Source organism: Beta vulgaris, chromosome 1 (genome assembly GCF_026745355.1).
Source record: "Beta vulgaris subsp. vulgaris cultivar EL10 chromosome 1, EL10.2, whole genome shotgun sequence".
Classification (NCBI taxonomy): Eukaryota; Viridiplantae; Streptophyta; class Magnoliopsida; order Caryophyllales; family Amaranthaceae; genus Beta; species Beta vulgaris.
Genome location: NC_079202.1, coordinates 16,539,407 through 16,611,495, shown reverse-complemented (window position 1 = coordinate 16,611,495; position 72,089 = coordinate 16,539,407). Strand labels below are relative to the sequence as shown.

At 37.5% G+C, this 72,089-nt stretch overlaps 2 protein-coding genes and 2 long non-coding RNA genes across 9 annotated transcripts; 1 reads left to right on the top strand and 3 right to left on the bottom strand.

Moving 5' to 3' along the window:
- Positions 1-5,769: 5,769 nt before the first annotated feature.
- LOC125491838 (uncharacterized) lies at positions 5,770-8,233 on the bottom strand. Its single transcript, XR_007268456.2, has 3 exons — positions 7,735-8,233; positions 6,592-7,305; positions 5,770-6,491 (listed from the first exon to the last, which is right to left on the bottom strand). It is a non-coding gene; the product is annotated as an uncharacterized LOC125491838 (long non-coding RNA).
- A 10,905-nt stretch (positions 8,234-19,138) lies between these two features.
- LOC104905871 (pentatricopeptide repeat-containing protein At1g76280) lies at positions 19,139-40,533 on the top strand. 6 transcript variants are annotated; one of them, XM_010694513.4, is made up of 15 exons: positions 19,139-19,391; positions 19,693-19,829; positions 19,937-19,997; positions 20,241-20,298; positions 21,464-21,657; positions 22,288-22,395; positions 24,238-24,420; positions 26,312-26,836; positions 28,586-28,681; positions 28,780-28,953; positions 31,454-31,681; positions 33,475-33,615; positions 33,701-33,889; positions 38,993-39,112; positions 39,396-40,533. In XM_010694513.4, the coding sequence occupies exons 2-15, from the start codon at positions 19,816-19,818 to the stop codon at positions 39,798-39,800; spliced, it is 2,496 nt and encodes an 831-aa protein (XP_010692815.1). In that variant the 5' UTR covers positions 19,139-19,391; positions 19,693-19,815; the 3' UTR covers positions 39,801-40,533. The 6 variants fall into 6 exon arrangements, with proteins under 6 accessions (XP_010692815.1, XP_010692816.1, XP_010692813.1 ...); XM_010694514.4 differs by having other exon boundaries at positions 20,232-20,298; positions 26,594-26,836; XM_010694511.4 differs by having other exon boundaries at positions 20,232-20,298.
- Positions 40,534-51,481: 10,948 nt separating this feature from the next.
- On the bottom strand, positions 51,482-52,534 carry LOC104905885 (cyclin-J18). Its single transcript, XM_010694538.3, has one exon. The coding sequence runs from the start codon at positions 52,412-52,414 to the stop codon at positions 51,707-51,709; it is 708 nt and encodes a 235-aa protein (XP_010692840.1). The 5' UTR covers positions 52,415-52,534; the 3' UTR covers positions 51,482-51,706.
- Positions 52,535-55,780: 3,246 nt separating this feature from the next.
- Positions 55,781-57,193, bottom strand: LOC125498209 (uncharacterized). The gene is made up of 2 exons (XR_007275021.2): positions 56,961-57,193; positions 55,781-56,859 (listed from the first exon to the last, which is right to left on the bottom strand). It is a non-coding gene; the product is annotated as an uncharacterized LOC125498209 (long non-coding RNA).
- Positions 57,194-72,089: the final 14,896 nt, after the last annotated feature.

Sequence of the window (72,089 nt, the reverse complement as noted above, 5' to 3'; positions counted from 1 at the left end):
CAAATTATAATGATTCATAATTGATTTTACTACTTTTAAAATGTAATTTTTGGTTGTAATTTATATTTTGGACCAGTATATTGCAACTTTTAACTAATTTATCTTGTTTTTTTCCCGAATGATTTCGAACCCACGTGGGCCAAATCCTGGATCCGCCACTTGTGCAAGTTCCTATCTATTTTGTGAGCCATGTACTTAAAGATGTAGAATGCCGATATTCATTTGTGGAGAAGTTCGGCCTGGTGCTCCTCATGGCCATCAGAGGTCGTATTTTCTGGCCCACAGTATACTAGTCTATACTGACTAACCCTTAAAACTAGTCTTGCAAAAAAAGGATGCCTTTGGACGAATGCCCAAATGGGTAGTAGAATTAAACATGTTCGACTTGACGTTTGAGCCAAGAAAGGCAATCAAAGGGCAAGCCTTGGTTGATTCCGTCGTAGAGCTTACTAGCCTGCTGTGGAGTCCGTGCAAGATCCAGCTGGGGGAAGAAAGCATTGGACGCTCATGGTAAATGGATGTTCTACTATCAATGGTTGTGAGGCCGAAATAATTTGCCAATCTTCGGAAGAAGACAAGTTTGAATATGCTCTTAGATTTGAATTTCAAGTATCAAATAATGAAGCAGAATATGAAGCACTTTTAGTAAGAATAAAAATGTGCAAGGCGATTGAGGCCTTAGAGATTAAGGCTAAGTCAGATTTTCTACTAGTTGTCAGTCAAGTTAATGGAGATCTTGAATGCAAAGAAGCCTCTATGGGTAATATATGCAACTAATCCAAGAAGAAGTCAAAACTCTGAAGAGATTTGTGCTCGACCAGGTTTCGAGGTCAGAAAATCATCAGGTTAATTCTCTTTCAAAATTGGCCAGTGCTACACCAAAAACAGTGCCTCACTAGTGGAAAAATGAAGAAGGGCTGCGCTAAAAAAGGCATGTAGGGCTGCGCTTTTTGACAGCAGCCCTTTCAGTAGCAGCCCTTCACTTTTTAAGTAGGGCTGCGCTAGAAAAGCGCAGCCCTTAAGCTAGAAGGGCTGCGCTAGTTAGGAAAAAGCGCAGCCCTTCTAGCCCAGAAGGGCTGCGCTAGTTAGGAAAAAGCGCAGCCCTTCTGGGCTAGAAGGGCTGCGCTTTTTCCTAACTAGCGCAGCCCTTCCTACCAAAAAAAAAATAAAAAAAAAAAAATTTTTTTGTCATTTTTTTACTCATAATCTCACATTTTCTGAAATTAAACAGAAGAGAAGAGAAACGAAACGAAACGAAAATACTAAACCCAAAACAATAAAAAGAATGAAACAAAAATGAAAAAAAGAACAAAAACTAATATACAAAGAGAAGTACACAATAAGTATACAAGAAGTATACAAGAACATTAATCAAAACAAAGATGAAAATACAAGAAATTATATAAACAAAGAGAAGTATACAAAAACATTAATCAAAATAAACAAAGAGAAGTATACAAGAATAACATTAATCAAAATAAACAAAGAGAAGTATACAAGAACATTAATCAAAACAAAGAGAAGTATACAAGAACATTAATCAAAACAAAGAGAAGTATACAAGAACATTAATCAAAACAAAGAGAAGTATACAAGAACATTAATCAAAATATATAAACAAAGAGAAGTATACAAGAACATTATAGATCTGAAAATACAAGAACTACAACCTAATAATGTTTAAATACATAAAACAAAACCCAAATACATAATTTAAGGAAAAAAAAAATTTCGGAAAAACTTAAAATGGGTATTTGGAGGCTTAAACGAACTCGGATGGCTTAAAAAGCCTAAACATCACAGCGTAGCGGTGAGTTTGACTCGTTGGCCCGTTCTGCTTCCGAAAAGCTATCACAATAGGCAATCGGACTCCGTCGCCATGTTTAGTGCAAATCATTTCAAGGTTTTGTCGCAAATGTTTATGGGAGTTTTTGAAGAGAAGAGAGGATGAAGAGAAGAGAGATGAGAGAGAAGGAGGAAAGGAATAATGAGGACGTGAGAGAGGAGAGAGAATGAGGGATAATATATTTGACGAATCCCGCTCAATATTTCAAAGCCCGCGATTCCGAAATTTCAAATTTTTTCAGAAGGGCTGCGCTTTTTTAAAAAAGCGCAGCCCTTCACTAGAGGCTCGCTTTTTAAAAGCGCACCCTTCTTACCTACAGAAGGGCTGCGCTTATTAAAAAGCGCACCCTACTAGTGAAGGGCTGCGCTTTTTTAAAAAGCGCAGCCCTTCTGCTTAGTAGGGCTGCGCTTTTTTTTATAAGCGCAGCCCTTCCTGCGCAGCCCTTTATGTTTTTTTCCCCTAGTGCCTTGGGAAGTAAAACCAAAGAAAAGTATTGAGCAGGAGCAAGTGTTATTTCTCAGCCGGAGGCAAGTCTTGATGGACCCCATTATCGAGTTTAGGAAGACACGCTGGTTACCTACGGATACTGTAGAGGCTAAGTTTGTCAAAGTTAGGGACAAATGATTTGAACTTTGGGGTGAGACCCTTTACAAAAAAGCATTTAACTGTCCTCTTCTCAAGTGTATCACTAGGGAAGATGAATTGGAGGTTTTGAAAGAGCTACATGAAGGAGATTGCGCCTCTCATATAGGTGGAAGAGGGAGAGGGTGGGGAAAAGCGAAGGACTGGTATTATACCCTTAAAAGAAAACACAGTGTGATATCTGTTAGAAACATGGTAACATACACCAGAAGCTGTCCAACTATATGACCCAATCTTGTTCCCACTTCCCTTTGCTAAGTAGGGCATGGACATCTTGGGAACATTTCCTGTAGTGGCCGGCCAGAAAAAATTTGTACAGGTAGCAGTAGATTACTTTACCAAATGGGTTGAAGCTGAAGCAATGCGGGGAATCACTACTAATGATATAAAAGGCTTCATTTGGAAAAACATCATAACAAGATTTGGCATGCCTCAGTCCATTGTATTTGACAATGATCCACAATTTGAGACACCTAAACTCAAAGACTGGCTGGCCGAGTTAGAAATCAAGGCTCAATTCACGGCCATTGCCACTTGCAAGCAAATTGATAAGTGGAAGCGTTCAACAAGATCCTGTCAAGCGACATAAAAAAGAAACTACACAATGCAAAAGGCTTATGGGTAGAAGAGTTTCAGTTGGTCTTATGTTCTATCAGAACAACGACCAAGAATTCAACTAGGGAAACTCCATTCATGCTTGTCTATGGTTCTGAAGCAGTTTTGCCCATTGAGATAGAGGAGCCTACTCTGAGAATCATGTTATACTAAGAAGAGGCCAACTAGGCTGCCTTACGCACGACCTTGAACTAAGTACCAGAAATCAGGGGTAATGCTTTGTTAAGGAAGTAGTTATATAAGCTCCGAATGGCTCGAGAGTTTAACAAAAGAGTCGCCAGACGAACACTCAATGTAGGTGACCTGGTCCTAAGGAACATGGAAGCGGTCGGCAGAGCCAAAGAGTTGGTCAAACTAACGCCAAATTGGGAATGGTTTTTTCACCAAATACCCCTGACAAAAAAATTTATTCACCAAATACCCCAACTTTTTTCAAAATTCACCAGATACCCCTAACTTTTAAAAATATTCACCAGATACCCCAAATTTGTAAAAAAATGACAAATAATGCCCTTAATGACTAACGGCGGTTAACTCCGTTAGTCATTAGTATTAATTAACCCTAATTAACCCTAAAAAACTTTAATTAACCTAAAAACCCTACAAACCTAACTAACCCTAACCCCCCCCCCCCTCCCCCCTAAACCACCCCCCCAACCCCAGCCCCCTCCCCCTCCCATCCCTCAGTCGCACGCCGCCCCTCCCCGTCCACGGTCGCAGCCGCCGCCCCTCCCCCTCCCTCGGTCACAGCTGCCGCCTCTTCCCCTCCCTCGTCGCAGTCGCCCCTCCCCCTCCCTCGCTCGCAGTCATGCCTCCCCATCCCTACCACCCTCAGTCAGAATCCCCCCCCCTCCCCCAACCCCTTCGAACTCCGAGCCGGCGAGAGTGAAGAGGAGGAGAAGGCGCAGGGAGGAGGTGCGCTACGGGAGGCCGGCGAGAGTGAGGGAGAGGGAGGGGAGGTGCGAGACACGGGAAGGCCGGCGAGAGGCGCGAGGGAAGGGAGGGGCTGGGGAGGCGCGAATGAGGCGAGCAGGGGAGGGGGCTGCCGGAAAAGGGCCTGCGGGGGTTGCCGAGGAGCGGAAGGGAGGGGGCTGCCGGAAATGGGCCTGCGGGGGTTGCCGGGGAGCGGAAGGGGGGGGCTGCTGGAAAGGGGCCTGCGGGGTTGCGGGGGGAAGGGGGGTGGGCCTGGTGGCTGGGGTTGGGTGGTGGGGCTGGGGTTGGTAGTGGGTCTAGGGTTTGGGGGGTAGGGTGGGTTAGAGAGAGTTTAGGGTGTAATTAGATTTAATTAGGTTAATTAGGTTTAATTAGGTTAATTAGGTTGACTTAGGGCTAATTAGGTTGACTTAGGGCTAATTAGGTTGACTTAGGGCAAACTTGTAAATAAGAGCTAACGGAACACTAATGTCCGCTAATAGTAAGGGTATCTGGTGAATATTTTTAAAAGTTAGGGGGTATCTGGTGAATTTTGAAAAAAGTTGGGGTTTTGGTGAATAAATTTTTTTGTCAGGGGTATTTGGTGAAAAACCGAAATGGGAAGGACCTTATAAAGTCGTCCAAGAAGTGCAAAGTGGTACCTTCCGTCTTCAAGCCATGGATGTCGTCCAATCTCTTGAACTTGGAACTCAGATGCCTTGAAAAAATAGTATGTCTGATATAATTAGGGAAGTTTGTTGGACTCTAACAAAAGTGTTGCAGCACAAAAATGAAAAAGTAGATATGTATACATATACCTTGGCACTCATCCGAGCAAACTTCATATAATACAATTCTATTATCGCTCTATGTTTGTCTATTTTACTTGTTACTTATAGCCATTTACTTAGGGGCATCTTACCACCAACCGAAACAATGGTTTAAAGTAAGTAATTTTAACTAAGTAACAAAATAAATAAAATTTAGTTCCACCATATTAAAGAAAAACAAGAGCGATTTCCTTGACGAATAGTGCTTATAGTAGGAGATCGGCCAGACATGTTAGAGATCTCTAAGGTTTGTCACATGATGAATGGTACTCAGTTGATAAACCCTAGAAAGGGTAACATCAACCTCCTAAAAGAAGACAGTCAGAATTAAGAAACCTTGGTAAAGGGATCTTACTTTCAATCGTAAGGCTATCTAAGTAATAACCACCTTAGTAAAGGAACAAGTTATTACAAAAAAGAGTCGGACGGACTCGTGGTCCCCTTAATGCTTCTTCTCATACATCACTAATAAACATGGCCGTTTTCCTTCTTGGAACAAAGAGGATTCAAAAAATTCACTTTGTCCAAGACGCGGGGGAGAGCCAAGACATTGTGATTTAGCTGAACTCGTCCATAATAATAGTCAATCTATAACCTTGGGCCATGAACGACTTGATGTTGATTATCGTGTCAGTCCTCATTTCTCAGACGATCAATGTCTACAATTTTAAAATTATAAAAATAAGATCGTCCAAGAAATAAAGTGGGCTGGATAATCAGCAGAAGTCATGTATTAGATGAAATATTTCTATAGACAAGGACAAGTAACTTCAACACTTGAGAAATTGAGCAAGTGTTAGAGAAAAGTATGAATCAAATTTGTCCATCAGAGAGAGCATATTGGATAAATTGTGCTCTTATAATGTAGACGGAACATTATGGTACTTAGTCAACAAAAGTAAAATTGCAAGCAGAGACAAGAAAAGAAAAAGAAGTTCTGTTATAAATCTCATGTCCAAAAGATTAAAATCTATAAGATAGAAAAGCAAAACAAGCTAAGTACAGAATGGCCTCCGGCCAAGATACAACAACAAAGGGAGTTAAGGCTATGAATTCTATTCAGGAGGGAGGTTGGTGTCATCGGCCTAATTCTTTGTGTCGGCCACCTCCTCTTCTTTTTCGTCATTAGATGACTCTTGAAAGACCGGAGGCTCCCCAGTGGCCACCATGGCCCTGTGAAGGCTCTCTTGGAACTCTACCAACATAGCGAGGAACGTCGTCTGCCTCAGCCAACATCTCAAAGGCCTTCACATACCAGGACTTGGAGGTATCAATGACCTCATTCAGGGGCTCTTTGGCAGACTCGAAGGCTTGAGCCACCTCCTCCTTTAGCCGATAGTTTTGCGCCCTTAGAAGACCATTCTCCCTTCTAAGTTGAACTGCGGCCCAGAGAGCGGTGTTTCTCTCAGCTTTCAAGGCCAACTTCAACGCGTCCTTATCGGTAAATAGTTCGTTGATTTTGAGGAGATAATTTTTGTCGGCCGACCGTTTCTCCCATGCCTCCCTTGATTGGCGACAGGGGTTTCCTACTTTGCTATGTCATGCATAGCCTTATCCCCAACTGTAGTAGCTTGTCGGACGAGTTGCTTATTTTCTTTTCCGAGCTCTTTAGCCCACTCCTCTGTTAGAATGCTGCGAGCAAAGAGCTGAAAAGAAAGAGAGAAGTTCAATTAGTTAAGACGACCATAAAAAACAAGTTATTCCGCAAAATACGAAAGATGAACAGCATGGAAATGATTTCTATACCTCAGCAGCAAGCTGGGACATGTAGCCTACATGCCCAAATGAAGCACCTTTTAAGTCTTAAATATAAGGCTCAGGGAAGCATTTGATGAGCTCCTGCTTGAAATTCTCACGATCCGCTGAGGTCATCCTGGCGAAGGCGACCAAGGACTCGTCGTCCGATATTATAAGTGAAGCCTCAGGAACTGCTTCAGCTGCTCCTTTGCCTTTATCTGAAAGAGGAGAGTCGTCAGTGTTTTCGACGGGAATGACCACTGCTAGTCTGTTAAACGGACTCATTTAAAGCCTGCCAACACGCAGAGTCTTAACAATGTTGGAGTAGTACGACTCAGCGGAAGACAATAAAGTAGATTTGTATGCAAGGGGCATTTGAGATACCAACCCCGTAACATGGCCGGAAAGGCCGAGACGTCCTTAGCCGCGTCCGGCTGGGTGATCTGTTCTTCAGCCTTCTCAGGGATCTCCAGAACAACAACCACATCCGATTGTTTGGGTGTTGTAGCAGGCGTCAGGTCAACTTCCCCCAACGAAGGTAACCATGGTTGTATCCTCCACTTTAGGAGGCAATTCAACCTTCGCTAAGGAAGGACGGTCAGACTTCTTCTTCTTGGCTATAAAGCCTTTGGATTTTTTGGGGGGAGGAGCGTCTTCCACTGTGACCGCCCTCTTCTTGGTGGGCGCCTTCTCCGCCAATTCCTTCAATGTTGGGGAATTTTTCTGAAGAACAAGAAAAGACAAGTTAGGAAAACAAACTTCATAAGTAAGAGGCACGTCCAAAAAATAACAAAAAATTCAGTTATGGACGAAACCTGCCCAAAAAATCAGAGCGACCAGAAACAGTTGGTCACTGATCATCAGAGAAGGTAGCTCGTCCAGAATCTAATAAAAGTATTGGTTCCCGGACGAAGGTTACCTAAAGAAGAATACCATCCTCAAAAAGGTTAATCGCCTTCCAGTTTGGAACAGGACTCGTCCAAAAACCAAACAAACACTTTAGTTTCTGGAAGGGTGTTAATTAAGAGAGAAGGCCACCCAAAAGGCTCTGGCCGGCTTGCATTCTTGAGAAAGCCTTGTCCTAAGAAGAGAGAGGCCCCAGGGAGTAGGACGGCCAACATGGTCGCCCATAAAAAAAAAAAAAAAGCTTACCAAAGTATCCGTCCTCTTTTTAGAGCCGGACTTGTTGTATTCTTTCCATAAGGAGCTGGTAAATTTAGACATACGGATGACTCCCGTCCAAGATTTCTTCAGGACGACCTTAGCATAAGCTGCAAAATAGAAGCATAATGTTAGTAAGAAAATGTCCATGGACGAAGAATTTTACTTAGGGAATAAGAGGTATACCTCTATCTTCGGCCTGCCGCAAGCCCACGACGACCAGGAAATTATTGTCATAAAACATTTCCTTAAAAGGGGTCTAGTTGGACGGACCCTTAAAGGATGAGTTGTTTGGGGCAAAATACTCTGATATGCCTGAAGTATTCCACCATCTCCTCGGGTGAATCACTCTCTAGCTCTAAAAAAGAAGTGGTTCGTCCGGTATTAGTGGGAGCCCGACTAAAATAGTGGTATCTCCTAGCCACTGCCTCATTAGGGGATTAGACGAATAAGAATTATGCCTTCCAGACATGCATCTTAGAAGTCTTATCCCAAGACGTCATAAAACTGTGATGGTTGCAAACACTAAACCAAGCCCCCTCTACCGTCTTGGGAACCTTAGATACATAGTGTATCTGGGTGAAGGCCGACAATGAAGGAGTAACGCCCTTCGACTCGCAAACGGCTAAAAAGTTTAGGATGTTTTGCCAGGAGTTTAGGGCTAATTAGTTATAGTCGACATTATAGTGATGTAAAAGACGGCTAATGAAATGGTGAAGGGGAAATCGCAACCCCGCGTCCAGAGATAACTGATAAACGGCAAAATGGCCGGACGGGATACTAACAATAGTATCCTGGTTATCCGGCAGGACAAAAGAATACCCCGACGTGGGAATTGCCGAGGAGAAAGGCCTAAGGTCGGTGCCTAGCCGTCCTAACCAGCCATTATTGGCTAAAATAAATTTAGGGTCAGATAGAGGGCCTAGGCATAGTCTAATCTCTAACGAAGTTGTGGAGGGATCGTCCGAATCATTGGACAGACCAGATACGTTCTCCGCCTCGTTAGTCTCATCCATTTCCATATCTTTTTCGGACGGAATTAAGTCGTTCTTCCAGGACGCTTCCATGGGAAGGAGTTTCTGGTGCTGGCCGAGCACTCTGTACTTCGCGCTCCCTATCTTCAGGGATTTTGCCGATTGATGCCTCCATTTCAAAGCTGGAGCCGGGAGGTTTACTCCACGCTTAGACGAGCAGTTTGCTTGACGCGTGCCAGATTACCCTGCACAGGTAAAGACTGGTTCGTCTGACTTTGTCGTCTATGTCCATAAAAACACAATGCATGAGCGGCCAAAATAGGCCCAACTCTAGAATATGCCAAAGATGGAAGACTAGATGTTCTAGTGTTAAGACCAACTCTTAAGTGGCCGGGATTATTCGATGAAGAAGAAGAATCCATTTTTCTAAAAAAAATGAAAAGAAAAGTAAAAAATTGAGAGCAAGAAGAAGGAAAGGGATACTTGTTGAGTTACTCGGACGGATGATGAAGGTTTCAAGGTCTTGGACGGATGCACTTTCTCTCTCTAGAATTTCAATGAAGAAATGGGCATAGTCTCTCTCTCTAGAAAAATTCTCTCAAGGCATGAAATGAACTCAGAAAGGACAAGAGGTCATATCTATAGGGAGGTAAAAAAGACCTCCCCTTCTGGTAAAAACGATCGTTGTGCTCAAGGAACCTTTGAGAGTTGACCGGTTGAGACCGGCAAAATGGCGCCTTTTCTATTTTTTGAAAAAGTAAGGTAGTTCTCTCAAGTTAAAAGAGAATTTTAACCGTCTTGGCGCCCAAATGGTAAAAAAACCTCTTTTAGGGGTAAATATTGTAGCCTAAAGATCGGCGGCTCTAGGCAGCCACAAGGATTCATCTGGGCCGTACATGTGTCCCTTCCATGTTGACGAAAGTTCAGGGCCAAAAGGAAAGATAGCTGAAGTACACTTCCTAAATTGGAAGAAGTATCAGCCCACTTTCCTAGCCTAGTTCGTACTTTGGCACAGAGTCCCAAAAAGGTATCTACATAAAGTTGGATCATGTGTACTCTCCAATAAATGCTTGTCACGTGTCATGATTTCATTGCTTAGCCAATCAGGTGTCCCCAAATTAGGGTGAGCTCAGAGTACATCAATTATCTCAAACACTATAAATAGTCCTTGAAATCAGGAGAAAGGTATATTTTTCAGGGCAATAGTCCTTGAAATCAGGAGAAAGGTATTGTTACTCTGTCATAATTCTCTCTCTAAAAGTTTCCCTTTGCTACTCCTGATACCTGACTTAAGTTTTGGAGAGGGAAATACCACCCAAACCTCCAGGGTGGGTCCCTTTTCGCAGGTCCAAAAGCGGAGCTCAGGTTCGGGTTATTCTGGTCAGGGCATTGTTGCACAAGTCTCCTATTGAAGAACATGTTGTAGGAATAGCAGTATTTTACGAGTCTAGAACTACATAACATGTTTGTTAATGGACAATTGATGTATATCAAAGATAATTGGGTTATTATGACCCACTACAATATCCTCTTTATTTCCTTATGGCTTTTATGGATGGGATGTAAACAGTCGTACAACGACGGGCAGGAAGCTGACATGTCGAGAATTTTATGCATATGTTTTAGGTGAAAATTATTTCAACTCTTATGTGTATGTCTCATATTCCTACAGCTTAATACTTATCTCTTTCTAACAAAAAAAAAATGTTCCTTAGATGCGACAATATCTTAATTGTCTACTCCTAAGAGGTGGTCGTCTCCTCCAACAATATGTTGTTGATAACTTTGTAAAAATGCAAGCATCCAAACTGAGATGTATTGCACTTAATCAAGACAAGATACATGCTGAATTGTACAAGGGTTTAGAGGATTCTCTTAATGCTGAGAAGAAAATAATATAGGTTCAGATTCATTTAGCTATACCTATACTCTTTGTAACGAAACAAATCCCTTCAATTAACATTACTTTTTTTAAGTAAATTTTCATCTGCAGAGAATGTTGGTCGAAGGACCATACTACTGTCTTCATTCTTAGGAAGCTCATGAGATATGCACCAGAGGTACTAAGATGCCATGGCCTTGGTACAGAAGTTTGGCAAGCCGGATATATTCCTAACAATGACATTCAATCCATTTTGGTCAGAAATACAATCGGAAGTATTGCTCGGACAAGTTCCAAATGATCGCCCAGATCTACTAACAAGGGTCTTTCATGCTAAATTTGAAGAGTTGAAAAAAGATGTTTTGGAAAAGGAAATCCTTGGAAAGGTGGTGGCTTATGTATATGTAGTTGAATTCCAAAAGAGATGTCTTCAGTGTGTTCATATGTTGATGATCCTTGACCAAACCGACAAGCTAACCACGAATAATTGTCATAGCAGAAATACCAGATGAACAACAAGAACCGAAATTGCAGAAGAAAGCTCTTAAACACATGGTTCATGGTCCATGTTGTGTTCACAACAGGGATTCTCCATGCATGAAACAAGGGAGTTGTAAGAAAGAATTCTCAAAGTCATTTACTTATGCAACAATACATGAAAATGACTCATATCCTATATATCGTCACCGACAAGATCGTCCAGATGTACCATTGCTTCACAATTCTCGGATAAAAGTAGACGACCAATGGGTAATTTCCTACAATCCATTTTTGCTCTTAAAGTACGGCTTCCACAATGCAGGTTGTCGCTGCTCTCTCTCTCTCTCTCTCACTCTCTTTACTTCGCTTCCCCTCTCTCTCGTGCTCTGCCTCTTCGTAGCTGCTACTGCTTCTGCTTTCGCCACCACCGGAGTTCTGAAGGTCGACGCTCAAGCTGGGCGGTTTTTGCTGCCGACCTCCCGTGTTGTCGCCTGCGTCACTCGCCGAAGCTCGCCGAGGTCTCAGTCGTGTGTTATTTGTCCCTGCTCCAAGTGAGCAGAGGTACTACACCCTTTCTTTTCTCTATTCTTTCCTCTAAAATCTGATTAAAAGTGTTATAATGCAAGCCTAATTACTACCTTTTGTTAATTAATCTAAGTTGGGCCTAAAAACTGATTTACATTAGTCAACAACCCCATTCAATTGTTGCATGTGTATTATTTGGGCTCAAATATGATTTTCTTATAATGTTAGTTTAGCTAGTTATTAATTGTTGGGCTAATGGAGTTAATTGAAGCTGATTTAGTGCTTTATCAGGCTATGTTAGTTTAATTTATTAAGTTAAACATAATATTGGGCTTATAATCTGATTTACTTAGTCAAGTCACTTAAGTTAATTTTGTTGCTTTGATATATTGGGCTTAAGCGAACTGTTTTCCTGGATTTAATTAAATCACTTGGTTTAGATTGAATCTTTAACTAGTTGGGTTGATAATTATACTAAGAATTAATTAAAAAGGTTAGGTTAAACTAATTAATTACTAGTCCTTATAATCTGAATTTTTGTAAGAGAGTATTAAAAACACTAAACTTGTACAAGTAACTTTATATATAGTTCATAAGTTTATTGACTACTAATGTAGGAGGTTAATGCTAATATTTTAGATAACTAGAATAATGTTAATAACCAACCTAGTTTAGTGTTCATGCGAAAATTGATGATTGTTCATGGAGGAGTAATTTCATAAGCTTTTATAATTAGTTTTAGTTTTTAAAGCATAGTAGGGGATAGAATTATAATATATTAGTGGTCATTGGATTAATGATAATAATAATTTAAGTTTAATGATAACCACACCTAAGCTTATAAATTAGTAACTCGAAGGTCTAAAAACATTTTTTGGGTAATCTCACGACCTAATGAAATAATGTTTAAGAAAAACGCAACGTCCAATTAAATAGTAATAAATTTTATTATTCAATTCTTTATTAGATTAAAAGGAAGGAATATTACAAGCCTCCCCCGACTCTCAAGAAAACGTAACTACGGTACCAGGTAATGTCTACTGCTAACACCCATAATTCCTTTCTAATGATGTTTCATGGTATTTCGCACTACGTCGTTGATGTATGGATTGTGGGATATGAAAGGTTTTATGAATATGATGATTTTCGATGATATGAAATGATTTTGATGTTTATGAAATAATGAGTATGATGACACTATATTTTAATGATGTTTCATGATTATGATTATGTGATAAAAGTGGTTCTTCAAAGGTCAAAATGCTTCATGATCTTGCACAACTCATTTAGAGATGCCCAGCTACAGACATAAAATTAATACTTCAACAGGTTATCATCTATTACAAACTAACCTTCGTTGCTTTTAAATGCACTGCATAATTTCAAAGCCTATATGTCCCTCTACAAAATAATTGTATAATTATTTGCGTTGATGCAACCAAATGGACAAACCCGAGTCATGGAGATGATATTTTCAAAACTTGGAAGTAAAGCCTTCTATTGGATTATATCTCCACCTATGCAAGAGTTCAATCCACATCAGTCTTATACTATTAGCTACGTGCTGCCAGTCGACTGGGCTGAAGAGTGCATGTGGTTAACTATAACACCCCGACCATTGACTCATTATTTAAGATAACCTAATTAGCAGCGGAATAGTTACTTAGTCGAGGCATTACCGCCGCACCTTCAGTTAGGAAGGTGCAAGGCTACAATCATATAACATATCTAAATATTAAGAGATAAAATAGCGATAACTTAAACATATTATATTATATTAAAACAGAGAATGTTAACGTTACTTGATATAACAGTGATAACTTGTGTTAAAGTATATGATCTTACATTCTAGATAAGTTAGCCTTACAAGTTACTATTACTAGATGATTTAATAAGGTAGTAATCCTTGCCACTATGTAGTACCATTGTCCCCAGCAGTACCTAAAACATAAATACAAAACGTTATGAGCCGAGGCTCAGTAACAAGCTACTCTAGCAGCGTAAATCCATTTCAATTCATCATATTTGCAAACAGAAGGATAGAATAATTCAAACATTTACGAAAGCAATATTCATTCAACTTCACTTTAATATTTCATGATTCCATTTTATCATTTTTTACTCTGGTGGATGTACATCAGTCAGTGCTGGGACGTCTCCCAGTATGTGTATGCACCACTGTGCAAGGGCCTTGGCATTACCCTACACTAGTAAACAGTAGTGGGCCAGTGTCCCAGTAAACAGTAGCGGGTCAATGCCCCAGTAAACAGTACGGTATGTGCACGACCTTTAGTCAGTCAGTAGGTACAACCAACCAGTTGTTTCACTTTACTTTATCATGTTACATTTCTTTTACTTTAACAGTGATCAGTGTATTTCAGTAACTCAGTAACTTCCATTAATATTTCATAAACAATATTATTTCCAATGATCAATATGCTTCTGTAACTGTGTATCTTTCAATCATATAAATCTCAGGATATGTAATCAAAACATGTAATAATAATCCCGCAGCTCAAAAACACATGTTCATAAATCATCATCTCAGTAGCATATTATAAAAACGCATTTCAAAGGAATTGCGGTTACTAGCAGTAGTTGTTACCTCAATTGCAGTATGTAATCCTCTTCTTTTGTCCTTAATATCGTCCTTACTGAACTCCGAGGAATGAGTTCTTTTAATTTTAGTAGGAGTATTTTATAAGTTAGTAATTAAATAGAAAACATTAGTGTTAGTGCTCTTTAAGAACGATTCTTATTTTATAAGTTATGTAGTCGTAACTTATTTAGGTTCTCGTGACTAATTGGTTATATAGGAATCTTTTATACACTTGTTTATAAACATAATTTGAAATCAGATTAGAAGTATTATTTATCCTTTAGTCATATTACTATATTATAAGCTTATAAATTAATAGTTGCATTCATAAGAGTGAGTTACTTATTAAACTTACAAGTGACTATACTAGGAAAATACCTACTACAAACATTCCTTGCCTAATTACCCATAAATTATTATCATTAACTAATGACCACTAATATATTATGATACTTATGAACTAAATATAAACTCATTTTGCAAACTAAAGTGTTCCTATTATTCAATTATAGAATTCAGATTATAAGGATTAGAAGGTAATTAGTTTAACATAACATTTTTAACTAATCTTTAACATAATTATTAACCCAACTAGTTAAAGGTTTAATCTAAACCAAGTGATTTAATTAAATCCAACAAAACAATCCACTTAAACCCAATATAGCAAAGCAACTAAATTAAGTTAGATGACTTAACTTAACAATTCTAGGCCCAACAATTATGTTTTACTTAATAAATTAAATTAACATGGCTTAACAAGGTACTAAATCATCTTCAATTCAACTCCATTAGCCCAACATTTATTAAATAACTTAACTAAAACTAAAAGAAATCAGATATGAGCCCAATAAATAAACATGCAACCATTGAATTGGCTTAACTAAACAAATTTGAGCCTAAATTAGTTTACAATAGTAAATCTTGGGCTAACTTTAAAGTTAAAGTTCTGAATTTAAGGCGAGGGGGGAAACTAATTTATAAAGGGATGGGTTTCCTTTACCTCTGCTACTTAGAGCAAGGAAGTACGAGCAACAAGGGGAAACGGAGCTCCGGCAGAGCGATCCGGCGAGGCTTGGTAGTCGACGACGAGCAGCACGAAACAACGGCGGCGTTTGTCGGTGCAACACACGCGTCCCATCCACGGCAGCAGTAACGAGCAACAAACGAGAACATAGGAGTGAGCGAAGAAAAGAGGAGAGAGAGTAGCGAAGGACTGCGGGGTACGGCGAGGGTCGCTGGCGAGGACTGACGTAACTTTGTCGGTCAGAGGGTGGTGGCGCGCAGAAGGTGGTGCGTGTTGTGGTGGTGGCTCGGTGGTGCTGTGAGAGGAGAAGTGAAAGCACAGAAATTTTGTAATTTTTGTGGTTTGAAATTTCTTATTTTAAAGCTTGGTTCCTTTGTGTATTTATAGGCGAATTTCTGGAGACATACATGGAGGTGGTAGAGGATGAATGATGGTTCATCATAGGGGAGGTAGTGTATGGAACAAGGAGGGAGTAGGGGGAGGTGGTCGGTTGACCATGATTCCCTTAGGAAATTTCCTCCTATTTTCTTTCTTGTTTTCTTTGGACCTTTCAAGCTCAAATTCTGATTTGGGTTTCTTTTACTTGTTTGGGCTCATAGAATACGACATTGGGCCATCAGAATTTTGCTATTAACATTTAGTCTTACACCCAAATTCTTGCAAGGTTGATTACCAGACTTTAGTAGTTTGATTTATTCACTTCGTTAACCATAAATTATTAAGCAAAAATACTTAACATTAACTTAGTGATTTTTAATTACTAAATTTGGATTGCTTTTAGTTTGATAATCAAGATTATTTATTATTTAAATAATATTAAAACTTGAGGGTATTACATTAACCAAGTACCATCAAAACAAATTACGTAGTTGAAACACTTGAGATTTCATTTATTATCTTTGTTATTATATTGTTACATTATGAATATGTTTTCCTTATATAAACTTTGTAAATAATTTTTGTAAAAATTAATATTAGATGTAATCACGCAACTAATTAAATTCCAACAATGGTTTCACGCATTGCGTGCATATAAGGATATTAGGTTATTAGTTATAGCTTTCATGTTATTAGTTATAGTTATGGTTCTGGATAAATTGTTATATTTGTAAGGTTATGATTTTTAGTTATTAATAATTGTCTACACGTAATTAGTTACAATTTCATATTATTAGTTATAGTTATGGTTCTGGATTAATGGTTATATGTGTAAGGTTAATAATTATGATTTTTAGTTATTAGTAAAATGCATTATAATCTGGTTTCTATGATATAACTAATGTATACTTCAACGCTTAACTAATATAATTCATCGCTTAACTAATTTACGTCACTGCTTAACTACTTCATCCAAAAACAATTTAAAATTAGCATAACTAATAGGTCAAACCACTTAGAGTATCTCCAACGGTGAGCATCTCCACCTTGTAGCTTGACTTGCCACATAAGCCTTTTAAGCAACATTGCTTGCTAGCTACAATGTCTCTCAATGGTAAGGTACATCACTTTTTAGCTTGTCATTTTTTTAAAACATAGAAATAAATAAAAGTTCCCACATGACATATCATAATTGGATGTGTTCCCTCTTATTTTTTCAAGCTACTTTGCTTGTTTGGGCTACACTTGCTTGCAAGCAAGTTTATTTTTCTTCTCTCCAGTGGTTAAACTACAACAACATATTTAGCAAAAATTACAAGCATGCCCTTATATGAAACCATTGAAAATGCTCTTAACTAATTTGCTGGTAATTTAATGCACGCGCTTGATATCAGCATAAGCTAGTCTCACATTAATCGCAAATTAGATCCTACACCAAGGTGTAGGATGAGCATCCTACACCAAGGTATAGGATGAGCATCCTACACCTTGCCCATGTGGCTTGGCTTTTGGCAGTATTTTTGAAAGTGGGTCAGGTCTTTCTCTCTCATCACTTGAAACAATTTTTTTTAATGTACAAATGCATATGGTTTGGTGTACAATAATATACGAGTGTACATTTGGGGATTTTCAGTTATCAAAGCAATAACCATCAGTGTACATTGTGATTTTATTGAATTTCGGTATGAGATTGTAATTGTACATATTGAATTTCATTAGTGAACAAACATCAAACATACCAGTGTACACAGATTGGAAATTACTCACTTGACATATTTTGATATGGGACTGTAATTGTACATATTGAATTTCATTAGTGAACAAACATCAACACACCCAGTGTACAAAGATTGCAAATTACTCATTTGACATCAGCTTCATGAATTGGGTTACTTTCAGCTGGGGGTTGTCATTGTACATTTTGATTTTATTAATGAACAACCACGAAGCCAAGAATGTACAAGGAGAGTGAGTGTGGAAAAGATAGAAGTGGTGAATTTCGGTATGAGTCTGTAATTGTACATATTGAATTTCATTAGTGAACAAACATCAACACACCCAGTGTACAAAGATTACAAATTACTCACTTGACATCAGCTTCATGAATTGGGTTACTTTCAGCTGGGGGTTGTCATTGTACATTTTGATTTTATTAATGAACAACCACGAAGCCAAGAATGTACAAGGAGGTTGAGTGTGGAAAAGAGAGAAGTGCTGAATTTCGGTATGAGATTGTAATTGTACATATTGAATTTAATTAGTGAACAAACATCATTACACCTAGTGTACAAAGATTGCAAATCACTCATTTGACATCAGCTTCAGGAATTGGGTTACTTTCAGCTGGGGGCCGGGCTGCCATTATACATTTTGATTTTGTTAATGAACAACCACGAAACCAAGAATGTACAAGAAGGTTAAGTGTGGAAAAGAGAGAAGTGGTGAACGGTATATGGGGGAAAATGATGGCAGTTGACATCAAATCAGTTATTAAATGGTGAACAATAACTGTCAAATCAGTTACTTTTTGTATTTTCGACATGTACACTGGATGTAATGGGAATGTACATTAGCTGTCAAATCAATAACTTTTTTGCATGTTGAATGGTGCGTTTCATTTTTCTTGCCTTGCGTTTTGGAGCTGGTGTAGGATGCTCATCCTACACCTTGCTCCAGGATCTACTAATTGCACTAATACCATCTCTTGAAAAAATGAGTCTTATTCTTTCTCCCTCCCCTATTTCCTCCTCCGTAACCACCACCTTGCAGCCCCCAGCCCCAGACCTCTTTGTATGCGTCCGACGCTCCTGACGGCAACCAGGTAATGTCTTTCACCACCAGGTAACTCTTCTTTTCCAGGTTCTCTGCTTTTTGCTTCATGTATCTATGCAAACTTAAGCGCTTAGCTTAGGAAGGTTCTCTAATCTTCGCCTCTGCAAATATCGTCTCATTTTTTTGTTCAAATTGCATTATCTATATCAAATCATTTTAGACATTGGAGAATCTATTCATTAATCATTTTTTAAAATTACAATGCCAAACTACTAAAAAGTATTTTAATTCTTAGTAGTTAAAAAAAACAAACCTCAGAACAACATCTTTGTGAAGATAAAGAGTGAATTGATCAACGACTGTGATGAAAGCTTTAGTGCTAGAGGTGATTCAATAGATGCTCTGTAACTTCTGCAATTCATTGCTGAATACTCAAATTTTGTGATTTCTTATTACTTAAGGTTTTCCAGATATTTTACTTGTTTATGGCAATATTATTGTATTATCAAGTTTTTGGCGCTCCAAGATTTTAGGGGTTACACTATACATAAGGGCGGATTTACTATGGGTTTACTGGGTTCAGGTGAACCCAATGATTTTTGGAAAAAAATTGCCCGGTTTTTTTTTAAAAAAAATTAAAAATATTTTAGATATAGGTATATAATATATGCGTGTAAAATGGGACATGAAAGAAGTTTGTGTTCCAGTGGTTTTGTGTCTTCAGACACGGGCCGCGGGTGTTGAAGGTCTGGGGTTCGAAACCTCAGACAACCTTTTTTTTTTCTAAGCCTCCTCATTTCTTTTCCCCCACAACCCAACAAAGCCAAAACCCTAACTAGTAAGTAGTAACTCCCTAGCAACGAGCCAAAGCCAGATCTGACCATCGACGGCCCACGGCCAGTCGGCCACCGTGACGGCGTGACACCGTCTCTTCCGTCTTCCCCACCGCGACGGCGAACCAGCCGGCAGCAAGCCAGCAACCTTTCCGAATTCCGGCCGCTTGAAAATTGAAAGGTAAAGCCCAAACCCAATTCTCCAATTTTAAATATGAATTTTACTGTTTCAGATTTTAAAAACTATGGTGGTTATTTGAAAAAAGAATTGACATTATAAGGTGGTTAAAGTCAAAATATCCTTCATATCATGTTCTTGCAATTGGGTTTTAAGATTAAGAGCTTGAAAATGCACGGAATTTTGGTTTTGAAATGTGCACATTGAGTGTTTGATGAAATGCCTGAGAGACCAAAAGTTTACTCTATGATATGTCTATATGGTTGCCTCATTGATGAGAGATTAAATTGGTTATGTGTAGCAGGTAAATCATTCTATATTTTTGTTCGCTAATGTGGAATATGAAGATACTTGGCTCATCAAAGCTTCACTGCTCATTGCTGGGGATACTGCTTAACTAAATCGTTTGGGATTAGTGTATTTAGGAATGTATAGGATGATGTGAGGACCTCTCTTCCCCTGCTTTCTTTCATACATCATCTGGTTTGATTTGATTATTGTCTTCCTGCTCATTTTATTCACAAAATTTCTTTATTCTTGTTTCACAGATTAAAGTGGCCTCGCCGGTCGGTTGCAGATGTATTTTTTGGATCCTCAAGGCCGAAAAGGGTATGTATCTTGGCCTGTTAGATATGTTTAGCTGTAAGAGGCTGTATAATTTAGATAGGTCTTTCTGAGTGTGAAGATATCCAGCAAAGAGGGGTTTATTATTCAATATACTTCACCAATCTTCACATGCTTATTGATCATTAGTTGTATTTAGGCTGAATTCTTTTGTAGGCGGAGGAAAAAGGTTACACTGTGATATAGTAATGCATACATCATGATTGGCATTTTTTCAAGTTATTGCAGGGGAAGAAAAATGGACTCTTTTTGGCGGAATCATTCCAAACTATTGCTGGTTTAAAAGGCAAGGAAGACTTGTTTTCTATTTGAATTTTCAATGTTGATGCTTTTGGAACTGGCCATATTGTATTTATGTAAAATTTCCGTGACATATATATAATCTTAATACGGACACGCATAAATCTTGATAGGGACACACATCAGTGAAATTTAGCTTAGAGCTTTTCCTGTCTAACTAGCTTTTTGTAGCTCGCATATCTAGTGCTGGTTGCATTTACTCAAATACAGTATTGAGATTTTTTTTTTCAGTTCTGTCATGGCTTTTGGAAGTTGGATAAACTACATTTTTCCTCTCTCTGACAGTAAGTTTACCAACAATTTACTGGAAAATAGAATTATAAAAGAAAACTGTACACTGGTAGACTCCTCGTACATTGTGAACTCTTTGCTATCACAGATTCAAGTAGAGGCAATGTGTAATTGATGGATAGGTTGCTGCAGAAGCAGTGTTAATGTTCTGTTTGGTTTGACAAAAACCATTTTCAATGGAAAAATATTTTCCATGAAAAATCATTTTCCAAGAGAAAACACAATTATAAACTTACCATTGCTTGGTTGGTCAGGAGAAAAGTTAAATACGAAAGGGCAAACAAAAATTTTGGTAGAGGATGGATGAGATAAGAGAAAGTTAAGAAAAAGGGAGGGAAATGTGCATTCTTACATTAAGATGGAAATGTTATCCATCCTTGGGAAAACAATTTTCCACCCTTCACAAAACCTATTTTAATTGGGAAACCAGTTTATAGGAAAATGTTCTCCTCAATTCCCCAACTAAATACTCCCTAATTGCGTGTATTCCATCTTTCACATGTCATGTTATAGCCACATTATTGCTCAGTATTGTAGTATAGTACTCCTTTGCAGGAATACTCATCACGTTATATAATGGAACTCTTTTAGTAATGTGGCACCAGGAGGAACTCAAGAGTAAAGTCTGTCTACTATCACTCTAGTGGTGAAAGTGTGAAACTTTGTTAGTAGTTATACCTCCTTAAAGGTGTGAACGATGCAACTGAAAATATGGTTTTATGTTTGTATTTATGTATGAGCTTAAGATTTTCTGGAGCGTTAGTTGAGCTTTTCAGATGTTGTTAGAATGATAAGATTGCTTAAAAGCTAATTGGTGCTTTTATTTTTTTCCCTCTCCATGATTGTACTTTTCGTTGCAGATCCAGTCACTTTTGGCTACAGAGGAGACACAACAACCAATTTCTTGGGTCTTGGAGTTGTTAATGCTCTTCAATCAGGTTGCAGAAGCCAAGCTTCTGATATGCTTTCTGAAGCTGGTTCTGCAGGCCATGCACTTAATGCTGAAGATGTTGTCTACATTCTTGAATACTGTGCAAGTTCACCAGATCCATTGGTGAGTGCATCTATCTTTTAGGCAATTTTATGGTGTGAAGATTCGTAATCGGGTAAAATTTTCTCATTTGTTCTTCTGCACTAGGGAAGCTGTGGTACCATGTCCTTTTTGGGCAGAAATTGTGAAAGCATAGCAAACACAATTAGATTTGGGCAGATAAAATGCTTTTGAATAAGAGGAAACAAGTCACTGTAGGAAAGAACTAAAGAAAACTACTAATGGCTTTAGACAAGTTTAATAAAATTTTGATGATGGACTCCCTGATGATCACGTATAAGGATTAGAATACAACCAAAGGGAACTGTGAAAAGTTATGGCGGCGATAAACCACAATGAGTTGGTTTTACCTGTTTGCTGCATCTGATTCTCCCAAAGTCGGTACACAAAATCTGCGGCCAAAAGTGCTGAATCTAATGGAATGGTTTTTGCAACTGATCTTCTAACAGCTTTGCTATGGCTATTAATATTTTGTTTCTTTTATTTGACCAGACTTTTATCCCATGTGGTGTTTCAGCCATATCCTATAATCCTGATCTAGTTTTTGATTACTATAATTTCTCTTCAGTATTCCATGTATTGAAGCTGGTGACGTATGACTGTTTCATTATTGCAATTTATTTCCTTTTGCAGTTTGTGATGGAAGCTTGGAGAGTCCTGGAAGGAAACAAGATTGCTTTGAGCTGGAAATGCTATATTCTTATTGCTCGTGCTCTTTGTAATGGTGGTTACTTGGAAGAGGTATGGACTCTGGAGCATTTGTCAGCCTGCTTGCAATTTTTTATGGTTGTATAGTCTTTCTCAGCACTGTCCTTAATTTCTGTGTTATTTATAGTTAAGCTTCAGCAATTATGACATGTCAAAATATATACATCCTAAAGGCAGGGAAGAAGCCAATATTTTACTCAGCACCCCAGTAAATACTGTGAGACAGATAAGAACTCCAGCAATATCAAGGAGGACATAATTGCATCTGAAGTAGTATTGACATAAGACAGCCATTGTCCATTAAATCTAGTAGATATATACTTCATCCATTCTTTTTTTAAACACTACATATCCCTTGAAAAGACATATTAAGGCAATGGAAAAAAGTAGAGACATATGAGAGACAAGTGGTTCCTGGTACCATGTGAAAAGTAGATACGTGAAAGAGCGAAGTTACTAAAAATTAGTATTGTAGGAGTTAAATAGCAAACTTCCATAAAAGGGAAATGTAGTACTTCCTCCATTCCAAATTAAATGCAACAGTTTCCTTAAACGGCAATATCAAATTAAATGCAACGATTTTCTTCTTTCTATTTTTAGTATGATTTTCACCCCTAAAATTACCAAAATGTCCTTATTAAAAAACTAAAATACATATTATACTACCGAAATCAAATTAATTACAAACCTAATCAAAATTAATCAACCTAAACATCAACCCTCTCTCTCTTCAATACCACCTTCACTGCACCAGCCACCACAATTTCTCTCTCCTCCATGCTCCCATCTCCATGACTCCATCCTTTGGCTGTCTTTCTCTCTCCTCCATCTTAAAGAACCATCTTTCTCTCCTGAACCACCACCATCATCATCACCAATCTCGCCGGCATCCTTCCTCCGCCACCCACCACTCACCACCCACAATCACCATCATCATCTCTCTTCGATATCCTCCCCCACCGGCCCAAAACCAACGACAACTTCGTTCCAACCAAAATCACCTTTGGTCCACCGCCTTCACCTTCGGTCCACCGCCGTCACCTTCGCTCCAGCCCAAAACCACCCTGCCACCGTCATTTCCAGCCACTGTGTGGACCTGTGCGCCACCCATCGGGGTCCCAAAACGCACCCCCTTGCTCTTGCGCTTTCTCTCGCTGCTCTCTTTCCCCTTGCGTTTCTCTCTCTTGCATTCTGCTCCGGAATTGCTGCCCACGCCGGAGTTCCACCGCAGACGCACGACCCGCCGCCACCCCACTTCCTGCTGCTCCGCCTTGCACCTCCCCTTGTTGAGTCGTTTCCTTCGTGAAATTAGCAGCAGGTACGTTTATGGCTTTTGATGGTAGTGGCTGCAGTGGTGGTTAGGTGGTGGTGGGGGCTGCAAGAAGGTGGTGGTAATGACATCAAGAGTGGTGGTCATGGTAGTAGAGTGGTTGTGGTGGTGGTGATGGCAGCAGGAGTGGTGGTCGTGGTAGTAGTGTGGTTGTGGTGGTGGTGATGGCAGTTTGAGTGGTGGTGATGGCCAGCTTCCTCTCTCAACTTAAACCTAATCACATGGCCTCACCTTAAGAAATTTTGCCTAGGAGAATGTGTCATCCAAATTGTTGCATTTGATTTGGAACGGAGGAAGTATTAGTAAAGAAGGGAGGAAATATAAATAGTAACATCACGGTACTTTTCTTTTATGTTAAGGTATTTATTAACGAGTAAATTCTGTGGTCTTTCATTTGGTAATATGATTATCATGTGGTAGTACTACTCCATGCTGTTGGTAAAATGTGCCTTTTCCAGCTGTTTGTTTCTTTATCGTGCGTGATCCCTAATAAAGATGTATAGCTGATGTTGAGTTGAACCACTTGCTGCTGCTTCTTTTCCCAGGCACTTCATCTGGTGAACTTTATCGGAGAAAATAATCGCATCAGTTTTATTCTCCCTCTGTACAATAATTTACTGTCATCTTGTGTGAAAATGAAAGACGTGATGCTTTTTCATCAGTGCTTGGATATGATGGAGCACCAAAATCTGGGGAAGAATGAAGTTACATATTCAGCACTGCTGAAGGTATGTTATTTAATTGATTGAATATAGCTTTGTGAAGGGTGGTTTGATGAAAAAAAGTATTCAATTTAACAAGGTTTCTTTTATATTATTTAAAGCTCCCCCAACCCCCTTTCTGATACACTGGTCCTATGTAATACTCCCTCCGTCCCATAATATAGTGCTTGCATTCCTCTTTTGGTGTCCCAAAATGTTGTGCCTATTTTTTTTTTATCAATTTGTTTGGACTAAATTATCCTTCATTTCTACATAAAACTTTCCAAAATACCCCTACTTTCTTTTAAAATATGTGCCCCTATCTATTGTTTTACACCATTCCAAGGAATATTTATTGCTCTTTTATTTAATTTGAAGGAAAAAGAAGAAAAAAAAACTAGTTCCAAGACAAAAATACCCAATAAACATTTACTTAAATATATATTTTTGTGAAATCCTAAAACTCCTTCAATTTTCCTTAATTCTTGTGAAAAATGAGAAGTGAGCACTATATTATGGGACGGAGGGAGTAGTTGTTTATTTTTTTGAAGATTTAGATGCATTGCTGATGCGGTATCATCTAGTTCAGAAGTTTAAGAGGCAAGAGAGAATAGAAGAGAAGAGGACATTATTAGTGGAAGCTAACGCAATTAGGAAATCTAACAAGAATCTAACACAAATAAGCATGTTATAATTATGAATTTTCAACCTATAATAGTTCAATATAATTCAATTAATAAAACGAGTCGGAAAAATGATGAGTTTCTGCACACGAATATAACACCCTCCAAACCTGTTCAATTTCTACTTTAGAACTTTTTAAGATACCAACACTAAAATAATGTAAGCTACAAATAACATAGTAGCCCTTATTTATGTATAAAAGGTCAAGGGCTGGGCAAAACCATAATGAACATGATCGGGCAACAGAATCAGACATACAAAAGTGGTTTAGTATTAGGAGTCTTTAGTGTTTCTAATCAAATAGGTTAACATGTGTAACCTCCTTTCTCGGACACTATGTCAGGTTAGTCTCAACTCTCAAGTGCTTAAAGGGGGTAAAGTTTTTAGCCTGAGTCATTAACTAATTACTATAAATGGTGAAAGTAAGCTGCCATAAAATACAGTCGTGCAGTAAACTGCAGACTTAAGCTTATATTAAACGTTTTTAATTTGTTAGGGAATAGTAAACTAATACAAGTATGTGAATTATTTTCTTTGCAACAACTAAAAGTTGTCTTATTGAGCCTAGATTCCATTGGGTACCTGAGATATTCAGTGTTCCTTTTGGAGACTTTACTGTGATAGAATGAGGAGTAATTTGCTAAAGATGATAGATGATTGGCAATTATGACCAAAATAACCGACATGTTTAAAGACATTTTTTATTTGTTGATTGCAGATACTGCCAAGCTATAGGCAGTTTCCCACTGGTTTGTATGGATAATTAAGTGACACCTCTGGGCTCTGAGAAGTGTCTGACCTTTTTGGCGCTGATAGATTCATTTCTTTCCTTTCCAAGTGCAAGCAGGGAGGGGGGAGGAGGGGTTTCTATATGTATAAATTATCATCAACATGCTTCCTTTCTGTTCCTTTAAATGTTTAGTAGCTGTGAAGATGGGGAGGTGAAAACATGATGCCTTTTTCTTGAAACTGTATGGTTCTCATTATTTCCATTATCCTTCATATTAGTCATTTTTATACTATCTTGTCTATGTGTCAGCCTTTGGTTTGTTCAATTATCTTTTTAGGTCAGCTCTGAGTGGGGGACTTGAGAGTTCTATTAACTATTAAGCACCATGTCTAAGGTCTTAGGGTGACTATTGTTCTTTTGGTTTCTGTGACTAAATGATTGTTAATTCTAACTGACTGCTTCCTCCACAAAAAAAAAAAAAAAAATCTAACTGCCTGCTTTCAGCTTGCAGTTTGGCAGAAAAATTTGTCTGCTGTGCATGAAATTTGGAGAGAGCACTGCAAGCATTATAATGTGAATATTATTTCATTGAGGAAGTTCATATGGTCTTTTACGCGGCTGAGGGACTTGGAATCTGCTTATAGAACATTGCAATGTATGATTGTTTTAGCGTTTAAAGAAGGCATTTTTTTGCGTAGAACCAGAGAGGGGAAGATCTTTTGTCCACAGCTGGACATTCCCATTCCTTCATGCAGTGTAATGAGTTCCGCAGGATTTGATCTGCAGAAGGACCAAAATGTCAGTCTTGCCGCTTTTGGTGTTGAAGGAATGATTATGAACTCAAGTAAGGGTATGCAATGTAGTCCCTTCTGTCCAGACGATAACGTGGACACCTCCACTGGGATAAAAATGCTTGAGGATCACAAAAGAGGGCCCATCAAGAAGATCTTGAGGTGGTCTTTTAATGATGTCATACATGCATGTGGGCAGTGTCCAAATGATAAGCTAGCTGAGCAATTAATCGTGCAGGTAAAGAATTTCATATATTCTACTTCACTATATCATTTTGGTAATCTTGAGTATTAATTGTATGTAAATACTTATGCTGATGTGGTTAGGAAATGCCGGGCTGCTATTATGCATCACCTAACTTGCTCTTTGTTAGAAAATTATTTTATGGTTGTCTTAGATTTAGATAGATTTCAAGAGAGGTATATACCTGGAAGCTAAACTTTCTGATATGGATCTTTTCATACATGATTTAGAGGGCAAGATCTGTTCCTCATTCCAATTTCTTTAATGCTGAATTGCTGATCTCTGCTTTTAGATTCTGAAAGTTCTAGGCCGTGTTTGTCAATTAGAGGTTAGCTGTTATCAGTTAGCTGTTTGCATTATCTGTTAGCGGTTAGTCGGTTGTATTAGTTGGGTTGACTAGGTGTTTGTGTGAAATTGTTTGGTGGATATCAATTATCTAATTGGTACTTTATTAGGTGAAATAGCCAATAAATATATTAGAATAATTTATCGGTGGGTTCTTTTTTTTGGGTAAAAGTAGTAAACTCAACCAACTTTAAAATATATTAGTCATTACACAAATAAATTCATAAAGCTCCTACTAGTAGCTTTTTCAAGATTTTGCTTTTTGGGCTCAAATCTCTTTAAATCCTCTCTCAACCAAACACTCCGGATTTGGACTCCCATTAGAGGTTTGGACTAGTCAAACCTATGTATTCTTGTCAAACCTCTCTTTTTACCCCAAAACTCTCTAACATTCCCTTTGGAAGGGGAATCAGTAACGTTGGTTTCAAGTCTGTTGCTTCTATGTCATTTAGGATTGTTACAAAATGGCTGATAACGTAGTGCATCAATGATCAGCCATCAGTGTGTCCCCCTGTATATACTAGATTGAACCTTTTTTCTATAGGACTGATTTTTCCTGTTCTTTCCCTGTCTACTGCCTTCTCTCCACAAGCTCTTGTCTTGAAAAGGGTACATGATATGTGCTTCAAAGGAGAAACTTCAGCCTTACAACTAAGTGTAGCTTGTTTGTTGTAGATTTCTTGAGTCACCTCCTTTAGTCCTCTTTGACACTTAGAATGAGTTGGGTGTACGTGATAGATCCAAAGGTGTGCTTGTAGCTTGAAATATGGAAAAAAGGATGATAAAGAAGGCTGGGATTGGTGAAATATGAAAGCTGGTTTCTTTTGCAATCTGTTGAGCATGGAATGAAAGAGTGGTTCATGTGATTTTGTTGCGTCCAAATATACCCTGTAATTGATTCTCCCTATTGAGTTTGTAATTCACTGGGGTTCAACACGGCTCTTGGAGTATAAACCCACGCCACGGTGTCAATTGGCGTGAAGAAGGGAATTCCCTTTGGAGATGATGTTCATGTTATACCATTTACCTTAATGCCCCAAACAAGCATTGAATGGGATAATGTAATGTATGCAGCTTGCAACTCTACCCATACAACTGCATGAAAGCTTTAGGAAGTTGCAACTTTATACACTCAATTGTTAACAGTGATGTTTGTCTTCAACTAAATTTATATGTGAAGAAATGGTTTGGTTATATAATCTTGATCTGTGGTTAGATGTACAGTTCATCACTTATACTTTTTTTATCTTGGTGTATTAACTGAATGGTTTAAAAGAGCTACACATCTAAGAAAAGGAGGTCTGATTGTTTATCAAGCCTTTCCTTTTCTATTTTGTTGTTGCCTAAGTTGTTATATTTAGTATCAAAAAACTGAATAACAGGTTTAATATTCTTTAGATGGAAAATCTTGGGCTGGAACCATCACCCCACACTTATGACGGTTTGGTTAAAGCAGTTGTTTCACACAGAGGAATTGATGATACCATGGAACTAGTGAGTTGTCTTATTTCTTACTTACCTGGTTTGCTGCTCACTTGTGATTTTTAACAACACAAGATCATTAATTTCTGCTGCTTTGTCTCATTTTGCAGCTAAAGGTAATGCAAAGTAAAAATTTGAAGCCATATGATTCCACTCTTTCAACTCTTTCAATATGCTGCAGCAAAGCTTTGCACTTGGATTTAGCTGAAGCCTTACTCAATCAAATCTCTGCAAGTCCTTATGCTCGTCCATACAATGCTTTCTTTGAAGCATGTGATATGATGGTGAGTGGATTTTCCCTTCTCATAGCTATATGAGTTTAACAGGGCTCATAAGGAACACTCGTAGTCCTCTGAAGCTTGAAAAATCTATCAATAAATTTGAACTAGTTTGTGGTGCAGAGTTGTTTTTCTTGTCATTGCTTATGGTTCTGACTTCTGACAGACTTTCCGCCACAGAAAACAAAAAACCCTGTATGTGCATGTGCAACGATATGTTGAGGTTCTTTCTGGAAAAGAAAAGGGCAACAAATTTGCAGTGTGTTAAATTCAATAGGCAATTAGGCATATCATTTCTGCCCTCTAACATCGTCTAAATCACCAGATGATGTCAGTCTTACAAGAAAGGAAACTAATAAGAAAGTTTATTTTCCATGTTCCATTTCTGTAGCATGTTCCATTTCATGTTTTCACGCTTGCCGATGCATGGTCTCAAACATTAAAATCTTTAGTTATCAATATGTAAAAATTATAAAAAGCTGATATTGAAATAGTACACGTTAAGGTGAGTCAACAAGACCCATATGACTATGTTTTTCCTAAAATATAATCACAAAAGAAAATCAAAGTGTAAGATGTGAATAAAATAAATACTATACAAATGGTGCAACTATTTCTAAAAGAAGTATATTGTGAATAGGAACTTATTTTCTCCTCCATTGTAACTACTTGACTGCTTATCCGACAATCTTTATAATCTGATTCCTTAAGATTCTTCCTGGAAGGATATTTGTACTTACACTTAAGTAATGCTTTTCTATAATGTCCCAGTTTTGCTCTTATACAATGACAACATATAAGAGTGCATAATGGGTGGAATCGATGAGAATCAGTTGGTCCCACAACGAATAAAAAGAACTTGAAGAGGAAAAGATACTTTTATAGGTCTTGTAAGTATATTTATAGTGGATATTACTATAGTTATTTCATAAAAGGCAAAAGAACAGTTTGAGAGGAGGAGGGAACAACTCTTGGCTTCGATGCTCATATAAAAACTTACAAAAATTCCTCCTTGATTTATGAAAGAGAACAAGCCCCAAAATATATACATTGCTACAAGAGAGGAGATGAAGTGCTAGAGTTGTGCAATAAATTATGTTGAAGCTGAACAACTGGAGGTGCTGAGATAACTAGCTAACATACAGTGGATATGTGTTTCTTGTCTTGCAGAATAGTCGAGGAAGGCAATAAAGTAGCATTTTAAATATGGGATCATTTGTGTACAGACGATCCTAAGTGGGAGGTCTACTCGCAAACGACTTCTAAGTGCAACGTTTCCATATAACCACCATGTAATGTAATTGTGACCCCCATTGGATCATCCATTAGCCTTTTCCATGATATCTGGATTATTACTTTTCTTCTAAGTTCCCTTTTTGGCCCTTATTTTCAATATGGTATCCAAATAAGGTTTCTACTTTCTAGGAGGCCTCCTTTCGGTATATTTGTGATGGACGAAGTTTCTAAGTTGTTTTGGTGGAGGTAAAGGTCGATCATTTTTTTTTTTTTTTTTGATGGCTTATTACTCTTATTTGATCCTTTTGTCTAGTATCCTACTATAATTCAAGTCACTTCTTGGGCTTCAGCTTGGTGTCACCAAAAATCATGAAAGGCTTGTGAGAGACTTCATGAAGAGATTATCTATTGTGTGAGATAAGGTTTGTGGACTTAGGAAAGAGAGGAGTCCAGGTTCCAGAATTTGTGTTCTTAGAGCATTTGTTTGGGTGGGTAAGGACTTAACGACAATTTGGTTTGAACTGATTTTCTTTGGTATAGGATGCAAGAGGTACGTACTCTTGTTCCTGCTCGTGGATATTGATCTCTTCAATTATCTTTGTTTGCCTTTCCCTTGGTGGATATAAGTATGTAACTTTTGGAAATCTTACTGTAAGGAGACACTTATGTTTTCGATTCTTTCCCTTTCCTTTATCGACTATGCGTGATGCCCCAATTCTGATATCTTTGTGGGGATTGCTTGGGTTTTTCTTAGAGATTTCGCTTTTGGCTGATGCTTCAAGATCATAGTTTGAAAATGCGGTTTCGGTCACGATCGCGGTAATGGTCACGGTGATGCGGGAACAGGAAGGATGCCGCTGTCGTACCGCCATATATCGGCTTAGACCATGTAATATCCCTTTAACCCGCCTAAAACGCGGTTATTTTACACCTTCACGATGCGGGTAATATCGGTTCGGTAGATTTAAAAACCTTTACATCACGGGTGATACGATACGATGCGGCCTTGTTTTGACACCATGTTGAAGATGGGCTTTTAGATGAGCATATCTTCGAACAGTTTCTTGTAGCAATAGGTTTGGGACTTGCTTTGCACGTGCCTCATAAGCTGGTTCTTGGATTAGAAACTTGTCATAAAAAAATCTTAAAATTTGATAGAGCTGAGATCAGGATTCTATGATCAACTTGTTTCACTGCTGTACAGTTTATAGTTGCTAATCCTAAAGAATTGCTCATTCTATTTGTTATTTTGACACCTTTGTTTCTGTAGGATCAACCTGAACGGGCTGTCAAAATGTTTGCTAAGATGAAAGAAAGGAAAATTAAGCCAGATATCACGACATATGAACTACTATTTTCGTTGTTTGGGAATGTCAATGCCCCATATGAAGAAGGTAACTTATTATCACATGCAGATGTTATTAAGAGGATTGACACCATAGAAATGGATATGCTCCGTAATGAGATTCATCACAGTCAGCGGTCAATAAATAACTTGGTAAAGATTTGCCTCATTCCTTTTACTATTGTTGAAGCTCACTTCGTATGCACCTTTATGGCTAATTATACAATTTAAATTGCTGAACTTTGCAGATCTATCATGGCTAAATTTCATGTGTTATATGCAGATAAGCTGATCATAGACTCAGTTGTTTAGCGTGTAATTTTTTTTTTTGGCATTAATAATCATATACTTCCTCTGTTTCTTTTTACTCGCTACACTTTCCATTATGGGAAGTTTCACATTACTTGCTACACTTCTTTTTTTTGGGCAATAAACTCTCTCTATCTCTCTCCTCCCACATGGGTCCCTTTTTTTTTTTACTCTCTACCTCTCTCTTCTCCAAAAATTGCCTAGGAGTCCGTGAAATGAGAAGTGTAGCGAGTAAAAAGAAACGGAGGAAGTATTACCAAAAGCAATGTGATTACAATTAAGCTAACGACATGGGCACTAGAAACAAACTCATAGCAACTGACACAAAACAACACTCTAAAAACCTGCAGCAGAAGCAGCTAACAGGCCATTACACCACAAGACTCATTCTATCAACATCATTACATCTAGCAGCCATTCTAAAAATAACATCTCTAACAACTTCTCTAGGCTCCTGCTTACTGTTACCAACTACTTTGTTATTCCTTTGTCTCGACACAGCATAAATGACTTCAGAAAACTAAATGACATACAGCTTGCCACTTTTTTCCTTTCCATTTTACTAGCAAACTCAACTTCCTGCTGAAAGTTACCCCTTGCTCTGTAATTCATCCTTGAACAGATCTCATTCCATTTAGCAGCAGCATACGTACAATTGAAGAACAAATGTTGCACTGATTCAAGTTCTGTAGTACAAAGACTACATTATTTTCTTTTGTTTTGATATAGAAGATTCCATGGCTTTTTGTCGTTTCCCATTGAAATCCTGCTTCACCACCATGGTTGAACTATTGAAGTAGTGCTCTCCTTGCTAGCATGAACTGGAGAACATAAATACTAGAAATTGCTGAAACCCAAGGTAGGGCCTATTAGTTTTATTTCCTGAATTTGTACCATGTCTGTTCAAGCCTTCAAGGTCGTGCTGATTCTGGCTCCAACTGAAGTTAAAGTTGATCAACCATTTTGTTTCAGATTTTTTGTTGCCTGAGGATGTTTAAATTGTTTTGTTGGTTAGGTAATAAGGTTGCCATCTTAAGATGGGATTCAACCATAGGCTGATTACATCAAAGAAATAATGATATCCAATTTCATTATGGGCATTCCTATAGTGGTATTTGGATATAGCAGTGAGCTTTTGACCATGTTTGATTTGTGGTTATTCTGTATAATGTGTGTTGGATTGCATATTTATGTACCAAACTAATAATGTGATTTGTTTAACCATGGTGAAAATGATTTCAGCCTGGGTTTGAATTATTAGATATGTAGGATTGGACGGAATCAAAAGGCTGAAAAAGTTAGCTTGAATAAGGTTCACCGTACCTGACATAGTAGTTTCCACAACATCATATGTAATTAGAATATTTGTATGGATTGTAGATGTGACATGTGAGAGTCATTGGGGGGAGAGGGGGGGGGGTCTCCTTCAAATGCACCATGCTTTGTTCAATATATATCTAAACATAATTTAATCAATCCAATTCTCCCCTGGCTTTGTCTCTTCTGAAGCTGGAAGCCCTTAGATCAGAGATGGTCTGGTGGTGCTTTTGTTCTCCTGAATTTTATGTTGCTTTGTGATATATATTTTATAAATCATGTATCAAGTCCAACCTGATCCTGACTTTGCTCTTCTGAAGTTGAAAGCTCTTGGATTAGAAGGGATGGTCCAGGAGCTGTTAAAGTATTTGCGCCGTGCAGAAAGCCAGTTCTCTGTCAGCAATTTTCTTGAAACAGATATCTATAATACAGTATTGCATTCACTTGTCCAGGCTAAAGAGGTGTGCTCTTCCTACAATCTTCCTGATTAACAGGGGAAACTGTTTTCTCATTGATCACTGCCTTAATCTTTTGTTTTCCGTGTAGAACCACAAGACAGCTGACATGTTCAGAAATATGAAGCTACACAGGATCAGGCCTGATGCCGCAACTTACAATATTATGATTGATTGCTGCTCAAATATAAGATGTTTCAAGTCTGCATGTGCATTGGTTTCAATGATGCTTCGTGATGGCTTTTCTCCCCAGACGTTAACTTATACTGCACTTATAAAGGTATTGGTTCTGCCTTCAGTTTCTGCCTGAGAGCATAGTACTTTATGTCCCCAAAGTAAGATGTGGAGTGGCCCCCTCCCTCTACCCATTGTGAGCCTAAGATAAAGGTAATGACGAAATTGACCATAGTCTTAACAGTATCATGTTGAGACAAATTCAAATCCTTTGACATTGCATTTTGTAATTTAAGGCTTTTGTAATTGTAAACTAGGGCTAATTGGTGACATTGCTTTTGGTAATTTAAGGCTTAACCTTCTGTGTCTTATGGGAAATTCCCTGTTTACTATGAGCCAGGTTTTTGCGTGCCAAGAATGTTGAGTTGATGTACATTTAGTTCTAGTCCAAACCATCCCCATTTTTTACTTTTAGTTGTGTGCGTGACATGTGCATCATAGGACTTCTACAAATTCAATGGCTTGGTGAAGTTGCCGAGAAATCTCGAGTCTTATCAAAAGAGTTTTTACATTGTTTCCAAGTTTTTGCTTGTATCTTTAGAATTGTTTGCTGATGGGGAGCGTTATTAGGCTTGACTCAAAAAGTAGCTCTTTAGGAAATCTTTTTTAATTGATTTACTTCCTCCGTTTTTTTTTAGATGTTACACTTTCAAAAATTGTGGTTTTCTAGGCAAAAATTGGAGGAGTGATTAGGAGAGAATAAGTATAGGGGATTAAAGGGGTGGGGACCATTGCACATGGGGGGTTTAAGGGAAAGGAGGAGAGAGAAAAGAGGGACCACTAGTTGGTTCCCTCCAATTCTGTTTTACACGCTGATGAGAGAGAAGATGGGGAGCCAAATTTTTGGCAGCAATTGCAATTCCCTCCAAAATTTTATAAAGTTGAAAATTTGCAAAAAATTTAAATTCAGCATTTCAAACATTGTTTAAGCCTATATTTCCCAAACTCTATCCTCTATATAAACCCTCAAAAATTAAATGAGGGCTTATTTTCCAAAATGAGGAGAGAGAAAATAATGTTTAGCACCATGGTTTAGTTTCTTTACAAAAATCAGATTGTTCCCACAAATCACTGCACACACATTGCACAGGAACAATTACAAAAAATTCCTACTTAATTAAGAACTGAAGTTTCTACCAAAAACTTCAAACTTCAGTCTTCAAAAAATCTTCTTCAGCATAATCACATGGGGTCAACAGATGAGGGAGAGGAGTTTGGCCTTCAAGAGCTGTTGGAAATAGAAGGCATGGAGGATGAGTTGCTGATGCATGAGATGTGGACACATTACAACAGATGATGATCATAAGATTCAAAGAATGAAGTGGGTGTTACAACACATATTACCAGCAACAAGGACACAACCACCAAAATTTGTTGACATGCAAAATGTTGTTCACATAGATGAGAAGTGGTTTTATTTAAGTCCAGATATGAGAAGATTTTACTTGCTTCCTGCTGAAGATGACCCTTATAGTTGCTGTCAGTCCAAGAGGTTTAAGATAAAAGTCATGTTCATGTGTGCCACATCTAGACCTATTAAGGACAGTGAGGGAAGGATGATACATGATGGAAAATTTGGTATCTACCCTTTTGTTGAGTATGAAAGAGCTAAGTATACAACAAAAAACAGAAGGGCAGATACTATGTTGACAAAGGCAATTGAAAGTGTTACACTACCAGTTATGAGAGATATGATAGTTAACACTATCATACCTGCCATAATGAGGAATTGGCCAGAAGGTGTGTCCAAAGAAATCTACATACAACAAGACAATGCTAGACCTCACATTCATGCATCAGACCCACAATTTATAGCAGCAGCAACTCAGAATGGATTCAATATCCAACTCATCAATCAGCCAGCTCAGTCCCCTGACTTGAATGTGCTAGACTTGGGGTTTTTTAGAGCAATTGGCACTACAATATCAATCATTTCCTAAGAACCTAGATGAACTGATTTTAAGAGTGCAGGACTGTTATGATTTCTTTGACCCAGAAGTTTTGAAGTACACTTGGTTGCAATTACAATATGTTATGGTAGAAATACTAAAGTGCAAAGGGGGGAACAATTTCAAGAATCCACACCATGCAAAAAGAAAGTTAGAGAGACTGAGATTACTTCCAGAAAATGTGAAAGTGGATCAAGCTGTGATAGATGAGGCAATTACATACTTAAATGAGAGGTTTGTGAATGTAGGAAAAGCATTTGACTACTTAGATGCACATAAGAGTAGATGGGCAGAAGATGTGGCAATTATTTTTGAACATAACTAACTGTGTATGAAGGAAAAGAATGGGGAGCAACTTTTTGGTATATATCTACTTGCACAAATACAAATTATACTATTTACAAGACTTTTTGTTAAAGATTATGGACAAGATGAAGCAACACTTCTAAGCAAACCAGGAAGTTTTTGGGGGTTCTTGTTTACTTATTAGACTATTTTGTATATGTGAAGGACTGGTTTGTATAAGCAGTGATGCAACATTTAATGAAGTTAAGCATTTATGGTTGTTTTTATTCTTTTGCATGTCAACAAGTTTAAAGTAAGATGTGTGTTTTTAAATCCATCAGGGTTAATTCAATGGCTCATTGAGGAAGCAATGGATGATTTAAAACCTCAACTTATTGGTTTAACACCAATAAGGAGCAAATCATCTATTGTCTTCAAGCCCAATGTATGAGTCCCTTCATCATTTGGATTTAACTTTTTAAAATAATTTTGGGACTCAAGGGGGGAAGCAAGAGGGACTCATTGTGTAAACAGTGGGGGACTTTACTTAACTCAGCACCCAAAAACATAAGGCAACCAAAAAACACAAGCCAACCAAAAACATCCTCACATCATTAGCCATTTGTTCATCCTCAAACCTCCAATCCAAACCAACACCATAGGCTTCCCAAATAAAACCCAACCAAAACAGCCAACCAAAATATTCCAAGCCAACCAAAAACATAACCCAACCAAAACAGAAGGCAACCAACAGTTTCATAGGCAACCAAAAACAGCCAACAAAAACATTCATAGGCAACCAATAACACAAGCCAACCAAAAACAGAACCCAACCAAAAACAGAAGGCAACCAACAGATTCATAGGCAACCAAAACAGCCAACAAAATGATTCATACAACCAAAAACAGAAGCCAACCAAAACAGAAGGCAACCAACGTTTCATAGGCAACCAAAAACAAAACCTACCAACATATTCATAGGTTACAAAAAAAAAACCCAACCAACATATTTCATAGGCAACCAAAAACAGCCAACCAGAAAATTCATAGGCAACCAATAATAGCCAACAGCAAACCAATAGGAATTCCAGGGACTCAAAAAATTTAAAAGGCAACGAAAAACAGAAGGCAATAGAAAGAGTTAGGATGATAGAACCTCAGGGAGTCAAAGAACTCTGCTTTCTCCTGATAAGGAAGCAATGAGTTTCAGGATCAAGTTCTGAACTTGTGCAGGGACTCATCGGAATTTCAAGCTCACCCTCACCATCCTCAGCCTCTTCATCATCCAGCAGTTCTTCAACCACATCAAAGACCTTGAACCCCCCATCAGACTCAACATACATAGCATAAACTAGTAGAAGAGCAACCCACACACTCACATTTCCCTTTCCTTTTACACCCAACCGTTTCCTTCATTTTCTCCTTCCCCTTCTCCTTCTCCTTCTCCTTCTCATTCTCCTTCACATCTTGAATTTTACCATTCTTTCCAACAGTGTAAAAACACGGAGCCCTTAAAGCGCAAACAATCTCATGGGTAGAACGGAGATTTTCCTTACCTTTTTCCCCATCCCCTTCTTCCTCAACCCTAGATCTAGGCCTCAACCTGTGTGAAATTGGTCTGGGGTCCAAGATCTGCTGAAATTGGAGACTCATTTTTTTAGGGTTCGAAGAAGAAGAGGGACGGAATTCCCTTGGTAACCCCGTAACCAGATAGAAATCTTCAACCACCACACCCAAAGCCTTGAAGGCATAAGGGCGAAGCAAGTGCTTTGCATCTCCACTGTCATAGAGCCTCCTTGGCCAAGGAGACCCAGACTCAAACGCATGCATCAACTCGCGAATGGAATCAGACTCATCCGCGTCGTCTGTTTGGAACAAGGCATCAACTAGGGGTTGGAAATTAGGCACATACTTCTTTGTCATTTTTTTAGGGTTTTTGAAGAAGGGGAAGATGAAGTACAGAGAAAACAGTGGGATTTCAAGAGGAGAATGGAGAATTCGAAGTTTAAAGGGGAAATTTGAAGAGGAAGTGAAGAAATTTAGAGAGAGAAATTGAAGTCCAGTAGAGAGAGGAAGAGAAGATCAGAAGAGGAGAAATGAAAGTGGAGAGAGAGAAGATGAAGTTTTGAGAGAGAGAATGCAGTTCGTAGTTTTAGGGTTAGGGAATTGGAGGGGTTGGGGAATTGGGGAAGAACTTTAATGGGAGGGATGAATCAGTTGGGGGAGGGGGGTTGAATCTATTAAATGATCATGGGGAAGATGAAAAGGTAGTTGGGGGTTTTAATTTTGGTGGGAATGGTTAAAATCTGATTAGATTAGGTAGGGATTTAATAGGGTAGATTAAGAGTGTTTTAATTTTTAAATGGGTAGTTAGTAAGGGTAATATGGACATTTCACAAGGCAAAAGTTACTAAATAAGGAAATTTTCAAAAGTGTAACATCTATTTACAACCATGCAATTTTAGGAAAGTGTAACATCTAAAAAAAAACGGAGGAAGTATTTAAATCCTGCAATATCTGTCAGCATCTAACTCATCTGAGTTGTTCAGTATTTATAAACTAAATCCTGTGCAGGTAAAAGAGTACAGAATGGAGATTCAATGAGGCTATTCCTGATATAATAGTGTTGGAGTTAACTTTTCATATGTAGTCAACTTTTCTTATATTGTGTACAGTAAAAATCCTTTCAGGTAAGGCTGAAGTGTGTGTCTGGGCGACTCCATTAGAAATCAAAAATCTTCTTACATGTCCAAATCTTGTACAGGTTTAAGAGTACAAAATGGAGATTCAATGAGGCTAGTCCTGATATAGGAGTCTTGGAGTCAACTTTTACATACAATTTACAGTGCACTGGTGCTACAAACATCTTTGAAGCAAGCTTTTGTTTCATGCATTAATTCTACTTATGTTTTCAGATTCTCTTGGAATATGATGCATTTGATGACGCTTTGGATCTTCTAGATCAAGCTATCTTGGAAGGATGTGAACCTGATGTATTACTATTCAACACCATTCTTCGGAAAGCCAGTGTACGGGTAGGTATCTGTTGCTGTTCTGTCTATTTCCAATAACAATGGTATAAAGTAAAATCCTGTAAGGTAAGGCTGAAAATTTTGTCTAGGTGACTCCAGGGGAAATCAAAATATTTCTATTTTATTGTTCTAACCAGCGCTAATGTGTATAAACTACAACATATCCTTCCCTTCTTTTTACTCTTTTTGTTTATTGCTTTATGAAAATGTTCAATTGTCTCATGGTAGCTACTTGCTAGTTTGTTGTTTTTCTCCTTGCTTATGTTACTTCCATGAAATGATTCAGGGAAGGATTGATGTTCTCGAGACAGTGATTCAGGGGATGCATTGGGAGAAGATCAAACCAGATCCATCAACTTGTAGCTATGTGTTTAGTGCGTATGTTGATTGCGAATATTTTGGCACAGCAGTAGAAGCCTTGCAGGTCTTGAGCATGCGTATGATCTCCTTAGATCAGGACACTGTTGAGGATTTCAGGAAGGAATTTGAGGATCTCATTTATGCTGAAGAACAAGAAGCTGAGACACGTATAGTACAGATTTTCAGAGATTCCGTGAACCTCGGTGCCGCCCTTCTCAATTTAAGATGGTGTTCCCTTGTAGGGTCCTCTATTTCATGGATGCCTGATCAGAGTTTGTGGGCCATAAGACTTGCAAGCGCTCCTGCTGCCCAATCAACAGTTGTCAAGTGAATCAGCACATGAAGTTTGATTGATGCTTAGTGATGGAGCTTTCTGCCAATGGGTCACTTAAACCATGAAACATGTTGAAGCCTCTTCCTTGATACCCTGTGAAATCGGTAAGCACACATTGCAGGTGAAAGTGATACCGCCAAATCGTTGGTTCTTTTACTTGTGCAAACTGTATCTATATCCGGAGTTCCTTCTCAATTTTGTACTGTTCACTAGGGGATGTAGTTTACTGGAAGATATTCTTTTCATGACAAAGAATAAGGAGAACTGATCTTGTCATTTAGCCTCCAAGTCATAGTCATGGTTTTTCAACGATGACGACAACAACGTGACAATTGATTCAATTGATTCAGAAAGTGAATTTTGGCGATTAAATCAGAACATAGATGAGCTGTAATTCTCGTTTCTGGCTTAAATGTTTTTTTAGTTGGTAAAGGCAATTGTTTGCTTGTGTATCGATGATCTCTTAATTTTGGAATATATGGCCTGCTAATTCTGGCCTATATTGGCTTTCTGGTCTTTTTATACGATGTATTAAGTTATATGTTCTAATTGCTAGCTGTTGTGAGCTTTGGTTGCCAGCTTAGTTCAACCCTCTTTCATTTAGTTAAGTTTGTTACCAGGTTCCAAGTTAGTTATTTTGGTGGTTAGGCATCGACTGTATATAATCTTCTTTGTAACCTTTGTATAATTCAGTTTTTGGAGAAATAAAATTAGTTTTCTTCTTTCTTCATTTTACTCTCTAAATTTCTCTAGATTTTCTGTAACTCAATCTACTTGATTGAATCAACATGGTATTAGAGCCGAAAGGCTTTAAAGATCAGTCAATGTTTGAAGTTCGAAATCTTCCGCATTATCTACAATTCATTTGATTCTTTCAATTTCTTGTTTCTACTAGCTAAATTTTGCTTGAAATTTTGCAAGAAACATTTAAAATTCTTCTATAAAGGCAGAAAATAATTGTGATAAACAGAATTCAATCGATTCTATACAAATTGATTATGTTGATCAATATTTTCAAGGATCTGGAGATCATCTAAAATAACAATTAGGATCTCACAAATTCAATGGTGATAATTTTATCAGCTAGATCATGTGGTGCGAATGGCACTTGGAGCAAAGAACAAGCTGTGTTTTGTGGATGGATCATGTAAAAGACATGCTATTGATGATCCAAATCTACAGAAATGGATCAGAAATGACTATATGGTTCAGTCATGGATAATAAATTCTATGGATAAGACAATTTCTGAAGGATTCTTGCTACAACAATTTGTACGCCAACTGTATGAAGAAATTCTGATATGGTCAATCAAACGCACCACAATTTATTTGAGCTACATCATTTTTTAACTTCTATTTAGCAAGATTGATATTCTATAGTTGAATATTACTCTCAATTAAATAGAGTTTGGGATGAAATTCAATTACTAGATGCTTTTCCAGATTGTGATTGTGGTGCTTTAGAGAGTTGTACTTGTGGATTGCTTAGAAAAGTGCTTGCTGCTGATCAGAAACATAAACTTATTCAGTTTCTTGCTGGTTTAAACCTTGACTATGCTTCATCCAGAACTAACATTCTAAGCATGGATCCCTTGCTTATAGTAAATAGAGCCTATTATATTTTGTTACAAGTAGGAAAAACAAAATAAGTTGAGTGAAAAACAACAAGTTTCATCTCAGATTAGTTCTTTTGCATCTATGAAACAAAATTTTCATCAACCTCCTTATAATAATGGTCTTAAGAGAGATTTTAAGAAGTTTAAGGCATACAAACAGGAAAGAAAATGTACACATTGTAAGAAGATTGGTCACACTGTTGATCAATGCTTTAAGTTGACTGGAGTTGTTCCTGAGTGGTTTACTAATTTGAGAAGTAAACAAGTTGGAAGTTCGAGACTACTTGCAAATGCGTGTGATATGTCTACTGAAGATTTTGTGGCTGATCATCCTTTAGACTTTTAGAATCAGTCTTCTAAACAAGAAGTTAAGGTTGATTCAATGTTGTGTATAAAGAAATGATGAAGATGATGAAGAATCAATCTGCAATTGGAGAGAGTTCTTCTAATTCCATCAATTTTGCAGGTACAATTATAGTTTCTAATGCTGAAACTTGACAGTCATCTTATAGTCACCTGGATTGGATTGTAGATACAGGTGTCACAGATCATATGATCTGTGATAAATCCTTATTCCTTAATCTTATCTCAACCTATTAAGGTTGGTTTACCAGATGGTAAACTTAAAATGGTTACACATGTTGGTTCCGTCCATATCACATCTAACATACACATTTCAAATGTTTTCTTGTTGCTAGATTTTAAACAGAACCTTCTTTTTGTTGGAAATTTATTAGTTGAGCATAATTTGCTCGCTTAATTATTCACCCCTACTTCATGCATTTTTCAGGACCTTACAACTAGCCAAATCAAGACAGATGCTGTCAGGAAAGCTGGCTTATACAAATCCCAAAGTGATTTTTCTGATACATGTTCTCCATCTGAAATATGTTCTGCTTTAAATGCTCATGCTTCTTTGCCTTCTTTTTGATGTATGTCACTCTAGACTAAAGCATCCCTCTGTTCATACAATGAATTAGCTGAAGTTCTTGTTTGATTGTAATAGTTCTTGTTTTGTTGACTGTGAAGCTTGTTTATATGCCAAGATGCATAAGTTTCCTTTTCTAAATCCGAATTTCATGATAATAAACCTTTTGATTTGTAACATGTTGACTTATGGGGCCTCTATAGACATACTTCTTTGACTGGTACTACTTATTTTTTAACTCTCTTAGATGATCACTCTAGAGTTAATTGGACTCATCTTGTTCATTGTAAAACACAAGTTCTTATGATAATCTCACAATTCTTATCTTATATAGAAAACCAATTTGGTACACATTTGAAAACAATTAGAAGTGATAATGGGACAGAAATTATTCAACACTCAGCTACTCAATTGTTTGCTGACAAGGGCATTGTTCATCAAAAAAGTCTTCCTGGCACTCCCCAACAGAATGGGAGAGTGGAAAGGAAGCAGTAATATCCCAAAATTTTACATGTTTAATAACATGATTAAGAAAGTAAATTATTCACTTAATAATTATTTTAGTCAAATCAGTCTAACTATGAATTATTTTGAAGCTTTTAAATGAACAAAATTATTAATAAGCTTTAGGAAGTAAGATTATCTCTATTATATAAGGGAAGGGGGGAGCAATGGTGTCCTCTTTTGAAATGTCTATTTTGCCCCCTTCCATTTCTAAATTACAAAAGGAATGTCAAAATCAAAATCGACACTCAAAGAAACTACCAAAAATTAATTTACAACACTCACTCACTAATCACTCACAAATCAATTAAAAGAAGAAACTTTACAAATCACTCATATAATTGAGAAAATCACGTTATAAAAATCACGCAAATCACTTAAAAAATAAAAAAAACTTTATTAAAACTTAAAATAACATACAAACTAAACTAATAACCTAGAACGTCAATACATACAAAAATATTTACAAAAATTTACTTACGAATCACTATTCTCAAGAACCATTCACAATTAATGGTGGGTCATGATAAAAAATAGAGGTGTATTTGTAGTGAAATCAGAATTTAGAAGTTAGACAAGGAAAAAAATTATTTAATTATTTATAGTGTTTCCTATATATAATGAAACTTTTACATGTATTTGGACCTATCTTTTTCTATTATATAATAACGATTAATTATCAAGGTAAAAAGGTCTATGTAAAATATCATTCAAGAATTAAAGTACAATATATCTCTATTATATAAGGGAAGGGGGGAGCTATGGTGTCCCCGAATGAAGAGACTATGTTATCCCCTTCCCATTCTAAATTACAAATTCACTTACAAATCAAAGGGGGCTTCAAACAAAAATACCAAAAATATAATTATAACAATCATTCACAAGTCAATTAAAATCATAAAATTGCATAATTTGCATTATGCAAATCACTAAAATGAGGAAACTTTACAAAAACTTAAAAATTCACTTACAAACTACAACCTATGAAAAAATTGACTTGAAATCAAAGTGTCCACTTTCTATACAATTTATGAAGTACTGTACTTAATTCAAAAATCAACTAAAAAAATATAATATTAGAAATCATAAATAAATTAAATTTCTATTTTGTTCATACAATCTAACTTTGAAAAGTAAAAAAAAAAAAAATACAAAAAGAATGGTGAGAGACTTAATTGACATAAACTAAACCAATCAAATTTTGCAACTAAAAACAATTATACTTCGTATGTCTAGTGTTCAAATTTTGACTCTTATACCGGAAAAAATCGAGTTTCTGTTTTGGAAAAAATTCAAGCACGCGCGTGCATAAAATTCTAGTTAGAACTAACAAAAGCTATTAAGGAATGGGTCTAACAACCTTATGCAACAAAAACTTGTCACAACTTCAACAAAAGAATTTAAAATAAAAATAATACAAAAAAAAGAAATAAAAGATAGGCAAAACCCCTCCCACACCCATGGTCAAACCGACCACCCACCTCCCTCTACTCCCCTCTTTGTTCCCAACTTAACCTCCCCTGTCTGAACCACCATTCATAATCTACCACCTCCATTTTTGTCTCCAAAAATTTTCCTATAAATGCGCACAGAGGAACTAAGCTTTGAAATCACAAACTCAAATCACAAAAAAAATCACAAAATTCTTTTCCTCTCACTCCTCCTCTCACGGCACCACCACACCACCACTTTGAGCACCACCTTCTGCGCGCCACCACCCTCTGACCGACGAAACCACATCAGTCCTTCACCGGAGATGCGATGTACGTGGCGCCACCAGCATAGCTCCCGCTCGCATGCTCCCCTATGTCGTTCGCTGCTGCTCCTGCCTTCCGCCGCTGCCGCAGCTCCAAAGACCGACGACTGACGCTGGTCGGTTTCCTCCGCGACCTCTCGTGTCGTCGCCTGCACCACTCGCTGGAGCTCGCCGAGGGCTCTTCCCCTATGTTGTCCGTCCCTGCTCCAAGAGAGCAAAGATATAACACCTCTTTTTGTTTTTCACTCTTAAATCTGATTTCAAGTATTATAATGCAAGCCCACTTGTTAACCATTGTTAATTAGTTTAATGGGGCCTAAAAAATTGATTTCGACTAGTTAAACCAACTTAATTTAATTGTTTCATGTATACTAATTGGATTCGAATATGATTTTTATAATATTAGTTGAGCTACTTAATAATTGATGGGCTAATGGAGTTAAACTAAAGCTGATTTAGTACTTTGTTAAGCCATGTTAGTCTAATTTATTAAGCTACACATAATTTTGGGCTTAGAATATGCTTTACTTAGTTAAGTCACCTAAGTTAATCTTGTTGCTTTGATATATTGGGCTTGAGTGGACTGTTTTGTTGGATTTAATTAACTTGGTTTTTTTAACTAGTTGGCTTGATAATTATGTTAATGTTCCTACAGATACTTAGGAGGATCCATTTGTGTGGGTTGTGGGGTGGGTAAAGTAGGAGAGAGAAAAGGGTTAAGATAAATAAACAAATAAAAAGGGGTTAAAGTAGGAAAGAGAAAAGGAGTAAAATTGAATTAATAATATAATGGTGGACCACATGATAGGGACATGAGAGGGTAAAAAGGAGAAAAAAATATTTCAAATAAGGAATCAAGTACAAGAGGGAAGATTTTTTGGAAACGCACTTAAACGGAAAGAGGGAAGATCTTTAGAAAACGGAGGGAGTATTAAGAACACTAAATTTGTACAAATAACTTTATATTTAGTTCATAAGTTTATTGACTACTAATGTAGGAGGTTAATGCTAATATTTTTGATAACTAGAATAATGTTGATAACCAACCTAGTTTAGTGATCATGCGAAAATTGATGGTTGATCATGGATGAGTAATTTGATAAGTTTTTTTCATTAGTTTTAGTTTCTAAAGCACATTAGGGGTTCGAATTATAATATATTAGTGGTCATTAGATTAATGATAAGAATTATTCAAGTTTAGTGATAACGACAAGCTTATCTATGAAATAAATTAGTAACTTGATAGTAATAAATAAATATCACTCATTAGCCTAAGTTTGTAAACATATTAGAAATTAGGAACATCATGTTGTTATACTATGAGTGTTGTTAAATTAATCCATTTAGTAACATGTACTTATAGTTTATTAAAACATGAATTATAGGACAAGATTATTTATCATTAGAATCACCTCATTATAACTTGTATATTTAAAAGATGTAAAACATAAGTTGAGCCTATTTATTAAAACCTCATTAAAGGAGAATACGAATTAATATGAAGTATAAACTTTTCCTGAAACGCCACTTAGTTAGTAACAAATCCCGCTTTTTAATTTTTATTAGATTGAAAGAAGGAATATTACAAGCCTCCCCCGACTCTTAAGAAAACTTAACTACGATACCAGGTAACGTCTACTGCTAACACTTACAATCTCTTTCTAATGATGTTCTATGGTACTTCACACTACGTTATTGATGTATGGATTGTGGGTTATGAAAGATTTTATGAATATGATGATTTTCGATGATATAAAATGACTTTGATGTTTATGAAAATATGAGTAAGATAACACTGTGATTTTAATTATGTTTTATGATTATAATTGCAATGATGTAATGTAATTATGATATGTAAAAGAAACGAAACATGATAAAGTAAAGTGAAACATGGTTCTTGGCAGTACGTGGGCAACGAAAGTGTCACCTATGATGTGGCCACCTTTTCGTGGGCACCAAAAGTGTCACCTATGTTGTGATCGGCTTTCTGTAAAAATGTGGGCACCGAAAGTATCACCTATGTTGTGGCCGCTTTTCTGTATGTTTTTGGGGGAGACATCCCTCTTGTTATACTCGCCAAATTACCAATATGATAAAGTAAGATGAAAAGATAATGGTGAAGCTTATGATATATTTATGAAATGATCAGATATGTTTATGAAATGGTTTTACTATTTCTCTCCTCCCTGTTTGCTAACAAAATGATTTGAAATTTTTTACGATGTTAGTATGTTATTGAGCCTCGGCTCATGACGTTTTGTTTTCTGTTTTAGAAACTGATGCTGATAAGGGGATGGCATAGCTATGAGGAGTTGTTTAGTTTTAAGCTTTCTTAAAGCACTTATGGTTTAGTTTATGTCAAACTATGTTAGTTGCTAAGTTTCAACTTTAGTCTTTATTAAATGGACAATTATGATGCTTTAAGCTATAATATGTTTAAGTTACGAATTTATGTTTGCCTTGTGCTTTCCCAGCGGGAAGTATGGCGGTAACGCACCGACCTTCTAGGTTTCGCTGCTAATAACCCTTTAATTAACCTAGTAATGATGATTAGAGGTCGGGGCGCTACAGAAGCATAGGCATTTGTTAGAGGTTGCTAGAGCAATCAGATTACATGCCTCTTTACCAATTAAATTTTGGGGTGATTGCTTACTAGCAACTACCTATTTGATAAACCTTATGCCTAATGGTGTATTAAATTGGAAAACTCTCTATGAATCACTCATGAACAGACCTCCTACTTATGCTCATTTGAGAGTTAATGGTTGTTTTTGTTATGTTGAACATAAAACCTCAGATAAGTTTGCACCTAGAGCTTCAAAATGCATTTTGCTAGTTTATCCTTATGCTCAAAAAGGTTACAAATGTTATGATTTGACAACTCATAAAGTTGTTTCAAGTAGAAATGTTAAGTTTCTTGAACAAACTTTTCCTTTGGCTCAACCTTCTGCTTCTAGTTAATGTCCTCATTCTACTTCTCTTGTGAATCCTGCTATCAGTGCAGATTCTCATGCTAACATTCCTCCTTTTCCTTCTCTATTTCTAGTTCTCTTTCCCCTACTACATCTCCTTCTATGACACCTCATCCTTCACCTATAAATTTTTCTTCTCCTACTACTTCTCCAGCTGCAGAGTCATCTACACATTCTCTTACTCTTATTTTATCTCATGATCATTCTCATACACCTGCCATTCTTCCTAGAAGATCTAATAGGCCTCTTAAACCTCCTGCTAAGTTGGCTGATTTTATTCTCACTCTTCCTACCCCTCATCATAAAACACCGTCTTCTACTGCCTCTCTTTCTTATAGTTTCTCAGTTTCTTCTTCTCCTATTTTTTTGTACATACGTTGCAGAACACCTTGCTAGCCTTACTATTGTTCTTAATACTACTGAACCTGCTAACCATAAACAAGCAAGTCAAGATCCTAGATGGATTGCAGCCATGGAAAAAGAAATTTTAGCCTTGGAACAAAATGAAACTTGGGATCTTGTGCCTCTACCTGCTGACAAACGAGCCATAGGCTGTCAATGGGTTTTTACGACAAAATTTCATCCTGATGGCTGAGTTGAAAGATGTAAAGCACGTTTGGTTGCTAGGGGAGATAGACAAATTGAAGGTAAAGGCTTCAAGCACACTTTTAGCCCTGTTGCTAAGTTCAATACTGTTAGAATTCTCATAGCTTTAGCTGCTGCTCACAATTTGGATATGCATCAATTGGACCTAAATAATGCTTTCATTCATGGTTAATTACATTGATGAAGAACTCTATATGCAATCTCCTAAAGGTTATACTAAGGCAGCTCCTGGTCAGGTTTGCAAATTTAGAAGGTCTTTGTATGGCCTAAGATAAGCTTCAAGCCAATGGAACTTAGAGCTCACTAAGTTTCTGTTCAACCTTGGTTTTACTCAGTATAAGTTGGACTATTCTATGTTTTTTCTTCATCAAGGTTCAGATTTCACAGTCATTGTTGCTTATGTTGATACCTTACTTTTGGCTAGCAACAATTTGAACATCATTTAATCTGTCAAAGACAAACTTCATCAAGCCTTTACCATCAAAGATCTTGGCCAACTAAGGTATTTCCTTGGCATTGAAGTATCTAGGGACTCTTTTGGTATACTTCTTAATCAGAGAAAGCATATCCTTGATTTGCTCACGAGTTAATCTATGGAAAATTATTCTCCTACATCTTTCCCTCTTCCTAAAGGATCGAAAATTAGCATCTATGATGGTGACAAACTTTCAGATGCAGAATCTTATAGGAGAATGATTTGTAAATTGATATACTTGAATATGACAAGACCTGACATAAGCTATGTTGTTCAACAGCTTAGTCAGTTTATTTCAGATCCAAGGGTGCCTCATTTTTTCGTTGCCACTAGTAGAATAAATGCTATTTGCTGCGGTTAAAAAGTGCCCTATTGTTGCGGTTTTGGGCGCGCAGCAATAGAGATTAATTATATTGCTACGGTTTTAAACCGCAGCAATATCTACAAATATTGTTGCGGTTTTTAGGCCAAACCGCAGCAATATTTTTATGTATTATATATTTAACAGAGAGTATTGCTGCGGTTTTGGGCCAAAACCGCAGCAATAGGTCCTGGTAACCAAAATTTTTTTTTTTTTTTTTTGCATTTTGCAATCAAATTTGAAATATTAAAAGCAAGCAACTAACCCATTAACTATCCACCAAAATTCTAAACAAACTGAAGATAAAATGACATATAAATCTCATTAATATATAAAGATAAAAATAAAAATAAAATGACATATAAATCTCATTAATATATAAAGATAAAAAAACTAGTTACATAAATATTACAAAAGATCAAAAAATGAAAAAGCAAAATTAAAAAACAACAATTATAACTAAGTGACTAATAAAAACAAATAATATACTAAAAAAAATAAGAAATTGATAATAAAAAAGAAATCTTAAAACTATAAACAAACAGAAAATTCTGAAAACAAAAAAAAATGAAAAAAAATTACAGAAAATTCTGAAACAAAAAGAAAACGAAAAATTATGTTGTGCGTTTTGCCGGTGAGGACGAATCAAGGGAGCAGACGTGAAAGCCTTTGCGCGTTTCGCCGGTGAGGACGAAAGAGAGGGAGCAAACGGTCAAAGCCTTCCCACCACGTGAGCAGACGGTGAAAGCCGTTGAGAGAGGCGAGCAGACGAGAATGAGGGACAAAAGACGTCGGTGTGAAGAACGAGCGAGCAGATCGACAGTGAAAGCCTTCCCACCACGCCGGAGAGAGAAGTAAACTAAAAACATGTGAGAGAGGAGACAAAGTTGAACGAACATGAACGACCAAGGAGGAGAGAGGAGAGGCGTGAGAGAGAGAGGAGAGGCGCACAAATAATATTTAGGGTTATAGAGATGGGCTTATAAGCCTTATACCCGTCCGTACCCCTAGCATTTTTGAATACTTTTTGGATATATTACTGCGGTTTTCTTCAAAAATCGCAGCAATATATTACAATAATATTTGCGGTTCTTGTTAGAAACCGCAACAATATGTTTGATCAAATAGTAAAAGAATTTCAAAAAAATTCCGTTTAAACTATATTGCTGCGGTTTTCTGCCGAAACCGCAGCAATATGGTTATTTTATATTTTTTCTTTTCTTTTTACGTGATATGTTGCTGCGTATAGGTAAAATCGCAGCAATATCACCACAGCAAATAGCATTTATTCTACTAGTGTGCTCAACATGTTCTGAAATATCTTAAAGGAACTCTCCATCATGGTTTATTTTACTCTTCCTCCAATCCTTTACAACTTATTGCATATTGTGATGTAGATTGGGGTACTTGTCAATATTCTAATAGATCCTTAACTGGTTATTGCATTTTCCTTGGATCTTCTCTTATTTCTTGGAAAACAAAAATTGTTTCTAAGAGCTGTACTGAGGCTGAATATCGAAGTACGAGTCATACTACCAGTGAGTTGGTTTGGTTGATTGGTGTGCTTAATGACTTAAGAGTTTTTCCTACTCTTCCTATCACTTTATATTGTAACAACATTGTTGTTCAACACATAGCTGTCAATCCTGTTTTTCATGACAAAACTAAACACCTCAATATTGACTGTCATTATGTTCAAGAAAATGTTCAATATGGTTTTATACACACTCAACATGTTAGTTCTCAAATGCAAATTGCTGACATCATGACCAAAGCCCTTGGTTCTGTTTAACATCGCTTTCTTACTATCAAGCTTGGAATGGTTGTGAATGATTAGTATTCCAACTTGAGGAGGGGGTATTAATTTATATGTTCTAACTGCTAGCTGTTGTAAGCTTTGGTTGATTGCCAGTTCAGCTCAATCCTCTTTCATTCTATTATTAAGTTTGTTAGAAGGTTCCAAGTTAGTTATTTTGGTGGTTAGGCATCAACTGTATATAATCTTCTTTGTAACCTTTGTATAGTTCAGTTTTTCGAGAAATAAAATTAGCTTTCTTCTTTCTTCATTTCACTCTCTAAATTTCTCTCTCTAGATTTTCTATAGTTCAAGCTACTTGATTGAATTCAGAGGATGGAATGCTTCCCATGACATACATGCCCTAGTATTCATGAAGCATTTAAAAATGGCTGATTAGGAATCTTAGTTCTTATCGTTTGTTGATTAATTAGTCATCGTCATGTTCTTTTCCATTACTTTTTTTTTAAATTCGACAATAATACTCTATATTGAATTATAGATGTTTTGTATAGAATCACATATGTTGTACATGAAAACCAAACTGAAGTATTATTCATCTTACTTGGATCTCTAGATAAGTGGCCCTGTACGAGAAGTCGAGAACAACCCAAAGAAAATTCATCTTACTATGAGTTCTCGAAAGGGGCTTAGAAAAAATTAAAAAAAAAAATATGTTTCCATTTTCAATATTTGGCGGGAACAACGCACGAATGACCAAATAAAAACACAATACATGAAACTCATCTACCCAACGGAAAAATCATCTTACTACGAGTTCTCGAAATGGAGTCAGAAATTTTTTTTAAAAAAATATATGTTTCCGTTTTCAATATTTGGCGGGAACAACGCACGAATGACCAAATACAAACGCAATACATGAAACTCATCTACCCAACGACGTGCTGAAGAATGAGTTTGACAACCAACACCACATCCTCTTCCCTACAACCCGTCACGAAATTCACCCAACCAACCACCGGAAACTCGCATCGTTGCTTCGGCACGGTCATCGAATACACCGCGACCAACACCCCCGCCGCAAGATACACCGGAGATTCCACGAACATCCGCGAAATATCATCGCTCTCGTAAATCAAATCCATAACATCGCAACACGCCTCAAAGCTAACCATTTCCCCAACCTTAGCCACTTCCTTAAGCTTCATCATCAACTCTTGGAGCACCAAAAATGTTGAGTTCTTCATCGTTCCGACTTCAAAATTCAACGATCGCAAGAAGACGATTTCAGCGTCTAAATAATCGGTTTTAGTGAAATGCTGATCTTTGATGAATTGATCGCCAATTGATTTTAGGGATTTGAGAGAGAGAGGAGGAGAATCGTAGGTTTTGCTGGCAATCCAGAGCGAGATGAGAGAGAAAAGCTGCAAATGCGGGAAATTCAGGGGTTTTTTGAGTAGCCAATGATTATGGCGGGATGAAGAGAGAGAAGAGATGAAGCGAAGAGCGAATAGAGAGAGAGCAGAGTATTTGACGATGGGAGAGAGTTTGAGTTGTTCGGCACATTGGATCAGGAACTTCACTGCTTCTAGTCGGAGTGATGATGCCAGAGAATTCTCTTCTTCGGTGTTCGTCATTGAGGAACCTTTTCTCTCTCTCTAAAAGCTGAGAGACTCTCTGTCTAGAGAGTTTATTTGGCTTTTTTGCCTCCTCTTTTTTACTTTTCAGTTTAGCCCAAATTACACTTTTTAAAAGTCTCTTTTCATTATGAATCTCCTTCAAGGTTCTAATGGTGGTCTTAGAAGAATAGGATCATGGTTGCATGCAAAGGATTTTGGTCAAATTAAAGGTGAAGCGATGTTTAGACAAGCTATTGCTGGTCGTTTTTGTTAAGCCCTAATATTGTATATTCGCTCATGGGCCATTGTTTAAGGCTTAATATCTTTTAATGGGAAAATACCTCTAGCACTTCAATTAATGGAAGAGAAGCAAAAATTAGGATTTTAAGGAAAGAGATGAAGAATAAAATTAATACTAGAGTTTTCTAGGAATAAAAGTATGATAGAGAGATAAAATAAATCTCCCCTTTTTATATTTTCCTCTCCTCTAATCTCTCAATGAGTCCAGGAAAACACAACAAGAATGTCAGCCATTAGCGTCCGAAAAAATCAGACGCAAAAAACGCGGAATCGGACGCTAAATATATTAGCGTCCGCCAACGGACGCTAAAAGGCTGATGCAAAACCCTTGGTCGCTAATTCTTCAAATAGCGTCCGCAAACCGGACGCTAATTTCGTTTTTAGCGACCGTCGTCTCGTCTGTCGCTAATTAGCGACCGTCAGTAACAGACGCTAATTAGCGACCGCAGGCAGTCGCTAATTAGCGACCGTTTCCTTGGCAGTCGCTAATTAGCGACTGTTTCCTTGGCAATCGCTAATTAGCGACTGTTTTCTGGGATACGAATTTGCACTTCTTTTTTTTTGTACGCATTTGCACTTCTTTTTTTTTATTTTTTTGCTTTTGGTTAACTAGTATTAAATGTAATAGCTTTTTGCTTTTAATTAATTGATATTAAATATAATAAGATATGGAATGATGCAAATACCATACTTCTTTAATTCAATTATTATTAATAATAAATGTAATTACAAGTGAAAAAATAATTCTAGAACTAAATTTTAGTATACTTAGAACAAAATCTAATACAAATCTCATATAATTTACATGTACATTTTAAACTCCACAACAAAAATCTGGAACCAAAACGAACTTCAAATATGGTATCTGGATCTAAACCAATTTCAAATCTGGAACTCAAACGCAAATCTCATAACCTTGCAAATCAACAAAAGCAAAGAAATTAATGAAATTAACCAGAAAAAAACAATTATTAACAGTATTGGAATGAATGGACTGACCACCAACATGATTATTACTAAAGCATATAATTTTTTCAACACCTTTTACTACTTAACTACTACTAGTCCAAACTCCAAAGTCTATCTACAAAATGACTGATACTGGAATAAACCTAACTACCAAACTATAGAATTTAACACTAACCAAGTCAAAGCTAATGACATTATAAAAAATGGACAGCATGACCAAGAAACCAAAATACTCATGTCATAATCAAACAATATATGATCAAAAATAGCATATGAAAAGAAGTGTAAATTTAATCAATTAAAATAGCAATAACAACAGTAAAGATTATTGCTTTACCATTTCAAGACTTGGTGAACCCATTTATAGAACATTAGATTAAACCATATTAGCAGCTCCAATAGCACATTGGTTAAAACTTGACATAAGAGATTAAAACTTATTAGACTATCTGGTGTTTTGATATGTTCATCAAAATCCTGTGCAAGTCATGCAGATATTTCTTATTCACTCTAATATTTCATCGCCTGTGACCTGTCTCATAAGATAATTGGCCTATAGTGGATCATCCTGGCATAAACACAAGTTGGATCCCTGGAATGCTCATACATTTCATCGGTAGATACTCTATTACTCTCTCCCACAATAAACAAAATGGCTATACACAACTAAAACAAAAGCAACATATGGCAATCATCACAACAACTCATTTTTGAAAAACTATTTCATATCTTCATATACCCCATTTCATATTCCCCAATCTATCACTATAACAAGTCGTATCCTACCAATCACCATAATGGCTGTCTGTTCCCAACTAAATGGCTAGCAACAATTGGCCAAGATATAGAACCATTTCATAAACAAGGCATTACAGACAAGATCGTATTTCAAAAACCATTTTATAGAACCATTTTTAGAGTGTTTTGTACTTCTGACAATGACAGTCAATTGAAAAATGAGCAGGTAATGTTTCTATAATTAAAAGTAGAACTTACCCCAATAATAGCGTTAACCACTCAAAACATCTATAGCAGCCAAGATCCCCCTATTATACACCACAGAAAGAAACATCATAGCAAAACAGAGAAGTGTCAGCAACCATAAATATTTGAAAACTTCAGAAATAAGAAAAGCAAAGACATCTCACATTTTCTACCTAGCAACAAGAAAATAACTCCCACACATCCCACAAGGTCCTTTAAGATACATTGAACAAGACTGTCCAACTGGCTATATGTACTTTCCAGCATGCAACAACTCAAGGTTGGAAGTGAAGAGGAAATCAATTTTACTAGCAATTCAAATTTGCCTGGTTATATGCGAGCTGGAATCTTGAATTTATAATACATTATGTTGTAAATATTAAATAGATTACTGCAAAGGATTCATTTCAAAACAAGCATTTTATCCTTGACCTTGTACAGGTCCAGTAATTGTCAGGTTTAGAATCAAAATCAATCGAAACATGAAAAGGATTTCTTGAAAAGTAAAATTACGATTTAGATATAAAGCATAAATAATTTAATAAATAGCAGTACAGATATCAAAATGCATATATGGAAGAATGAACAAGTAAATAAACATATTGACACAAAGCACAATATGAATGGTAGGTTCAGCTTGTTCTACGAGACACCGGTTGTTGGAACAACAATACCCAGGTTTTCCACATTGTAACTTTCAAGACAATGATCTAGAGCTTCAAAACAACAAAGTGCTAGTTGTCTCCTTGCTTGTTAGTTAGCACTCTACTATGTTTAAGTACAATAATGCAATTGGTTAGCACATATACCAATTAAACAGTCAGCCATGGTGGTGCATGCTGGAGAGTTAAGCTTTTAATAAAATCATGCCAGTCTTAAATTGCTTAATCACATGAAGATAAAGCAGATATACAGTCACACCATAGAAAACATAAAGATCAAAGTGTACAGAAACAAACTCATAGACATGTAAACTTACGTAAGAGATTTCCCCTCGAAGACAATAGGTGAAGCCAAGATGCAGAAGCCTCGACGGTGAGAGAGAAAAAAAATAGAAAGGAAGAAGAAAAGAAGACGTAGAAAGAATCAGCCACCAAGTCGATGCCAAAAAAAAAAATATCAGCCACCAAGTAATAACCTATAAAATTCCATATGCTTTCTGAGGTGTTGAACTCTCCAACAAAAATGCAAATAGAGAGTAATCAAGATGTCAAATATACAGTTATAAACTTATGCCTGAAGGCATGTTTCACAATGCTTCATCTAGAATGTTAAGCAGAAAACAAAAATCAAAATTAAACCCACAATTTGTAACAGCTAAACATTCAAACTTAACTCATTATACTTAATCAAATAGCGACATGATAGAAGCTAAACTATAACCAATAACACTAATTATTGGCTAGAAAGTCTCAAGTTTATGCAATCTTATTGCTTCAGTCACAGAAATATTGTTTCAATGAGCACCTAAAACATAACACATCATCATGAAGCCATTCCTAGTAAGAAGTATACACCGATTTGTGAAACACCTGATGGAAGATCTAACCCCATAAAGTCCAAAGCTTTCTCCTCAAGCTTATCATAATCAATATACCCATGAGTTAAATGTCCACCTAATGGAAGATCTAACCCCATAATTCTATCATGTGGGTTTAAAACTGCTGTATATACAGCAAAATTTGCTGGACTTCCAGAATAAGGTTGAACATTTACACCCCATTTTTCTGGGTTTAATCTGTAACATTCAAGTGCTCTTGATCAATGTGTTCATTAAATAATGATTTCCGAGCATACCCTCTGAGTATTTGTTGGTTAAAGCACTTCCTAAAGCTTGAATTACTGCAAAAGATGTGAAATTTTCTGACGCAATAAGTTCAATTCCTCTACATTGACGACGGTTTTCTTTTTCAATGAGAAAACTAAAAAAACATACGAAAAAATAAGGATTCGAAATCAAAAATCGAAAAAAAGAGAGGATAAATATGGGGTTTTGAAGGAGAATTGAGAAATTAACAAAAAAAAAAAAACTAGATCTGAAACAACCCACATAAAAAACCCAAAAAAATCACTAACCCTAAAACGAAAACCTGCGACATTGGCTCAGAAATCGATCGAACCTCCTTCAAATCAGAGAAAGTGCGGGCTAGAGTTGTGCTTCTTTGATCCTCATACGCCACAAATGCAAAACCTTTGGACTTTCGCCATATCTTCAAAGAATTCAATCAAAAAACAATAAATTACTAAACGAATTGAAAATTTGACGAAACAGATAAATTAACGAAAAAAATTGAAACAGATGATTTCGTACTGGGCAAAGACAACAAGAAGATCGCCTTCAGTGAGATCGTAAGGTGCCGCCAACTAAAACATAAGCAGAATGGTGAGAGAGAAAAAAATAGATAAGAAGTTAGAGATAGGGTTGGAAATAAGTGGGTCGTGATTTTTGTTGATAACCATTGAATACCGTCCGTCAAGTTAGACGGTAAACTTGTACAACGGACGGTAATTACCATCCGTTCAAAAGTCGGACGCTAATTCTAGAAAAGCGGATGCTAATTAGCGTCCGTCCAAAAACGGACACAACTTTTACAAAACGGACGCTAATTTGCGTCTGATTGGGCCGGACGGTAAAGTCAGACGCTAAAAGCGCGCATTCTTGTTGTGAAAGAAAATAAGAAAGTAAACTAATAAAAGAAGTTTGACGATGACCACGAACTCGCGTCTAGCACTACTTACGGCCTGTTCTCTTCGGTATAAAACAGCTGAATTGAACTAACTGAATTAAATTGAACTGAATTGGACTAAACTAAACTGAATTGAATTGAACTAAATTGAATTGAATTGAACTGAACTAAACTGAAATGAATAGTGATATGTGAGAGTAGAAATATTGTCCAGAGCTGAACTGAACTGAACTGAACTGAATTGAACTGAAAATAAGCTGGGGAGAATAGGCCCTTAGGTGCGTCGAGGCCCGATCAGTGGGCGCTGGCTGGCCAGCGGACCATGCAGCAATGCAGGCGCAAGAGAAGAAGCAACCAGTTGGGCGCTGGTTCACAGGCAGATTCGCAAGGCCAACTTTCGAATATTGTATCTTGAGTTCTAGGCATCGTCTATAGGTGTATGACCTATCATTGCGAATATCTTCAAGTCTAGTTTCCAATGCAACTTGAATCACTTCCATCCGATTTGTAAAATTCGAGTTATGATCAAAAGAGTGAACATGTGCCGGTTTTATCACTTCGGAAATAATGCATTTCTTCGTTTTCAACTCAAATTCACTTTCGAGAGATATGCCGCGATCCTCATGGAAGCTACTTCACTCAATATGATTATAAGGAATAAGAGAATAATCCACAAACATAAATTCATCGATCAAAAACCACCATTCATCAACTCCCTTTAAAAGAATTATCCAATTCATCCAAAATTGCTTCGAAAACGTCCAAATAGCTATGAAACTAACATTACGAAAACCACAAACGAAGTGTAATAGAGCATATAATAGATAATCCATGCTAATGGCAACTAAAATGAAGCTATATGAATCAATATGCTCTAAAATGCAACCTAAATATGCCTAATAATGAGGATATAGACATTGGAAAAGAAAGATGACCTACAAAATGAGACTACGATATAGAGCCAAACACTCAATTGAAAGCAGGAGAGATATAATCACTACACAAGCCAAGCATCGAAACAAACTCGAACAAGGTCGCATAACATGTCATGTAACACAATCGACTATCCAATCATAACGAAAACCATCTCCCCCAAGTTCGACTTAACCAAACTTTGACATACCTCACTAAAGTTATGTGCACTCATACTCTCATTTGTTTAAAGGGAAAACAATGACACTCAACCTAAATCAAATCGACTCAGATGAAGCACATACTCTTTAACTTTGACTTTTTGACTCACCAATACATAATGATCAAGAGGACTTTTAAGGGTTGTAATGAGGCTTAGGTTCAAGGGTATGAAAATAATTTGGGAATTGTGGTGGAAAAACCAAGAAGGGAGAGCATCAAATAACTGAAAATGTATCCCAGAAAGGTCACAACTCCACGCAAGAACCAACAATTCTCCAAAATAACCAAACATTTTCGTTTCAAGCTAAGAATTTCAATAGTAACCCTTTTTCACTTTTATTCTCTACTCTTTTTTCACTTATTTTTCATTTCATTTTTCACATTTTTTTTGGTTTCTCTTTTTGAACTTCCATTTCCAGTTCCAAGCTCACTAAACATATTTTCCATCCATCTAAACCACAACTAGAGCATTCCAATTTAATACAAACCAAACAAAAACAAATACCCGCTCCCCCAAGCTAGGCTTGGGACAAGAATCAAATGAGGCCAAGGGCTTGTAATGTAGGTTTCCATTAAACACAGTCAAAAAGGCTCAATGGGGCTAGAGAAAGAATAATATGAAAAAAGAAAATAACTCTGGACCTAAGATCATGAAATGAAACGCCTCAATCATATCAAAATACATGTACTATCAAATATCAAGGAGTACCAAGTCAAAGTCAAAATCAGTGCAACAACGAGGAATTAATCACACATGAAAAAATAGAACTGACACACATACGTTAGTTTATTAGGCACAAAAGCTCACTCAGGTTAGGTGTCTGCACAATAAAGTTAAATCGAGTTAGAGATTTATCAATCAATCTTACCACAAACAATCAATTGCAAAACAATCATGCTATGAAGAATCATGAACAAGATGAATTATCCTTAGGAATTGTAGTAAATTAAAATATCAGCAAGGTTCTCAATAAGTGCTAGTAGCAATAGTCCCATAGATGCAACTAAAATGAGGTGAAAGCTAATATGAGATAATATGCAACTAAGAAAGCAGTACATTTTTTTCCCGTTGTACGTGAACTCCCACTCCTAATGAGTAGTACAAACCGTGTAACATCCTATGAAAGTAGAAAAACTACACTAAGAAAGTGAATAAAGATAAGTATTCCTCCCAAGCTAAATGAAACACAGTGTTCTCACTATGAAAATACATAAAGCAAGGGAAAAGAAATGAAGAAGCTCACTCAGTATGAACCTCGTCTACCGAGAAGGGCTCAATAGTAGCACCTGGAAAGCCTGCATACCAAGGGGAATGATTAGAAACAACAAAGAGATGATCATCAGGAAAAGAATCATCTATAGGGTCATTCGAGCTCGACTGAAACCTCAAACGAGAGAGATGATCTACAACCATATTCTCAGCACCCTTCTTATCTCGTATCTCCAAATCAAACTCTTGAAGAAGTAGAGTACATCGAATGAGCCTCAACTTCGCCTCTTTCTTGGCCAACAAATACTTGGGTGCGGCATGATCAGTGTGAACAATGACTTTCAAACCAATGAGATAGGTTCAAAACTTATCAAGGGCATAAACAATCGCAAGGAGCTCCTTCTCAGTAGTAGCATAGTTCATTTGAGCTCCATCCAAGGTTTTGCTTGCAATAGTAGATGGCATGTAACACCTTATTCTTCCTTTGACCCAACACCGTTCCCACGACATAGTCACTAACATCACACATCCCTGAAGGGCAAATCCCAATATGGTGGTTGTATGATTGGAGCAGTTATCAGTGCTTTCTTAATCCTGTCAAAGGACTCCAAACAAGCATCAGTGAAATCAAAAGTGGCATCCTTAAGCAATAATTAAGTTAGGGATTTCGCAACTTTAGAACAATCTTTTATAAAACGAAGATAGAAACCTGCATGACCAAGAAAACTCCTCACTCCCTTGACATTCACGTACGGGAGGAAGTTTTTCAATCGCCTCAATATTTTCTCGCTCAACTTGGATGCCACATTGAAAAATAAGATGACCAAGTACCACTCCTTCATTGACCATGAACTGGCACTTTTCCCAATTTAGGATCAAATTAACATCACAACAACGTTTAAGGACCTTAGAAAGATTATGCAAACACATGTCAAAGTCAAAACCATAAACACTAAAATCATCCATGACTACCTCCATGATATTCTCAATGAAATATGATATGTGAATGTGGCAGGGGCATTACACAAACCAAAAGGCATTCGGCGGTAAGCAAAAGTGCATAAGGATATGTGAATGTCGTGTTCTCCCAGTCTTCGGGATGAATAGGAATCTGAAAGAAACCAAAATATCCATCCGAATAACATCTCAAGCATTTGATCAATAAAGGGGGGGGGGGGGAAGTGATCCTTCAGGATGGTCGTATTCAATCTGCGATAATTAATACACATACGCCACCCCGTGACAACACGAGTAGGAATAAGCTCATCCTTATCATTTGTAACAACTATTATTCCCCCTTTCTTAGGAATGAATTGTACCGGGCTCATCCACTTAGAATTAGAAATGGGATAGATGATGCCCGCATCAAGTAGTTTCATTACCTCTTTTTTCACCATCTCCTACATATTAGAATTTAAACAACGTTGTGGTTGTATACAAGGACAGTGGTTCTCTTCCAGATTTATTCTGTACATATATACAAAAGTCAGGGCTAATGCCCTTGAGATCGTCAATGTTATACCCAATAGCTTTCTTATGGATGCGAACCGCAGTGAAGAGCTTTATAAAAAGCTGGATATCATCGAGTTAAACACTCACACTCACAAAATAATTCTCATTATCATCAAGGAATGCATATTTAAGGTGAGAGGGTAATGGTTTAAATTCTACCTTCTTTACTTATGGCTCAAAAATGGAACAAGTGGTTTTCATTACCTCAAAACCTTTGGCCTCATTAGTGTCAAAGCCATCTAAATAAGGGAGCAAAGAATCTATTGCATCATTACCTTCTCCTTTTGAGCCTCCAAAAGCAAGAACACCCTCCAATGGATCATCTAATAAGGCTCGCTCGAGGAGTATCATCTCAAGCAATCTCCTCTATGACATCAATCCTGCAACAAGTGTTCTCAAGCATAGGAGACTTTATAGCATTAGTAAGTTTAAAAGTCACAGTTCATCAACAACACTCAAACTAAGAGAACTAGACATCAATAATAGCACCATCAGTACATAAGAAAACTCGACCCAAGATGATGGGGATTTGACTATCCTCCTCCATATCTAGTTATACAAAATCAACAAGAATATAGAATTTTCCAACCCTCACAAGTAGTACATCATCTAGAATACCTAGAGGATATTTCACAGAATGATCTGTCATCTGCAAAGTAATCTGCGTGTACTTTAAAACTCCCAAGTTTAATTTATTACAGATAGATAAAGGCATAACAGATACACTAGATCTTAGGTCACATAAAGCCTTATCAATAAGTAAAGCACCTACATGACATAGGATGGAAAAACTACCAGGATCCTTGAGTTTTGGTGGGATTTTATTCTGCAATAGAACATTGCACTCTTCAATTAGAGCAACTCTATATATACCACCAAAATCCTTCTTCTTATTGATCATATCTTTCACAAATTTAGGATACACGGGTACTTAAGAAATTAGATCAGTAAAAGGAACTGTTACCTCAAGGTTCTTGACCATGGCCAAGAACTTACCCAATTGTTGATCGACCTTGGATTTTTGCATCATGTGGGGAAAAGGTTATGGTGGTGTAGGAGAATCAATAACCTTCTCCTTTTGCTTCCTTACCTCATCTACCTTTCATTGCTCAATGTCAGTTTTTGAGTTATCCTCATCTTCATTTTCATCCATTTTATCATTCTGGACTTGAGGTGGTGAATCATCAGTAGGCATAAGTAGGGCATCATATTGTGTATCGCTTCAAAGAGTAATGGCATTAGCAGTTTCTTTGGGAATTGCTTTCCCTAGTAGATGACCTGGTTGCCTCTGCACATTGTTTCCGGCCACCTGAGCAAGTTGAGTCTCCAAATGTTTGGTAGTGTTTTTCAACTCTATGATGCTCTCTTCATGACTCTTCTGCATAGAAATCATCATCTTCATCAGATCAGACATGGTAGGCTCTTGAGAGCTGGTGAGAAGCTTTTTGTTGATAGCCTTAGTGTGAAGGCCTATTGAAACCAAGAGGGGGGTTCTAAGGAGCCCCTTGGTAATATTGTTGTCTAGCAACATGTTTTTGGTGAATTTTGATGAGGTGGTTAGTAGGATATTTGTGGCATAGGTTAAGAGTTCTGAACATTATTATTTTTGTAGGAAAAATTAGGATAATCTCTCCATCCTGGGTTGTATGTGTTAGAGTATGGGTTGTGTGGAGGTCTCTGATGAAAAGTATTTGCAAGCACCATCTGATTCGGGTCAGGTTGATTGTAGGAACAATAATGACCAAAGTGACCTTGAACACCACACACCTCACAATAATAAGAGGTAATAGGAGTCATGGAAGACATTGCATTAATACTCATAGGAGGAGTACTAGACTGTGAAGATTTCAGTGCATCCATTTTCATGCTCAACTGAGCTACTTGTGAAGATAATAAGGCATATGCATCTGCGTCCAACTTTTTCTTCGTAATTGTCCTATAAGAACTATGATCATTTGCCGCTAAGTTGGTCTTATTTTTTTTTTTTTTTTTTTGAGGGGAAACGGTGAGAAATTTTATTAAACAAAATCAAGTTCCGCCAAGGTTAAAACACCTTGCGGAAAAGCATCAACCAACAATTGTTCAATGCCATCTAATGGCAAAAGTCTAGCAACTAAATGAGCCACCGTATTCCCACACCTCTTAACATGATAGAAAGAAAAAGAAGTAAAATCCGCACTCAACAAACTAATATCTTCATGCACCAAATCAACAGGAGCCCACCCAAAAACCTTTCCACGAACGGTATTAACAAGGCTCAAAGCATCGGATTCCAACTCGACTTGTGAATACCCCCAATCTTCGCGCAATAACAAGGCCAAATTTCGCAGCCATAGCCTCAGCCATAGCTGCAGTCCATTGCGTGCGACTTCGACGCACTGCTACCGCCCGCACCACACCCCGATCATCATGTACCACAACACCCAGCCCCACCCCTTCATACCCCAACACCGCAACATCGGTATTGACACGAACATGGCCAGCCGGAGGAGGAACCCAGCTGCCACGAGAGAAAGGAGAAGCAGTGGTAGAAATCCGAGTAAAAACCGCACCAGCATATGCCATGTAATCCTTCACCAACCGCATAAAACCGAGTGCACCCACCTGTGAACTATTCCACGGTTCAGCATGAACTATAGAATTTCTATATGACCAAGAGGCCCAAGTAAGACTCGCAAAAGTCAATAAATTCGAGGAATCCATTTTAGAGTGCATCCACATAAAAAAGTCCACAAAAACAGAAGATGGACAATCCCTAATGAGCTGTTGAAATGGGGATGAATCCCATATTCGGGCAACAAGAGAACAATGGAACAGGGCATGGACAATCGAATCAGCTTGCCCCACACAATAAGTGCACCCACCATCAATAATAACGTGTCTATCATTCAATCGACCTCTCGTAGCAAGAGCACCAACGCAAGCCCGCAAAAGAAAATGGCAGAGTTTCGGTGGCCCTCCCATCTTCCATATAATCGACCAAGCATCCCCATTTCTCCCTCCAAAGCGGTTCATCCATCCTTGCACATGGCCAAGTCTACCAAGCCAATAACCCGACTTTGTAGTATAGACCCCATCTTTAGCAGGCCACCAATATTGCACATCAACCGGTTTCCGCTCACTCAAGGGAATATCATGCACCAAAGCCGCATCATCCTCCGTGAGATGTAGTGCCAAAGCCTCCGCATCCCAACACCCATCCCCACCAATCAGATCCGCCACAACTAAGTCCCCCGGGCTCTCCACATTCGGTGTGGGGACCACCGAAATCGAGTCTCCCGGCAACCAAGCCGCATCCCACACTCTAATATTCGCGCCATTTCCGACCCGCCATTTTAATCCCTTTAGAAGTAAAGACTTAGCTCCCCAAATACTCCGCCACACAAAACTAGGATCATAACCTCTTCTTGAATCTAAGAAATTATCATTCTTAAAATAGCGGGCTTGCATAACTTGATGAGCTAACCCCCCAACATCACACATCAACCTCCATCCTTGCTTAGCCAACAATGCTTGATTAAAAGTTCTCAAGTCACGGAACCCCATCCCTCCATAAGATTTCGGCAAACACAATTTCTCCCAACTAATCCAATGCATCTTCCTTTCCATTCCTTTCGCCCCCCACCAGAAGCGAGCACATAAAGAATTTATATCATCAAGGATACCCTCAGGAATAGCAAGCAAACTCATCATATAGGTTGGAATTGATTGAATTACCGCTTTAATGAGTACCTCTTTCCCGACTTTTGACAACAACTTCTCCTTCCATTCATGTAATTTCTTCCAAACTCGTTCTTTAAGCACCGAAAACACGGCCTTTTTAGATTTGCCTATTAAAGTCGGAAGCCCCAGATATTTATCATGTTTCACCACCTCCCTGACTCCAAGCATATTGCGAATCTCCGACCTCCTGTTAGTATTCACATTTTTACTAAAAGATACTTCAGACTTATTGAAATTAATGTTCTGACCAGATACTATTTCATATACACTAATAATATCAGCCACCATAGAGCATTCCTGAAGTGTAGCTCTAGTAAAAAAAAAAATTGTCATCAGCAAAATATAAATGAGATATTCGAGGAGCGGAACGACAAACCTTAGCTCCATGAATTTTCCCATCCTCTGCAGCCTTTGTCAACAACGCAGAAAAAGCCTCAGCACAAAGGAGAAATAAATACGGGGACAACGGATCTCCTTGCCGAAGTCCCCTAGAAGATATAATATTCCCCATTCAGCTTAAAAGAATAAGAGACACGGGACAAACATACCATCACACGCCGAATCCAACTCTCACAAAAACCCAGTTTAATCATCACCTGCTCAAGAAAAGACCATTCGACTCTGTCATAGGCCTTACTCATGTCAAGCTTAAAAGCCATTAACCCAGTTCTTCCATCTCCCGAGCGCTTCATATAATGAAAAATTTCAAAGGCTATCATAGCATTATCAATGATCAGACGACCAGGAACGAAAGCACTTTGATGAGAAGAAATCAAATCAGGGAGGATAACTTTGAGCCTATTAGCCATAACTTTAGAAATCACCTTATAGAGCACATTACACAAACTGATGGGCCTAAAATCACCCATCTGAATAGGATACACTTAGGAATAAGAGTAATACAAGTCTTGTTCAGCATCTGCAAATCACCATTACCATTCCACCAATTTTGCACAAAAGAAACTATATCATCACCCACAATGTGCCAAAACTTCTGATAAAATAAAGCATGCATTCCATCAACACCAGGAGCTTTGTTTGGATGCATTTGGAATAAAGCATGGTAAATTTCGTCCCTCGTAGGCTCCGAAATAAGCGCACTGTTTGCTGCATCAAACACCTTCATAGATAGACCTGTCAAAGCATCATCAAACCCCGACGGGGAAGAAGACGAAAAAATATTCATGAAATAATTAGAGATAATATCTCCAATCTCATCCTCCTCTTCCTTCAAAACTCCATCCGCATCCTGTAATTTAGAAATGGTATTACGACGTTTCCTGTAACTAGCTTTGTGATGAAAGTACGAAGTGTTCTTGTCACCATCTTTTAACTCATTCACTCTACTCCTAGCATGCCAATACGACTCCTCGAGTCGATGCAACTCATCCAACTCACTCACAAGTGCATGACATCTCTCTATCATCAACCCATCTGACGACTTATTTTGCCACAACTCAAGTTCTGCCTCCTTATCTTTCACCTTCTTCTTCAAGTCACCAAAAGTCGCCGCAGCCCACGTGCCTAGACTCGCAGCACACGCTGCTACACGACCCTCGATACCCACGCCAACCTCACTCCCCCACGCTTGCTTCACCACCTCCTGACACTCAGGTTTAGATAGCCATAATGCTTCAAAATAAAACTGCTTTTTCCTCGTCCGCCGCGAGGAGGCAACATCTGCTGAAAGAAGGATAGGAGCATGATCCGATTTATAAATGGGAAAATTCCGCACCAAATAATGAGGAAACAAAGCACGCCAATCCTCAGACGCCAAAAATCTATCCAATCGTTCCCTAATCAAAGAATCTAGATCCTTACCTCGTTGCCAAGTAAAAGGGCTCCCTCGAAAGCCCAAATCACGCAGCTCACATAACTCAACCGCCTCCCGGAAAGCATCCATAAGCCTCTCCCGTCGAACCACTCCACCCTCTTTTTCAGAAACATGAAGGATTTCATTAAAATCGCTAAAAAATATAATAGGAAGAGAAGAAGATGCTTTGAGAGATTGCATCAAACTCCAAGTCCTATGCTTATTCTCCGCTTCCGGCCAACCATAGATCCCCACAGCTACCCATACTGGAACATCGTTCCCATCACAGACTTCCACAAACACATGATGAGCTGAATAAGACACCACCTTCGCATTCACGTCTCGCCACCACAAACCCAAACCCCCCGACAAACCCCTACTACTTAAACATAACCCGTCCACAAAACCGCACTTCTCCTTGACAATCTGTAACTTCTTGGCATCAATCTTGGTCTCCATAAGGAAGACCATACTTGGGCGCTCTCTCCAACACCATGATTGGAGAGTTTTAACTGCCCGGGGATTGCCCAACCCCTGACAATTCCAACTCAATGTTTTCATTGTCCTTCGCGGGGTTGGTTTATTCCAACCTCCGCTACTGTCAAGGACATCACATTCCCATCAACATTATCATCAAATTTCAGCTTCTTCCCCATAACATCGGCCTCCCCCATTCGAACATCAAATTCGTCGTTATAATCATCAACCACACACTCCTTTCTCTTCGCCCCCTTGGACCCCTGCAAGACTGCACCACCCTTCGAAACTCCGGCCTTTCCCCCTTTACGTACCACCTTCTTCACCTTGCGAGAGGCTGGACTGCCAACTCCCACAACAAAGGCGAGGGACAACCCCTCCTCCGAGCTCTCCGACACTGCCCCTGCACCCCTATTCGGCCCAAACACAGTAGACCCAAGTCCCTCCCCTAACTCCCTCGCACACTCTTGTTCGCTCTCCAAAGACTCCCTCATGCACTTGTGTTCACCTGCACCCACAAACTCCTCCCCACCTTTCTCCTTCTCATGCACGTCCACCTCAGTTTCACCAACACCTTTAGAATCCTTCCCCACCGCACAGACATGGTGATGACTACCCCCATCCACTCGTGGGGTAAAGAGCCCGACGGTGTATTAGAAACCTTTGACACAAAGCTCAGCTTACGGTTAGCCATAACTTGCGCCTCCTCCTCCAAATAACGAGACCTCCCTTTTCGAGGAGAAGCCTTCAACCAAAGGCCCAACCCAAAGTTACAGTTTTGAGGATCATCATCAGTGTTAGGGCAATCCTTCTCCCCATGTCCTATAATACCACACAGAAAACAAAAAAATGGCAGACGTTCATATTTAAATTCAATAGACAAAACACTGCCATCCTTCCCCTTTACTTTCTGAATACGACGCAACGGTTGATTAATATCCAACAAAACTTTAACTCGCCTATAATTATTAAGCCCTAACCCATCAGGTTCAATGCAAAGCACCGATCCTAAGGCAGCAGTAATGGGACGAATATCCTCATCAGCTCTACAATTAAAAGGTAAATGATAGATACATACCCAAAAAGGCGACAACGTAAGGGGAACTTTCGCAGGTTGTTCGTTACCCGACAACTCATTCAACACCAATAAATGCTGATCGAAACACCAGGGACGACCCTCCATAACTTTCTCCTTGTCCCGCCAATGAAAAAACTGAAACACAAATAGACTGGCTGCCACGGATTGAATAATAACCTTCTACGGAACCGCCCAGGCCATGGTCATAGTCCTTTTAAAAGCATCGAGATTAATAGGGCGTGCTATGACAAGACGCCCAACCAGCATCAACGATACTTGTTCATCAATTTCCGAGGCAATAGTATCTCCTAAGTCAACAATTTCGTTCTCAACATCAGAGATTTGTAATTTAGAGCATTGAATTGATAAGTCTTCCGCCATGATCAATGAAGAAAGACCCTCGAAAGGAGCACCGTCCTATTTCACAAGGAAGCGCGAACTCTATCTCGCAAGGGAGTTTTTTCCGGTGGTGGTAGTTGGTCTTATAATAGAACTAGAATTATAATAGAAGAGAAGAAAAACTAGGATTTCAAGGAAAGAGATGAAGAATAAAATTAATGCTAGAGTTTTCTAGGAATAAAAGAATGAGAGAGAAATAAAATAAATCTCCCCCTTTTATAGTTTCCTCTCCTCTAATCTCTCAATGTGTCCAAGAAAAGAAAATAAGAAAGTAAACTAATAAAAGAAGTTTGATGATTGGACGATAGTAGCGATGACGACCACGAGCTCGCGTCCAACACTTAGGCGCGTCGAGGCCCAACTAGTGCAGGCATAAGAGAAGAAGCAACCCATTGTGTGCTGGCTGCATGTACAGCGGGCAAGGCACAATGCAGACGCAAGAGAAGAAGCAACCCGTTGGGCGCTAGTTCGCAGGTAGATTCGCAAGGTCAACTTTTGAAGGTTGTGTCTTAAATTCTAAGCATCTTCTATAGGTGCGTGACCTATTGTTGCAAAGATCTTAAAGTCTAGTTTCCAACGCACTTTGAATCACTTCAATTAGATTTTTAAAATTGGAGTTATGATCAAAAGAGTGAACATGTGTCGGTTTTTATCACTTCGAAAATAATGGATTCCTTCGTTTTCAACTCAAATTCACTCTCGAGAGATATGCCGCGATCCTCATGGAAGATATTTCATTTAATATGATTATAGGGAACAAGAGAAGAATCCACGAACATAAATTCATCGATCAAAAGCCACTATTCATCAACTCCCTTTACAAGAATTATCGAATTTATCTAAAATTGCTTCGAAAACGTCCAAATAGCTATAAAACTATCTGAAACATTAAGAAAACTACAAATGAAAAGTAATAGAGCACATAATACATAATCCATGCTAATGGCAACTAAAATGCAGCTATAAGAATCGATATGCTCTAAAAATGCTACCTAAATATGCCTAAAAACTCTATATATAAATGATTTATCACAAGGCTATCTTTATACCCCCAACATATATGATATATTTTATTGCTATACATATATGATAACCTTGGAATAATGACTCAATGTTTGTGGTCGTGGATGAAATATTGAGTTTCGGGGAGAGGTCAAAAATTAGGTCTTGAATCCAATTTACCCATTACTGGTATCTACTTGATTTAATAAATTTGCAATTGGATATTAAAAAACCACGGATGATCGAGTTTGTTGATCAACCAAATAATAATTATCCTGAGTTAGTTAATTAGCACAAAAAGTATGCTTTTTAGGTGATGATTTGTTAAGAAATAAATCCAAATTACAACTTACCTAACTGGTTGTCCAAGTTATCTTACTTACTCGTGAATGCATTTGAATCGGACTTTGCTAGAAAATATATAAGTTTGGAAAATAAAGCAATAGAATGTCAGTCATAGTATAGAAATATAAGAGAAATAACATGTTAGAATCATGTATAAAAACGATCAAAGTAGAAGATCCGCATCATGAAAACACTATTAGTAAACAACACAGAAATTAAATAAAAGAAATACAAAGAGAATAAGAAAAAGAAGATTTTGACCCCTGGATTTACATATGTGTAAGGAACAATCATGTTTAAGCCTTGAAAAGTATTAAAAGTACTATTTTATTTGGAAGTGTTTTTGATGTGAAATATGAGAGAATATACCCTGTAAATCATTTGAAATTGTACGTAAAAATTATGTTAAAATCGAAAGAATAAGACGTATTTATAGGGAACTCTGGAAAATTAGTGTTTCGAGGATTTGTGCTTACCTTACGCGGGACGTAAGGCTCTTGCTTGCGCCTAGTGCTAGGCCCTTAAGGCAGCTTAGGCTTTTTTGCATTTCTCAAATTTTGGGTCAGCATGAAAAATAAATTCTTGTGTTTAGCACAAGCTTGGACATTGTGCGGATCACAAGGGTCTTTCCCTGGTGCAGACCTTTGTTGGGATATAGTCACTGCTATCTCCTAACCCAAGTTTATTTAATTTTTTCATTTAACTCCTAAAATCTAGTTTCATCAATTCCAAAAGATAATTTTTTCTTACTTTCTAATTTTGAATTTCTAAATTGATTTTATTGAAATACAACTAATTATTAAAGATAATATATTAGGTTATTTAAAAGGGTTTGAAAATCAATTTGAAATGGACCATTTAAAATCATTTTGGGATTATTTTCTCAAATTATTTTAAATCAGACTTTTACAGTGGAATCTCCAAATTAAGAAGTTGGAGAGTGAACCTTTGTGATTTTTCACTTAGTATAAATTTTTATTGAACAAACTCGAGAAAAAAAAAGGAAGAATTATGGGGAAAGAAAAACAAATAAAAGTGCATAGGTCATGTTTGATGGAATTCGATAAAGGCTACTTTTCTTGTGTTTTCTATGATACAACTTCAACTGTTCAAAAATCCAGTCAATATATTACTTGTATGTGTGTCGTCTTATACACAAAAACTTGGGTTGGTATTTTTAGATTAAATGATATTGTATTAATTCATCATATGGACTTGTAATGAAGCCTTAACAAAGTAGGATCGAAGCCTATGATTTTCTATGTGAACTTCTGATGAAGCCCCCAAAAAACTACAATTGATGAAGTATTTAACTTGATTTCGTGATTCCGAAGATATCTCATCACGCTAAGTAGAAGTTTCGACCCAAGAATCCATATAGAGTTTCTACGGTGAAAAGGAGAAGACAAAGTAGCCAAAACTTTTGTTCCCTAATTGTACAGACCCTAATTTACACGTTCATAATATTTGCCTTCTCAAGCTACCCAAATTACATAATCTTGGTACTTTGGATTCAATATATGCTTTAAATTGATATGGAGGTTGTGTATCTTCTTTGAGTTTTTTATCTAACCTATTCTTTCATTATCATGGATGAAAGAAAATGTACGGGATTTTGAGAGAAATTAGGCTGAAATTAAAACGAAAAGTGGACCCCACAAACAGGTTCCTTAGCATAATCCATCATATGATCTGGTGGAGGTTTAGAAAAAAGTGTAAAATTTAGATAGTTAGTTAAAAGTTCTTATGAGGTGGTTATTTACAAAAAGTTGACTTTATAAGGCGGTTACTTTTAATTTTTTTATATGTCCTTTTTTATAAGGCCCTTTTTTATTTTCGTTGATTTATTTCAAATTAAATTTTAATTACCCAAAATTATATATATTTATTTATTCATATCTATTTAATTATATATATTTATGTATTAAAATTTATTTGTTGAACAATAACTAATGCCTGTCGATGACTTACATCAATGTCGTTGGTCATTTAGCACAATATGATAACTATTAGTTATTAGTTTTACACAACTAATACGAACTGCTATATAATTAGCAATT

Excerpts from the sequence above, each read along its gene's own strand:
- LOC104905871 (XM_010694511.4), top strand. Across the intron at positions 24,421-26,311 it reads CATATTCAGCACTGCTGAAG|CTTGCAGTTTGGCAGAAAAA; the intron begins GTATGTTATTTA and ends GCCTGCTTTCAG. Across the intron at positions 28,954-31,453 it reads TTGAAGCATGTGATATGATG|GATCAACCTGAACGGGCTGT; the intron begins GTGAGTGGATTT and ends TTGTTTCTGTAG.
- LOC104905885 (XM_010694538.3), bottom strand. The coding sequence starts at position 52,414 with ATGACGAACACCGAAGAAGAGAATTCTCTGGCATCATCACTCCGACTA.